Consider the following 60,948-nt stretch of genomic DNA (forward strand, 5'->3'; position numbering starts at 1 on the left):
ATGAGTCTTAGGCATGTCTAGACTGCAGGGTTATCTTGGAAAAAGATATGCAAATTGTGAACTGCAATTTGTGTTATCTTTTTCTGCTTTGGGGGGGAGAGAGGCTTTTCCGAAATTTGGCCCATCTACATGGGGCCAAATTTTGGAAAAACTGCCTCTTTTAGAACATCCCTTATTCCTCATACAATGAGGAATACAGGGATGTTGAAAGAATGTATCCGCTTTTTCAGAAACTGTTCCGAAAAAGTGGATGCGTTACCTCTGGTATACCGGAAAAGTTCTGCAGTGTAGACATAGCCCTAGAGATATGATCTTCCCCACCCATGCAAAAATTCATTAGGATGTTGATTCTAAAGCCTAAGGATAGCATTTTAAATGTCAGCATTAACTATCTCATTGGTGATCATTTTAGCAAATGGAACAGTGAAGAGATAGAATAAGGCACACAAGGAGTGCAAACTGGGAGTTGCTAAAAGTAGAAAAAAATGAAGAAAAGGCGAGAGCAAAAAGATAGGACAGAAATGGATTCATAGATTTTAAATCCAAAAGATGCCGCCATTATCATCTAGTCTTAACTTTCTGCATTATACCAGCCATAGAATATCACCAGTAATTCCCGCATCAAGATGATAACTTCTGATTGAATGAGATCGTATTCTTTTACAAAGACATTACACCTTGATTTAAAGACTTTCAGTGATGAATAATCCATCATGTACTTTGTCATTTATATGATTAATTATCCTCACTGTTAGAAATTGATAGCTTATTTTTGAAAATTGTCTAGCTTCAGCATTGTCACTGAGTCTTTCTGTCCTTTTCTCTGCTAGAGCAAAGAACTGTCTTCTTTTCAGACATCTTTCTCCCATGTAGATATTGAAGGATTGTGATCAAGTCATCTTTTAAGCATATCTTGACTAGACTAATATATTGAGCTTCTTAAATCCTTCACAGTAAGACAATTTAAATAAAGAAAGGAGAGGGAAAAAAGAACAACAAAGAGCAGCAATGGCAAGTATCCTGAAGATGAAACAGCTTTCAAGATCAATACTGAATGTGACAAAGTATGAACAAATAACAATGTGTTTAGTTAGTAGATGAAAGTCACATTTAACCCTTGATGTTTCTGCAAACGTGTAGCAGCAGTCAAAAAAGCAAATAGAATGTTAAGAATCATTACAAAAAGGGATAGAAAATAAGACAGAGAATATTTTATTGCCTCTATATAAACCATGGTACACCCTCATCTTGAATACTGCGTACAGATGTGGTCGCCTCATCTCAAAAAAAGATAGATTGGTATTGGAAAAAGTTGATAAAGGGTGTTAGAAAAAAACCCTGCCCCCCCCAGTAAAAAGTTTGGCCAGGCCGCTCTTGCTATAATGGCCTGCAGTACTCCTTGGGAGAAACCGGCCGCACCCTTCCTGCATACCATTGCCTTTAGAAAAAGGGAAGGTGTGAAAAGGGGAAAACAACCTCAGACTCTCCCACCAGTCACTTTGGCGTGAGAATTGCGGGGCTTACCTGGTCGCATGAAACCTGCACAGTTTTGGCCCAACCCCTGGGACACAGACCCCCCCACTTGGTGACCGTTGGGCCATATATGGTAATATGCAAGCGCAGGAAAGCGATGTGCAGATTTGGGAATAAATACCCATCGCACAGTTCGCTCAAGGAGGTCTTCACAACACACGTACCACCATGCTTGTGCCTTCCCGTATACTTCAAAGCACTGCTAGCCTGATCAACTGACCAGCCACCTCCCCCAACTCTCGGGCATAACCAAGGGCTTCACAACCGAACCAATATCTTTGAAATGTTCCGTGTGCTGTGTAAGTTGGTATGTATGATTTGATTTTCTTTGTTGTATAAGCTTAGTGTTGTAGTTATTTTGGGTAGTACATAGAGTTTGTAGTTATTATTGTTATTAATTAGTGTAGCTGGATATTTTTAGAATAGAGACTATTCCCCTTGCCATTCCCATCTTAATATTTCTGACACGTTTAACTAGAAATCGTGCAATAAATATAATAAATACTGTAAATTCATTATTAACACGGTCTATTAAAAATCTTAGCATAATTACTATAAATTCATCACTGTTATAAATAAATATCTTTTATTTGCTGAAACGGTCCACCTGGTTCTATCCTTCCCCCCTTGGGTACGCATCATCGGACCTGTGATTCTTGTGACAAAGGGCAACAAAAATTATTAGGGGTTTGGAGCCGGTCCCATGTGAAGAGAGATTAAAAAGACTGAGACTTAGAATAGAGGAGACTAAAGGGGAGATATGCTAGAAGTCTATAAAATCATGACTGCTATGGAAAAAGTGAATACGGAAAAGTTATTTACTTATTCTCACAACATAAGAACATAATACCAAATGATATTAATAGGCAACAGATTCAAAATAAACAAAAGGAAGTTCTTCCCTCAGCGCTCACTCAACCTGTGGAACTCCTTGCCAGAAAATGTGGTGAAGATTAGAACTTTAACACGGTTTAAAGAAAGAGTTAGGGTATGTCTACACTACAAAGTAGTGTAACTTTGCAAGAGCTCTCCCGCAGGGCTTTCTGAATGCGGACAGCCCTCCTAAGGGCCTCCCGGCTGGCAGCCATGCGGGGCTGTGCGTACTGGCTAGCCAGGCGGGCAGTCTCCGCCATCCAGCCTGGCAGGAAAGCCTCCCCCTTCCTCTCACATAAATTGTGGAGCACATAGCACCCTGCCACCATGTGCGGAATATTGTGCTGGGAGAGGTCGAGGCGGGTGAGGAGGCATCTAAATTGTGCTTTCAGTCGGCCAAAGGCCCCCTCAGTCACAATGCGGGCCCTGCTGAGCCTGGCATTGAAGGCCTGCTGGGAGGAGTTAAGGTGTCCCATGTAGGGCTTCATCAGCCAGGGCTGTAGGGGGTAGGCCCAGCGTGCAGGGAAGAAAGTCCCAGCGTGCAGCCTCTGGCACACGGAGGAGTTGCGGTGCACCCGCGTGTTGTGTGCCTTGCCAGACCAACCCAGATTGATGTCCGTGAACTGGCCCCGGTGGTCAGACACGGCCTGCAGAATCATGGAGAAGTACCCCTTTCTGTTGATGTAGAGGGAGGCCTGGTGGTCCAGGGCATGGATGGGGGATGTGCGTCCCATCGATTGCCTCCCTCCCCCCCGCCGCAGTTGGGGAAGCCCAGGGCACCGAACCCCTAGATGACCATGTGCAGGTCAGTGAGGCAGATGACTCTGCGGAGCAGCACACTGTTGATGGCCTTGACAACCTGCAGAGAGACACACAAAACCAAGGGTCACTGGGGCACCCGGGTGGCTGGGAGTGTTCATTCCCTGCCACTGCCCCGCGCCCCACTCCCAGGAGCAACCCCCACTGCAATCCTGGCCACCGTGGGCGGTCTGTAGCATGGTTGGGACAGACTGAACCCTCCCGGGGAGGGCACTTACACCACCTCCCCCCCCATTTTCCCTGGGGCAGCCCATGTCCTCCTTGCAGCCCCCCCTCCTAGTCCAGTGGTTGGTGAGTGCCATACCTGTACCACTCTGACGGTGGATCTCCCCACGCTGAACTGGTTGCCGACAGATCGGTAGCTATCTGGCGTGGAGAGCTTCCAGAGGTGATGGCCACCCGCTTGTGGAGGGGAATGGTGGGCTTCATGCGTGTGTCCTGTCACCGCAGAGCTTGAGGAAGGTGTCCGTCTTCATCCTGAAGTTCTGGGTCCTCTGTTGGTCTCCCCAGCACTCCAGGATGATGTGGTCCCACCAGTCGCTGCTGGTGTCCAGACGCCAGATGCAGCAGGGATCTGGCTTAATCCTACCGGGATATAAAATATATCAGAAGGATAGAGCAGGCCATGTGGGTGGCAGAGTGGGACTGTATGTGAAAGATAATGTAGAATCAAATGAAATAAAAATATTAAATGAATCAACATGTTCAATAGAATCATTATGGATACTAATTCCATGCTCCAATAATAAGAAATTAGCAGTAGGGATATATTATTGACCACCTGACCAGGACAGCGATACTGACATTGAAATGCTGAGGGAGATTAGAGAGGCTACCAAAATAAAGAACTCTATAATAATGGGGGATTTTAATTATCCTCATATTGACTGGGTACATGTCACCTCAGGAAGAGAAGCAGAGATACAATTTCTCAATGGCTTAAATGACTGCTTCTTGGAGCAGCTGATACAGGAACCCACAAGAGGAGAGGCAATTCTCGATTAGTCCTGAGTAGAGCACAGGATCAGGTGCAGGAGATAACCATTACGGGACCAGTTGGGAATAATGACCATAATATAACAACATTCAACATTCCTGTCGTGGGAAGAACACCTCAGCAGTCCAGCACCCTGGCATTTAATTTCAAAAAGAGGAATTACAAGAAAATGAGGAGGTTAGTTAAACAGAAATTAAAAGGCACAGTGACTAGAGCCAAATCCCTGCAAGCTGCATGGAAACTTTTTAAAGACACCATAATAGAGGCCCAACTTAAATGTATACCCCAAAATAAAAAACATAGCAAGAGACCTAAAAAGGAGTCCCCGTGGCTTAACCACCATGCAAAAGAAGCAGTGAGGGACAAAAAGGGATCTTTTAAGAAGTGGAAGTCCAATCCCAGTGTGATAAATAGAAAGGAAAATAAACACTGCCAAATCAAGTGTAAAAATGTAATAAGAAAAGCAAAAAAAGACTTTGAGGAACAGCTAGCCAAAAACTCAAAAAGAAATAACAAAATGTTTTTAAAGTACATTAGAAGCAGGAAGCCTGCTAAAAAACCTGTGGGTCCCCTAGACGATCGAGATATAAAAGTAGCAATCAAAGACGATAAAGCCATTGCAGAGAAACTAAATGATTTCTTTGCTTCAGTCTTCATGGCTGAGGACGTTAGGGAGATTCCCAAATCTGCACTGTCCTTTGTGGGTGATGAATCTGAGGAACTATCCGGGATTGAAGTGTCATTAGAGGAGGTTTCAGAACAAATAGAAAAACTTACTGTCAACAAATCTCCGGAACCGGATGGCATTCATCCAAGTGTTCTAAAAAAACTCAAATGAGAAATTGCCGAACTATTATCTGTGGTTTGTAACCTATCTTTTAAATCGGCTTCCGTACCTAATGACTGGAAGGTAGCTAACGTGACACTAATATTTAAAAAGGGCTCTAGAGGCGATCCTGACAATTACACACCGGTAAGTCTAACATCAGTACCGGGCAAATTAGTCGAAACAATAGTAAAGAATAAAATTGTGAGGCATGTAGAAGAACATAATTTGTTGGACAAAAGTCAACATGGTTTCTGTAAAGGGAAATCATGGCTTACTAGAGTTCTTTGAAGGGGTTAATAAACATGCGGACAAGGGGGATCCAGTAGATATAGTATACTTAGATTTTCAGAAAGCCTTTGACAAGGTCCTTCACCAACGGCTCTTGTGTAAATTACATGGCCATGGGATAAGAGGGAAGGTCCTTTCTTGGATTGAGAACTGGTTAAAAGACAGGAAACAAAGGGTAGGAATAAATGGTAAATTTTCAGAATAGAGAGGGGTTGTCCCCCAAGGGTCAGTCCTGGGACCAATCCTGTTCAATTTATTCATAAATGATCTGGAGAAAGGGATAAGCAGTGAGGTGGTAAAGTTTGCAGATGATACCAAACTGTTCAGGATAGTCAATACAGAAGCAGACTGTGAGGCACTCCAAAAAGATCTCACCAAAGTGAATGATTAGGCAACAAAATGGCAAATGAAATTTAATGTGGATAAGTGTAAAGTAATGCACATTGAGAAAAATAACCCCAACTATACGTACAGTATGATGGGGGCTAATTTGGCTATGACAAATCAGGAAAGAGATCTTGGAGTTATTGTGGACAGTTCCCTGAAAACTTCCACACAGTGTGCAACGGTGGTCAAAAAGGCAAATAGGATGCTAGGAATTATTAAGAAAGGGATACAAAATAAGATACAGAATATCTTACTGCCCGTGTATAAAACTATGGTACGCCCACATCTTGAATATTATGTACAAATGTGGTCTCCTCACCTCAAAAAAGATATTTTGGCCTTGGAAAGGGTTCAGAAAAGGGCAACTAAAATGATTAGGGGTTTAGAACGAGTCCCATATGAAGAGAGGTTAAAACGACTGGGACTTTTCAGTTGAGAAAAGAGGAGACTGAGGAGGGATATGATAGAAGTATATAAAATCATGAGTGGTGTGGAGAGGGTGAATAAAGAAAAGTTATTTATTAGTTCCCATAATAGAAGAACTAGAAGACACCAAATGAAGTTAATGGGTAGCAGGTTTAAAACTAATAAAAGTAAGGTCTTCTTCATGTAGTCAACCTGTGGAACTCCTTGCCAGAGGAGGCTGTGAAGGCTAGGACTATAACAGAGTTTAAAGAGAAGCTAGATAATTTCATGGAGGTTAGGTCCATAAAAGGCTATTAGCCAGGGGATAAAATGGTGTCCCTGGCCTCTGTTTGTCAGAGGCTGGAGAAGGATGGCAGGAGACAAATCGCTTGATCATTGTTTTCGGTCCACCCTCCCTGGGGCACCTGGTGTTGGCCACTTGGCAGACAGGCTACTGGGCTAGATGGACCTTTGGTCTGACCCAGTACAGCCGTTCTTATGTTCTCGGGCATATTGGCGTCCAGGCGCCGCTTCTCCAGGGCCTCCAGAGGGGGCAGGGGGAGGTCCAGGGGGCTGGCCTGCAGCAGAAGGTGCCAGGCAGCCTCCAGAAATTGCTGCCAGGCTTGCAGCAAGACGTTCAACATGCGTACCAGAGTGCCCAGGGGCGGCTCTGGCTCCATGGTGCCGAGTGCTGTGGTGTCCCAAATGAAAGCGACCAAATCAGAAGGAGAGGAAAACGCATGACGGATCATGTGAGGATTACCTGTTGTGTTCCCTCCCTATGGGGCATCTGGTATTGGCCACTGCCAGCAGACAGGATACTGGGCTAGATGGACTGTTGGTAGTCTGACCCAGTATGGCCGATCTTATGTTCTTAGTGATGCCCATGGGAGTTTCCCAGTAGACTGAGGGAGTATGTAAGAGCTGCCTCTAACTAGAAATGGAATACAGCCCTCTTCAAAGGAGGTTGACACTGACACCTTTGCTGTAATGTCTTCCTACAGCAATAATAAGGGGAGGTGATGGGGATATTTTTTTCTCCAACGGCCAAAGCCCATTCTGTGGGTCCTAGCATTCTCTACAGGGAAAACTGATCATTATTACTTTTTCTATTGCAATAGTGCCTACGAATGATGGGTACAGCCCCTAAAGTCTGGGAAAAGATTTCTTGTTTGGGTTTAAAAGTCACCGTCAAGATCAGCGCAAAGTTGGGGGATTGTATACACGAGCTTTATCAAGACAGGGCGGATCGCAAACCATTTGGCTTGGAAAAGCCCCGCTTTCCTTGCCGTTGTGGGCCTCGGCGGGGCAGGTGCCTGGGACGCGAGGAGCCCCGGGCGGGGTTGCTTTGCTGTACGTGTCCCCAGCGAGGGAGGAGGCGGGCAGCGCCGACGATGGAGGCGAACCGGAGCGTGACACCTAATCTCCGGGAGGCGTGAATAAAGGGCCCCAGCAGGCGGGGCTGCAGGTGCACCAGGACCAGGAAGCGGTAGCGCTCCGGAAAGCCCGCCCGCAGCGGGAGCAGGTGAGCGACGGACTGGAGCGCGGGGGCTCCGGGCCGCGGGGAGTCCGGGCCGGGCGGGGGGTGCCTGTGATAGGGACGTGGCTCCGGCAGGACGCGTCCCCTTTAAGCTGCTGCCAAGGCGCGGCGCGTGTGTGGGCGGGGCCGAGCGCTGGGGCGGGAGAGGAAGTGGGCTCGGCGGCTTCAGACTGGTCCCGGGCTGCGGCCCCTCGCGCTCCATGGGGTGTCCCGGCTGCGCTGTCCGAGCCGGGCCGGGATCCCACGCTGCGTGACTGACCCCAGCTCGGTGCTTCTCTGCTTCCGCCCTCTGACATGAACAGGACGCAGCTGAAGCGCTCTGGGATCCTCAGGATGGCTCTGAGCGGCTCCTCTGACCCGCTGCTGCAGCAGGAGGAAGGGGGCAGCGGCAGCAAGGAGACCCCCTTCATGTTGAAGGCTGTCCAGATCGCCTTGGTTGTCTCGCTCTACTGGTTCGTCTCCATCACCATGGTCTTCCTCAACAAGTACCTGCTGGATAGCCCCTCGCTACACCTCGACACCCCGCTCTTTGTCACCTTCTATCAGTGTGCTGTCACTGTTGTCTTCTGCAAGGGCCTCAGCCTGCTGGCCTCCTGCTGCCCACCAGGCCACCTGGACTTTCCTTCCATCCGCATGGACCTCAAGGTGTCCCGCAGCATCCTGCCCCTCTCTGTGATCTTCATCGGCATGATCACCTTCAACAACCTGTGCCTCAAATACGTTGGTGTGGCCTTCTACAACGTGGGGCGCTCCCTCACCACTGTCTTCAATGTCATTCTCTCCTACTTGCTCCTCAAACAAACCACCTCCCTCTATGCCCTGATAGCATGTGGGATCATTATAGGTGAGTAAACCTTGTGGAGTCTAGTTATACCCGTGTGACCAGTTTGATCATCTTCTCAGAACTGGATGAATTTCCAAGGTGACCTTCAAAGGAAAAATAGTTGAGTTTATACCTTTCCATCTGTCCTCCATCCCCTACTCCAATTCAGGGTGGAGAAAAAGAGCCTGGGAGGTTTTTGAGTGTTTGTATTGTGGTTTTTGTTTTTGTTTTGTGTTTTGTTTGTTTTTCCTGTAAATTGTGTCCTACCCCTTTTTTAACTTTAGAAATTTGATTCCTCTCTAGGCTGGAAGAGTCTTCAGTGACTGGAAAAGTAGAGAAATAATGATAACCCTAAAGCCAACAAAATGAAAACTGAGCAACTGATAATATTTTTAGTTTAGGGATGTAAAATTTTGATTAATTGGGTAATCAAATAGTCGATGCAATTTGCTTCAACTATTCGATTAGTTAATAAGGGCGCTTCCACCTTTGAAGTGTAGCAAAAGCCCCAGGGGCTGTCTCCTGCTGACCCCCGTGCTCCTCACGGCATTTCAAAGTGTCAGTGCTGCATGGAGCCTGGGGTCAGCTGGGGACTCTCCAACTGAAATCGGCTCCATGTGGCGCTGCTGCTTTGAAATGACCCCCGGCTGCCTCTAGGATGTTGACTATCCGATAAGCATTTGCTTATCAGATAGTCAGCTAATCATTCAGATCCCTATTTTTGTTCTTGGGGAGTTTTCAGTTCTTAGGAGGTTTTTAATGGTTATCTTATTCCAATGACTAATTAAACATTTTGTGAGACCTCATAAAATAACATATCCTAAAACAAAACCAGTGAAGACAAGATTTGACTTTTCTGAGATTGTTTTTGCTTTTTGTTTAGAATATTTGCAAAGAAGGGATGGAGGAGAACCTTAACTTTGATGCTGCATTCAGGTCATCTTCCTCCATATAAGGTGGAGCTGGGAGAGAGTAACAAACCCATTTAAAAAGCAACTGTCAATAGATTGTTTTTAATGGAGTGTGTGGGGTCTCTGGTGTCTGTAATTCCCTGATTTGTAACTAATTTTGTCTGGTCGCAGGTGGATTCTGGCTGGGCATAGACCAGGAGGGAGCAGAGGGCACTCTGTCATGGGCCGGCATATTCTTTGGGATCCTGGCAAGTCTCTGTGTCTCGCTTAATGCCATCTACACCAAGAAAGTGCTGCCTGCTGTGGATGGCAGCATCTGGCGCCTGACCTTCTACAACAATTTGAACGCCTGTGTCCTATTCTTGCCCTTCATGTTGCTGCTTGGCGAGTTTCGCACCCTCTACCACTTTGACAAGCTGGGAAACCCTGTTTTCTGGGGCATGATGACCCTGGGTGGCGTGTTTGGTTTTGCAATTGGTTACGTGACAGGACTCCAGATCAAGTTCACCAGCCCACTTACCCACAATGTGTCTGGGACAGCCAAGGCCTGTGCTCAGACAGTGCTGGCTGTCGGCTACTATGAGGAAACCAAAAGCTTCCTGTGGTGGACAAGCAACATGATGGTTCTAGGAGGCTCCTTTGCCTATACATGGGTGAAAGGGCTGGAGATGAAGAAGACACAGGTAGAATCCATTCCAAAAACAGATGAGAAAAATGAGACTGGCGTCTAGACCAGCTGTAATCTGCACATCTGCTACTGTGCCTATGAAATGGAGCTTCAGTGGGAAAAGAAGAACCTTCAGGCAGGAAAACACTCAACTACACACTGCATACGAAGGGGTGTTGGCAGTGATGCCAAGATGCCCTGTGTATACAGTTTGTTTACTAAAATTGTGAGGGAGGGGAGGAACATGCTATTTCCATTGAATTTCACAGTTTCTTGAATAAGGAGGGGCTTTTGTTGATGGGGACAAGGGTGTACTGGGAGACCTTTTGTCAGTACTGGGGCTTTTTTAAACTGCTGCTGCTATTTACATAACATATGTACACCAAGGTGCTGGTGATGAAGAGGGAAAAGGGCATAAGATGTACAAGTCTGGAGACTGATGGCTACTTCTAAAGTAGCCATTAATTTAGCCTTAAATGTAGGGAGGGGCAAGTAGCCAGACTTTCCAGGCTACCCCTGCCTCATATTATAAATAAAGTTAAGATTTTGTCACAGTTATTGTTAATAAAAGCCACAGGCGGGTCATGGGCAATAAACACAAAATTATGGTAACCCATGACCCATCTGTGACTTTTTTACTAAAAAAAAAGGGTGTGTGTGTGTGTGTGTGTGTGTGTGTGTGTGTGTGTGTGTGTGTGTGTGAAGGAAGCCTTGGGGTGGGGGGGATGAGAGCACAAGTGCTGTTGCAGGAAGGGAGGACAGGGTAGCTGATAGCTGTGGCTCTGCTACTCTGGGCTGAGGCAGAAAATGTCATGGAAGTCTTCAGAAGTCATGGAATCTGTGACTTTTATGCCCTCTGTGACAATCTTAGCCATAATTATAAATTAAAATGGATGTTGTTCCTGTTCCTCCCCCATTGCAATATACAATTGGAAATTCCCTCACCAACAGTTCTGGTACTTCTAAGTTCACTGTCTGAGAGGTCAGTATTTCTTGGTGGGGGCCCTTCAAAGTTCTATATTAACTTTGGGGGCTTTTTTTCACACCCCGGGGGTTTGCTTGTCCAATGAATGACTAAAAGGGTGAGACAGAACTACAACCCCCCCCTTCCAAAAGCTAGCAATATTCCTTTTATTAAGCAAGAGGATGGTGCTGGCCCTTTCACAAAATATTGATGGGACCTTCCTTTACTGGGTACGCTTAATTAAAGAGTAGCTGGTTCTTTTTTCCTATGGGTTTCTGAACCATTTGCTGTTCTGGGGTGAGTACTCCATAATAGTGAGTTGGGGAGTTTGAGACATTTCTCACATCTGCATTGGGGCAGAGCTGCCTTTCAATAATTAGGCCAGTTTCAGGGTGCATTGCTCTCTGCCTCTAGTGGTTGCCTTACTTAGTGATCCTCACAAGAAGAGGTGCCCACTGTGTGAAATTATGGAAAAATGCCATAATTCAGCTGCACTATGAATTTACTAGGAGGTTGTTACACTTTTACCAAGAAATCCCAGTTTGCAGAGGAGCAGTGAATGCAGTAGGGCTGAATTCATATCCAAGCTCCCGCTTAGGAGTCTGATTAGCACAGAAACCTCTGTGCCCTACTGTGTCTCATTCAAGTGCCATTGTGGCTATGAACTACTTTTTCCTCATTTTGATTCACAAACATCAATTCTTCCTGCCTAGCAAATACTGTTTATCTTTATCAAACCTCTGAGTTCCTTTCTCTCCCAGGGACCACTAGGCTTTGTCTACACTAGCGGCTTCTTGCGCAAAAACATCTTGCGGAAGGGTTCCTGTGCAAGAAGTCTTGTGCAAGAAAATGTCCACACGGCCATGTGCAAGCTGTGCTTTTGCGAGAGCGCCCATGGCAGTGTGGACACTCTCTCTTGCGCAAGAAAGCTCTGACGGCCATTTTAGCCATAGGGCTTTCTTGCGCAAGAAATCCCTGCCAAACATCCACACTGCCCTCTGGTGCAAGAGCTCCTGCGCATGAGGGCTTACACCTGTTAAAAAAGAGTGTAGCTCTTGCACAAGGAGCCCTCTCTTTCCACGCCGTACTGTAAATTTACTTGTGGAAGAGCAGGTGAACAGTGTGGATGCTCGGCAGATTCTTGCGCAAGAACGGCCGTACTTGCGCAAGAAGCCGCGAGTGTAGACATAGCCCTGAAGTGAGTAGGGGAGGATCTATCCCATTGATACTCAGTAGGACTTGTTAAGAGTACATGCCATTCTTATGAAAGCAGTAGGCCTATTTTTTTTTTTTAAACGCTCTCTCTTTCACTCTTTCCTCCACTCCTCTGCTTGCTGGGTGAATTGTTCCTGCTTTCAGGAGCCTAAACCTCATTGGAGTTTTGAATCACATTTGCCTCATTGAAGGTCACTTTTTGGTAGGGGGATGGATTTTTTTCCATGGTCTTTTAATTTTTTTTTTTACTCGGATAAATTTTAGGTTGCAAATACTGATTCGTGATTGTCAAACTTGTTTAATAAAAGTATGGATTGGAATCTTGGCTACTGTTTTGGTCTGCAAAGTTGACCAAGTGTGCAGGATGACTAGTGGTTTCTGCAGTGCTCCTTGCATACACAGAGTCCCTACATTCCTAATAGTTGCTTCAGAATGGTACCAGTCCCAACCTTTAATTATTGCATTATCACTGAACCTTCCCCAGGCCAGCCCTCACAGGCACAGGCAAGAGATGGGCCACAGGGCACATATTGGCCTGTAATCACTTTCTGAGAGCCATAGTTTCACCTGTTACACAATGTGGTCTCATATCACCGGAATCTGGAATTGCTGAGATTAGTGCTTAAAATCTCACATGTAGCTTCCCCCCCCCCCCCCCATGCATATCACTGCTGTGTAGAGGGATAGGACTCACTCCTGTGTTCTGCTGAACTGAAGAAATTGGCCTGGAAGTTTATGGTCTCAGGCAACCAGTATTTACTGGATCACCATATAGATTCTGGGTGCTCCCTGAATGCCTCAGATAATAGTGATTGTGTGGTCACTGAACAGATACCTCCTTAAGAGCTGTGTTAGGCATTCCCCATCATCAGTATCCCCCACTTGCCTGCTTATGCATCTGACATGTTTGATGTTATAGTTCAATGCCTGCTCCTTTCCACTAAGGGGTTTGGAACAGGTCCCATGTGAAGAGAGATTAAAAAGACTGGGCCTTTTCAACTTAGAAAAGAGAAGATGGGGGGGGGGGAGGGATATGATAGAGGTCTATAAAATCATGACCGGTGTGGAAAAAGTGACTTAGGAAAAGTTATTTACTTATTCCCACACTATAAGAACTAGGGGTCACCAAATGAAATTAATAGGCAGCAGGTTTAAAACAAACAAAAGGAAGTGTTTCTTCATTCAGCACACAGCCAACCTCTGGAACTCCTTGCCAGAGGATGTGGTGAAGGCTAGAACTTTAACAGGGTTCAAAAAAGAGCTAGATTGATTCATGGAGGTTAGGTCCATCCATGCTATTAGCCAGGAGGGGTAGGAATGGTGTCCCTAGTCTGGATATGGATGACAGGAGGGATCACATGAGGATTACCTGTTGTGTTCCCTCCCTCTGGGGCATCTGGTATTGGCCACTGTCTGCAGACAGGATACTGGGCTAGATGGACCATTGGTCTAACCCAGTATTGCTGTTCTTATGTTTTTAAAGAAGAGAACAGCCTGCATGCCAGTGGATGATGCATGCACAGAACTCTCACCAGACCAATGTCCCTGGGATTCAAAAATAACCTGGGACAGTGGATTTCAACCTGTGGTTTGCAGGCCCCAGAGAAGGTCTACAGACTATGCCTCATGTCTGCATCTGCCTTTGAAAATGTCTAGGGTCTGCAAATAAAAGAAGATTGAAAATCACTCAGCTAGGAGAAGAATTTCTCAGGCTGCTTAACTCTTGTTTCTAGTCAGGTGTGTGCCTTGCCTGGATTTCCCACAAGTTGTGGAGGCAACAACGCTTAGGCAGCAGTGCTTAGGGAACGAGGAGGAGGAGAGGCAAATTAGATAGAACACTTAGGCTGTGTCTACAGTGGCAAGAACTTGCTGCCTGTCACCACTGGCCGCGAGGTCTTGCGCAAGAACACTGACGTTCTAATGTAAGAAATCAGTGCTTCTTGCACAAGAACTATGACACTCCCGCTCAGGAATAAGCCCTCTTGCGCAAGTGTTCTTCAGGCAACATGAATTTCTTGCGCAAGAAAGCCCGATGGTTAAAATGGCCGTCGGAGCTTTCTTGCGCAAGAGAGCGTCTACACTGGCATGGATGCTTTTGCGCAAAAGCACATCTCTTGCACAAAAGCATATGCCAGTGTAGACACTCTCTTGCGCAAATACTCTAATGCAAAAACTCTTGCATTAAAGAGTATTTGCGCAAAATCTTGCCACTGTAGACGTAGCCTAAGTTTTAAGTTTAATGTGGTGTTGCCAATTCTTGTGATTTTAAGATCAGACTTGTGAAAGCGGCGAGGAGTCCTGTGGCACATTATAGACTAACAGAAGTGTTGGAGCATAAGCTTTTGTGGCCCATGAAAGCTTATGCTCCAACACTTCTGTTAGTCTGCAAGGTGCCACAGGACTCCTCGCTGCTTTTGCAGATTCAGACTAACACGGCTACTCCTCTGATACTTGACACCATCCAAGACTTGTGAAAGTTGGTCTTGTTAAAGCCTGTGACCCTGATGTCACATGAACAGGGTTGAAACTTTACCTAAAAAAATTCCGTCCCTGAACTTGGCCTGAAAAATTCAACCCTGAAGGCAGCTAAATAATCCCCAGCGTGTAGCTTTGTGTAAATCTGATGATTGAGGGAGAGGGGGCCAAGGCAGAATGGGGCCATGAAGAAGGGCTTTCTCAGGAGCGTGCAGTGTAAACTGAGGGGCGCAGATGGGGACTGGTGCAGCCGGGCTAGGGAATCACTGGGCGCTGTGCGGTATCACTGCTCCTAGTTAATGCCGGTGCAACGCGGCCGCATGGGGGCCCCATCGCCATAACGGACACCGGTCCCGTGCTAGGGCAGGTCGTGCTGCTGCTGCTGCTAGCAAAGCCCTTTTAAATCGTGGAGGCTTCACGATTCCCTTTCCTACGCCTCGCCTTCGGCCTGACCCCCCCCCCTCCCCGGCCTTCGGCCTGACCCAGCGGCGCAATCCTCGCCTCGCAGGCACGCGCACGCGGCGTGAACATGCGACAAAGGCGCTAGCCAATGGCGTCCCCAGCCAATGACGGGCGCGGAGGCCAATCGGACGCGGTGGGCGGGGCCACGGCGCGCGCAGGAGGCGGTTGGGGCTGGCGCGCGGGTGGGGCTGTTGTGGTGGCAGAAGTGGCGGCGGAGATGGCGGCTGCAGGCTCGACTCCGGCCGACCTAGGCCGCTCGGTCCACTGGTTCCGGCGGGGGCTCCGGCTCCACGACAACCCAGCGCTGCAGGCCGCGCTGCGGGACGCCAGCTCCGTCCGCTGCATCTACATCCTGGACCCCTGGTTCGCCGCCTCCTCCACCGTGGGCATCAACCGCTGGCGGTAAGCGGGGCGCTGCCGGCTCGCAGGCTGCCCCTCGCCCTGGGCTCGGCAGTGACGCGAGGCGGCGGAGGTTCCCGGGGCAGCGGCCTCTGGGGAGGGGAGTCCGGCGCATTAGCGATGCGACTCGTGTCCCAGGAGCCCTCCCCTTGCGGCCCGTCTCCTGCCCGTGCCTGTGCGGCTGAGCTGGGGAAGGGCCGGTGCCTCCTAGCCCGGCAGCAGGGAGCCCAGAGCTCTCTTCTGCCCTCCCTTCGCCCGGCTGTGTTGAGTCCCTGTGGCTGCCCTTGCTGGGCTGCAGGGCTCTCCCTTCGGCGTGCAGCATAAGGGCGTTAGGTAAGAGAGGCCTGGCTGCGTGTTCATTTGGTCGCTGCCTTATTCCAGTCTGGGATCGATGCATCTGGATTGCAGGCCACCAGTCTATCCAGGTGCCCGACACTAGTGACGAGACACATCTCAGCCTCCCATACACTGGTGTTTGGGTCAGTCTGAGATCAGAACCAGTGAAAACAGCACAAGCTTCCCCTTAACGTTACAGCATGTCAGCAAAACAAAAAAAGCAGTCATGTAGCACTTTAAAGACTAACAAGATAGTTTATTAAGTGGCTAGTCTTTAAAGTGCTACATGACATCCTGATCTTGGTAAAACAAAAAAGCAAACACGGCTACCTCTCTGTTACTATTCACCATGTCTGCTTCGGGGTGTATCAGTGTGCTGGGACTGGTTGTGCAATGTGTTATTTAACACATGGGCTTACTATATATATATTTTTTTTTTGGCTGACCTTCATTGCTGTAAAGACTAAGCTGTGCTTGCCTTTTTCATCGTTCTACTAACTGCTTTGGTACCGGCAGTTTCTTCCCAAACACTCACTGAACCAGTGAAGAAGTGAATTTTTGTGGTCTGCCAAAAGTGTTGGTAAAGAGGTGAGAGAAAGCAGCATATAAGTGCATCACCCCATGTCTTGCATCTCCATATGTTCTTCCTAGTGGTTGTAGAATAACCATGATTGTCCTTGCAATAGTAGAGGGACCTTTTGTCTGCTGTGACTCATGATATGTCTAAATAGAGATGGAAAAATACTTTTCTTTGCCTTGGGCAGGTGTGAGTTTGTGTGTGGAGTTTTGAAATGGAACACTTTAAAAGGAAACTTAAGTTATTGGCTACTAACTAAATTTTAGCCTCTCTAAAAATGAGGACAATTTAAACAGTATATAAAATGCCTTCTTTTTTACATCATTGAAGGGCATGTCCCGTGCTTCTTACTAAGCAAACTACAGACCAATATCTAAAGACTGTTTATAGCCTGAAAGAACTGGAAAAGACTGGGATATGCCAAGAAGCCCAGAGATGGGCGTAATCTTGATGACATCTGGTGTGTTGCTATGTAATGCCAGTAACTGCTTCTCTTTTAGTTAGTAGTCCATTCCTGTTCCACTGTCCTGGAAATGTTTCACATTTGTAGTTGGCCTTGACAGCATATAGAATCCTACATGGTAGAGATGAGGAAGCCCTATTATGTCCCAGCTAGTTAATCATCAGGGGCTAGTGCAGGATTGTTCTAATGCTTAATCCGTGAGAATCCTGATGCCCTCAAACATCACTTCACTATGTTAAAAAGCAACTGGAAAAGAACAGATCCTGGTCCTGAAAACAATGTGTGTTCCAGTATTCTATGATCTGGAGAAAAATGATGGTACAAGTACCAGCCCCAAATTAGTTCACTCTTCCATTGAGAATAACATTTTATCATATAATTCAAATGTACCGGTATGTTGTTTAAGGGGGGATGGAGGGTGGCGGAGAGAATTTCTTCCCAAGTACTAAAACATTTGTTAATTTTGTAGGTCTAGCTGATCTTGTTACTCTTAAATTTCTCTGCACAGTAAAAATTCTGTATACTACCCTGAGCCTGGACTTTCAGTTCTGTATTTGCTCAAAACCAATTTGATGCAGAACTTATCTTGTTCATATCACCATAACAGTTGCGGCTTTTGGAGTCTCATTTCTAACCATGTGAGGAGCTGTGGGCTTTAGAAAAATCTCATAACATACACAATGCCAGGTTATGTAAGGCAGTTCTGGTTGGTTCATGTTTTACTTTGGAAAACTTTTTTTTTTCCCCGTTTACTCTGTACTTATCCATCAAGTCTCAGAGTTGTATGGCAGCAATAAGCAACACCCTGTCTCTAGCTTTCAGCCCTTGTATGTGTGGGTGCACTCATACACAAACGCTTTTTTTTCTGGCCCTAATTCTTAGGGAAATGTACTTTGGTTGCTTATGGGAGTATAGTGATTAGGGGTGGACAAATCTGGGGGGTTTCTTCAGATATCTGAAGGAATATGCTGGGTGTATAACTCCTGTACAGGGAGCAGGATTTTTAACCTAATAGGCATCCAAGATGTATTCTCCTAACATTATATAATACTGATGTTAGAGTCTTGGCTGCCTGCATATTTGAACAGCCAAGTGAGGATTCACCTTAATGTTGCTGCTGTGCATGCAAGCAAGAGTTCTACACCAGGGCAAGCAAGAGCAGGCACAACCTGATCTCCTTATTTGCACCGCTTCAGCATTTGCATCTAGTTGCAGGATTTTAATGAGGGAATAGTAACTTGGTTAAAAATCATCTGCATGCTCTTTGCAATGTAAAAAATTTCTGAATGAGATTTGGGGAATTTTTTAGGGCTAACTCATCAGTTACTGCAACACCACTCAGTCTTTGTGTGGCAGGATTATTGATAAATAATGGCTTCTCATGGTTTTTAATAGTACTACATAGTATAACTCAGAAGTTCTAAAAGTATTCTAAACTACTAGAAATACAGAAATTCAGGTACAGGCAGTCCCCGGATTACATACAAGATAGGGACTGTAGGTTTGTTCTTAAGTTGAATCTGTATGTAAGTCGGAACTGGCGTCCAGAGTCAGCCGCTGCTGAAACTGACCGCCAGTTCTGACTTACATACAGAATCAACTTAAGAACCCCAAGCGTCCCCAAGTCAGCTGCTGCTGAAACTGATCAGCGGCTGATTCCAGGAAGCCCGGGGCAGAGCAACTCTGCCTCGGGCTTCCTGTAGTGAGCGCTGGTCAGTTTCAGCAGCGGCTGACTTGGGGACGCCTGGGGCAGAGCAGCTGGGGTGCTGGTGGGTTGCTCCAGTAGCGCTGCTCCTCGGCACTACTGGACCAACCCAGCAGCACCCCATCTGCTCTGCCCCAGGCGTCCTGATTCAGCCGCTGCTGAAACTGACCAGCAGCGACTGAATCAGGACCAGAGCAGCTGGGGTGCTGCTGGGTTGGACCAGTAGCGCCCAGAGCGGCGCTGCGGGACCAACCGGCAGCACCCCAGCTGCTCTGCCACAGGCGTCCGGAGAAAAGCCTAGTCTACTGGGGGGGGGGGGGGGCGGCGTACTAGCTGCGCCCCCCCCCACCCCAGCAGACCAGGAAGACACGGGCGGCGGACCGAGACGCACCGCGGTCCCGCCGCCTGGGTCCTCCACGGCTTTGCTCCCAGTCTCCCTGGTCCCGCAGTCCGTTTACTCTGTGGCAGCCCCGTTCGTATCTGCGGATCCGACATAAGTCGGATCCGCGTAAGTCGGGGACTGCCTGTATTCAAAATTTTTGTTAATTTTGTTCTGGCTTAAGTTTAATTTTCAGGAGTGCAATCCTTCCACAGAGAGGTGCAGCCTGGGTAACTGAAGTATAGATTACACTGTGACCAGTGATTCTCACTCCTGGTCTGGATGGGACCACAGCTCTGTGTGAGAGGGGTTAGTTAATCTCTGACCAGTTCAATTCTTTATTTTTCTGCTGGCATAATGAATCAGGAGCAACTATGTTGCTTCTTTTTCTATTGTGAAAATGCCTACCGGGCCAAATCAGGGCTCCAGTGAGCTAGGTACAGATTGAACCTCTCTGGTCTGGCACCCTTGGGACCTGACAGCAGACTCCTGCTGCCGCACATGGGGCTCCCGCAGCCCTGCCAGGTCATTTCTGGTACCCCTTCCCCCAGCTCTTTCCAGCCCTGGCCCGACCACTGACCTATCAGCCTCCCACAGCCCTACCTGGCATCCCTGCCACCTCTACACACCGGGCTCTTGCTGCCACAAAAGGGGCTTCCGCAGCCCTGCTGCTGCACTTGGGGCTCCCGCTGCCCTAGTGCTAGCCCTTCACTGGGATTCTCTGGTCCTGGCACATCCATGGCTCTGCTGGACCACCGATGTTACCGAAACAGAGAGTCTCTGCCTATGCTATTCTTTGTGATATGAGCAATTGTTCACTGCAAAATGAATAGGCTGCTTGTAGTCCTTTTATTATGGGTCATCAAACAACCATTTTTTCACTTCCAACTTAAATGGAGGCTGGAAGACTGCCTATCCCATTAATGTGTATCGTTCGAAGATATCTGGTCCACTGGACCGGGGTTCCCAAACTTATTTCCCTGAATCCCACTAGGACAGCTGCAGTAGGCCCTGTGACGTACTATTTTTTCTTGAGGAAACTTATTTGTTTTACTTATTGTGTATATGTAAACTATAACAAAATGTACATGTTTACTTTTTATTTTAGTGTAAATGATTGTAATGATATGCATTCAAAGAAATGCTTCAGGATCTTTGAAACCAAATTAGTTATCCAACTGTGAATACTATATTTTCAATTTAACTGTAAACTCTGATTTTTTTATTTAAACAAGGAACAATCCTATTCTCTGTTAAGTTAGAAAATAATCAAGTATTGTAAATAAAATACAAAACAAGTTAAAACACAAAGGTAACAGATATTCATCCCATCCTGTAAAGGAGAATGCAAGGATTTTGTGTGTCATAATTTTTTTTTTTTTTGACCAATTCATTTTGTGGAGTTGTAGATGGTTCAGAATTTTAATTTTCTTCTCCACTAGTGCACCCTTCTCATTTTTGAAAAATAGTCATTCATGTGAGATTACAATACTGCTTGCAATACTAATTTTAAGTTTAAATGACTGAGTGCTTGTATACTTCTGGGTTACCTTGCATTTAAATGCACTACTGAACTCATGAAAATTAAACTTGCTTTGTAGCAGCTTTTTAAAGTATTTTTTTCTATACTTGGTCCAACATATGCAGCTGAAAACATTACATTTGTGTAGGTTTTTACTTAGATTGCACAAGTCACATGGAGTTAAAGAATGCAGTTGTTCTGGCAGACCACTTAGGGTAAGTCTAGACTACATGCCTCTGGCAACAGAGGCATGTAGATTAGACTGCCCAACATAGGAAAATGAAGCGGCGATTTAAATAATCGCCTCTTCATTTACATTTACATGGCTGCCGCGCTGAGCCGATCAGCTGTTTGTCGGCTCAGCGCGGTAGTCTGGACGCGCGGGGGTCGACATCAAAGGCATTTGTCAACCTTCCAGGTATGCCTCATCCCAGGAGGCATACCTGGGAGGTCGACAAATGCCTTTGATGTCGACCCCTGCGCGTCCAGACTACCGCGCTGAGCCGACAAACAGCTGATCGGCTCAGAGCGGCAGTCATGTAAATTTAAATGAAGAGGCGATTACAGGCAGTCCCCGACTTACGCGGATCCGACTTACGGGGATCCGACTTATGTCGGATCCGCACTTACGAATGGGGCTTTCTCGCCCCGGAGGTCGAGGTGGCGGATTGCTGCCTGCGAGCTCCGGGGTGAGAGAGCCCCGTTCATAAGCTGCTCCCGGTGCCCCTGGTCTGCTGGAGACCGTCTCCAGCAGACCAGGGGCACCGGGACTGAAGCCGCAGCAGCGGCGGGTTCCCGCGCTTCTGAGGCTTTGCTCTGGCAAAGCCTCAGAGGCGCGGCACCCCGCTGCCGCTCTGCTTCCCGTGTCTCTGGTCTGCTGGGGGGGGAGGGGGCGCAGCTAGTGTGCCCCCCCCCCCCCCCCCCAGCAGACCAGGCTTTTGTTGTGGACCCTGGGGCAGAGCAGCTGGGGCGCTGCCGATTGGTCCTGCAGCGCCGCTCTGGGCACTACTGGACCAACCCGGCAGCACCCCAGCTGCTCTGCCCCAGGCGTCCGGATTCAGCCGCTGCTGGTCAGTTTCAGCAGTGGCTGAATCAGGACGCCTGGGGCAGAGCAGCTGGGGTGCTGCTGGGTTGGTCCAGTAGTGCCGAGGAGCGGTGCTACTGGAGCAACCCAGCAGCACCCCAGCTGCTCTGCCCCAGGCGTCCCCAAGTCAGCCGCTGCTGAAACTGACCAGCGCTCACTACAGGAAGCCTGAGGCAGAGTTGCTCTGCCCCAGGCTTCCTGAAATCAGCCGCTGATCAGTTTCAGCAGCAGCTGACTTGGGGACGCTTGGGGTTCTTAAGTTGAATCTGTATGTAAGTCAGAACTGGCGGTCAGTTTCAGCAGCGGCTGAATCTGGATGCCAGTTCCGACTTACATACAAATTCAACTTAAGAACAAACCTACAGTCCCTATCTTGTAGGTAACCCGGGGACTGCCTGTATTTAAATCGCCGCTTCATTTTCCTATGCTGGGTAGTCTAATCTACATGCCTCTGTTGCCAGAGGCGTGTAGTCTAGACGTACCCATAGTGCTGCATCATGGTCCACCTTTGGGCATCGCAGTCCTAGATAACCTATTATGAGAATACAGTTTGAATTACTTAGTAATTTATTAGGAATTCCATGTTCTCCCTACAGTTACATCATGATAGTCATAATTCTAAATGTATGAGATTATTACACCTTTTTGTTAAGAATGAAAGTTTCTCTGTGAGTATATTATGTTAATTGAGACTCAGATTGCCTCTGTGTATAAGGGGTTTGTATACAGGGCATCCCCGCTAGAAGTCACCCCGGTATACATCTATTCTGCACTGAAGTTGTTGACGCTTGTAGGAACTGATGTGTTATAAGTCCTCCCATTCCCCACTCTTAAGTTGCACAAAAAAACCTCCAATTTGCACAAATGGAAGTCAGCACGGGGGAAAAAATTCCTGCTTTAAGTTGTTGCGCTATAAATCCAAGGTTTTTTTGGAACGTATCTTAGACTTATAGCGAGGATGGCTTCTGTTGCTTTTCTGCCACTCGTCTTCACTGGTGACATATTGGGAGTTGGATCAGAGAGCTGCATCATAAGTCAGAAGTGTTAAAGTATGTTTTACTTAATTCTGTGAAACTGGTCGTGTTGAAAATTACATGTTGCGCCTGTACATCTGTTGTGAATTTAACTCCTGCATTTATTATTAATCCCCTCAATACCTTAGTGAGGTAGATTCAGTAAATACTATTTCCATTTTACAGATGGGAAGCCAAGAAAGAGAGGAACTGAGTTGTTCAAGGTATCACAATGAGTAAACAGCAGAGCTGGGTGTGGAACCCTGGAACTCCCATTCTTAAATCCAGTGCCCTTTCCTTTAAACGCTGTCTTCCTGCTTTGCAGGAAATACGTAAATAGTCCCTACCCCAAATAGCTTGTAGTTATGATGTACCTGATAGACAAGTGAGTATTTAACAGTCCCTAGTACGTCAGAGAAGGTGTAGGGAAGCTCCTAGTTTATATGAGATAATTGTTAGCCATGCAGCCACTGTCAGGCCTAGAGCAATGAAGCCGCCTTAAATGATCACATGCACTAGTGCTTTGTGTTCCTGATGCTGCAGAAGTGAGCTTTTAGTGATAATTTGAATGAGGTGAGGTAGATGTTTGGCAAATAAACTTTGGAATTCCTTCAAGTTTCACGGCATTGTGAAGCTGCCAGTGGAAAAAATGAAAAGAATATTAATGCTGGAAGCAACACAAAAATCCATTGAGTGTACAAAAGAAGATCATGTTAAAGATGTAGCTGAGGCAGAAGTGCAGGGTGTCAGGTAGGAATTGGTCCATGAGGGGAGCCCATTTAAAAACCAGCTCCCCTTGTGGACTGGCTGCCTGTTGCCCAATGCTGCTGCAAAGAGGCAGCAGTGTGGGGTGGCAGCAGCCCCTGTCTAAGGTGGGTCTGAGCTCTCAGACCCAACACGAGCTGGAACTGAGCTAGGCTGCCTGCCTGCCTCCTATTACACATTGAATGCAGAGCTGCAGCAGAATAGGTTCTGGACCTGGTGCGAGCTGGACCTGAGCTGGGCTGCTGGCCAGCCTGCTAAAAAAATTATTGGTAAGGGTTGGGGGAGGGAAATGCATGTAGCCTATAGCATTAACCCCGTGGTCCCCAACACGGTGCCCGCGGGTGCCATGGTGCCCGCAGGGGCATTTCAATACGCCCGCCAGGTGCTCGGGGCTGGCCTGGCCCCAGGCACATGGCGCACGGGCACTTGCGGGGGGGAGCGCGCTTGGCGGGGGGAGCGCGCTTGGCGGGGGGGGGGCCGGGCGCGCCGCGGGGGGGGGGGGAGGAGTGCCGGGCGCGCGGCCCTCGGCGGGGGGGGGGGGGAGTGCCGGCCCCGGGCGCGCGGCCCTCGGCGGGGAGCGCCGGCCCGCAAACGGCCACGCCCCCTGGAGCCCGACAACCTCAAAAGGTTGGGGACCACTGCATTAACCTATAAGCTTTTGCTAATCGGTTCATCGATTACACTATTACATCCCTAGTCTTTACTCAAACTTTTATATTAATGTTTGCTAACCCAGAGGTTACTAATGAAAATCATCTCATCTGAAGAAGTAGCTTTTGCCCATGAAAGCTCATGCTACTATATATATATATTTGTTAGTTACTAAAGTGCCACAGGACTACTCATTTCAGGAGGATACGGTCTTTTTATGCTTATTTAAATAGTCATATCGCTTACAAACATGTATTCAGATTTTAGGGTTTGGGACTTTTTTCAGAAAATTGTGAATGAGCATTTCTTAATTACTTAATTGATTTGTATTAAGCTGAAAATTTAGTAAAATGCACAACAGCAGCATTTAAAAATTGTTAGACTGGTTAAATAAAACTGCTTTTTAACTATGCACAAGAAAGAAGTATATCCACTCACATTTTATATTTAAAACCAGCCTGTTAAACAAAGTTTTAGTTATGTTTCATGCACACTTAACTATAAGGTGTAAACATGCTTTGAGAGAGACAGTTTTTGGCAGCAGCTTTTTGGGCTGAATCAAGGATGAAGTTAGTTAGTACAGGTTAGAGCTAACGAATAGCACAGGACACTTAGAGCCAGGACTGGTGACTTTATTTATTTATTGAAAATATTTTTACCCCTGCCTCTCTATTTAAAATATTTGAAGCAGCTTACAAAATTTTTAAAACGCTATAAAGTTTTATGGGGCCGCAGGAAACATGACCACACCCAAGACAAGTGGACATCCAGCTAATTAAAATAATGCTAGACCCAGATGTTGCCAGACTAGAGAGTGCTGGACTAAAGAGGTTTAGCCTGTATAACAGGTATGAAAGGAGATATAGTGTGGACAAATGACCTAATTGTCAAGGTCACAGTGGAATACAGATGTTTAGAACAGTTGCAGCTGGCCTGGGGACTGAACTGCGTCTCTGAAATTTGTTTGTACATTTGGCCTCTGTTACTGATGAGATGGAAATGTATGTGCCATTTTGTACTGTGGCATGGCCTGTAGCCAGAAATGTTATCCCTGAGGTAATCAGTACAATATATTCTGCCTGATGCTATATTGCCTGAAGTTCTCCACGTAAATATTACGAAGTCTGGGGTGTCTCAATTTTAAGGATGCTCTAATTGCCAGATGGACACTAAAAGCCCTGACAATAACATAAGTAGACAGGATTACAAGAGCAAGAAGGCCATGGAAAACTGTAGCACATCTCCATTTGTCTGGAGTATTAGATGTGGTTGGTAGGGAAATGGCTGGCACAGCAATCTCTCTGTTCTGTGTATGTCGGCTGTTAGGTTGAGTCATGTTTGCTGGTTTAACATTTAGCTCAGAGTTAGATTGAATCGTAGGTATGCCTACCTGTATGACCTTAACCCTAATCCTTGAGCTATACTCAGACTACTGCTGCTGACTGTTTGTTTCCCCACCACAGGTTCCTGCTCCAGTCCCTGGAAGACTTGGACAATAGTTTAAGAAAACTCGGCTCCTGCTTGTTTGTGGTCCGGGGGCAGCCAACAGATGTCTTCCCAAGACTTTTCAAAGTAAGAGGCTAACCCTGTATTTTAGCTTGATCAGGAAGACATTAGATCATATTTTGGGATCCCTGTTTTTATTCCTTATGTCATTGTTCCCTAGTCACCTATGGTCCTCAGGTTGCTCTCCAGCCATCTTTGATTTAAATCAGCATGCATGACGATTTAAATCAATTGATTCTAATCTTGTGCTACTTTTGTTAGCTCTTTTCTTCAAGAGGTTCATTCTTATTAGTTGATATAACTGTTAACGTATCTTGTAATCAAATGTAGCCTTTACATTAAATTTGTAATTTTTTGCTAACCAGAAAGATAACTATATATATTTAACCAAAACTATAGCTTAATATATGTTTGTTCAAATTGTTTTGCTTTTTTAATTGTGGGAGAAGTGGTAAATGGATTATTTATTTACTAGTTATTTTATTTGGGATTTGTGTCTACCTCTATTTGAATGGAAATTGAAAATGTACAAAAATGCTAATTTAAAACAGTTTTTATACAATATAATTTCATATGCTGGATTTTTTTTCTTTTCAATTTATCAAAACATGTTATTTAAAACTGATTTATTAAAGAAAGGAAATAGTGACCTACTCTCGCATCCATGAGTTAGCCTTTGTTTTTTAGGCATCTACAATTGCAGAAAGGTAGCTAGTGGAATTTATAACTGTGTTTAAGTGGGTTAGGTGCCTGCCTCCCATTGAAATGTGGAGTATTAGATCACCCTTCTCATATTTTATCTTCATTGACTGGAGAAGGTTGAGAGTAGAAATGCTTGTTTTCTCTGAATCCATATCCCAGCTTTGACTGAACTAGTATAAATGAGAAAATAGTTTCTCTGTACCTGATAGCTATATTGAGACCAAAGGGGGGCATTAAGGTAAAAGCATTTCTGCAAAACATAAACCAAATCTACTGATGTTTGGAAAAGTGTAAATAGTAACCCATTGTAAAGACCAAAAATAGTGTAGATTATGTAATAAATGATATTGTGACATATCTTTACAGTTTGTCAACCTAAAAAATTAGAGGTTCTTCATGATTTAATATACAATTCATTAACATTTGAGGACCTTTTGATGCAGCAATTTTAAACAGTTTCAATAGATTATAGTAAATTTAGGCCTTAACATAGGCTGTTGTAATCTCATAGTTTAAACAGGTTTAAGTTGACAGACAAGTGTATTTAATTTTCAGTAAGAATCTAATTTAAATAAAATTATTTTTATCTACCTGCTTCTCAAAGCCTGCCATAGAGGAAGCTTCTGATGAGGATGGGGGAAAATATGCAGTTCTTGTGAGTCTGAATGGTTTGTCAGTGCACAGTAAGCTGTCATAGTTCCCCACTTGACAAGAGGGGAGGGACTAGGGGGATCAGATTACCAGGGTCAGAAGGTATGTTGCTATTCTTTCTTGAACTGTGTTTTAGCACATGACAAAAATATCCTCTGCTTTGCTTTTAGTCTTTCCAGAATGCAGGTTATTTTTATCTAATAAGCTGCAAATAAATACTGTCTATTTGTGGTGCATGTCCTTAGCTAAAATAAGGCAAGGACTAAATATAATCCCAGGACTGTTAAAAAGAAAGGAAACATACTAACTTGTTTAATGGAATTTAGCGAGCTGTTTTATTTTCTAATCTTAAAGAACAGTAGTTGTAATTGACTTGCCCAAAGAGGAATCAGCCAGTGTTTCCTCTAATATTTTCTCTCTTTGGGCAGGTTGACTTTTTTTTTTCTTTTGGGCGGGTTGAAATTTCTAATGTGCAACATCCATACTGAGGTAGTGTATGGATGAGCAATACCAGTACAAACAAAACTTATACATACACACAAATATATATTTTAAGCAGTCCATATGTGTAGAAAAAAATCTTTTAAAACAAGGGATAGTTAACAAGGAGCACTGCTTATGATGATTTTATTTTTTTACTTGATTTCATATTAAATAACACTATCTTTGGAGTACATGTATTACTAACAATTCAAGCTAGTAAATCAAAATGCATATTATCCACACATAGACCAGCTTTAAAATACTAAACAAATCTGAGTCAACTAGAAATAGTATTTACAAGGAGAGCATGACTAATACAATATTTACTGACACTGGAAAGGAGAGTAAAAGACATTCACTCAGGCTTATAGTGTTTCTCTGGGGAATGTTTAGGATCCATGTTGTAAAAATAGATGAAAGTTTCAAACCAGGAGAGCTTTTACCTTCTCTGTTTCACCAATTTAAAGAGTAGAAGCCCCAGAACAAATGAACAGATGGCTTCAGGGTTTGTAGACAGATGCATGTTTCAAAGAACTTTCAAATAAGGTTTCATCCTATAAAACTAGCATCACGGCTGATACTTGCTACTTCTGATGCATAAGAGCCAGAAGTATGCCATATAGCAAAAATCTGGCCTTAATACATGGCATATTGTATTGCATTAATTAGTAACACAGGATTTTAAAAAAATCATTAAGATAAGAACGGCAGTACTGGGTCAGACCAAAGGTCCATCTAGCCCAGTATCCTGTCTACCGACAGTGGCCAGCACCAGGTGCCCCAGAGAGGGTGGACCGAAGACAATGATCAAGCGATTTGTCCCCTGCCATCCCTCTCCAGTCTCTGAAACAGAGGCCAAGGACACCATTTTATCCCCTGGCTAATAGCCTTTTATGGACCTAACCTCCATGAAATTATCTAGCTTCTCTTTAAACTCTGTTATAGTCCTAGCCTTCACAGCCTCCTCTGGCAAGGAGTTCCACAGGTTGACTACATGAAGAAGACCTTACTTTTATTAGTTTTAAACCTGCTACCCATTAACTTCATTTGGTGTCCTCTAGTTCTTCTATTATGGGAACTAATAAATAACTTTTCTTTATTCACCCTCTCCACACCACTCATGATTTTATATACTTCTATCATATCCCTCCTCAGTCTCCTCTTTTCTCAACTGAAAAGTCCCAGTCGTTTTTAGCCTCTCTTCATATGGGACTCGTTCTAAACCCCTAATCATTTTAGTTGCCCTTTTCTGAACCCTTTCCAAGGCCAAAATATCTTTTTTGAGGTGAGGAGACCACATTTGTACACAATATTCAAGATGTGGGCGTACCATAGCTTTATACATGGGCAGTAAGATATTCTGTATCTTATTTTCTATCCATTTCTTAATAATTCCTAGCATCCTATTTGCCTTTTTGACCACCGCTGCACTCTGTGTGGAAGTTTTCAGAGAACTGTCCACGATAACTCCAAGATCTCTTTCCTGATTTGTCATAGCCAAATTAGCCCCCATCATACTGTACATATAGTTGGGGTTATTTTTCCCGATGTGCATTACTTTACACTTATCCACATTAAATTTCATTTGCCATTTTGTTGCCCAATCATTCAGTTTGGTGAGATCTTCTTGGAGTCCCTCACAGACTGCTTCTTTCTTGACTATCCTAAACAGTTTGTTATCATCTGCAATCTTTACTACCTCACTGCTTATCCCTTTCTCCAGATCATTTATGAATAAGTTGAAAAGGATTGGTCCCAGGACTGACCCTTGGGGTACACCACTAGTTACCCCTCTCCAATCTGAAAATTTACCATTTATCCCTACTCTTTGTTTCCTGTCTTTTAACCAGTTCTCAACCCAAAAAAGGACCTTCCCTCTTATCCCATGGCCATGTAATTTACACAAGAGCCTTTGGTGAGGGACCTTGTCAAAGGCTTTCTGAAAATCAAAGTATACTATATCTACTGGATCCCCCTTGTTCCGCATGTTTAACCCCTTCAAAGAACTCTAATAGATTAGTAAGCCATGATTTCCCTTTACAGAAACCATGTTGACTTTTGTCCAACAAATTATGTTCTTCTACATACTTCACAATTTTATTCTTTACTATTTATTCGACTAATTTGCCCGGTACTGAAGTTAGACTTACCGGTCTGTAATTGCCAGGATCGCCTCTAGAGCCCTTTTTAAATATTGGTGTCACGTTGGCTACCTTCCAGTCATTAGGTACGGAAGCCGATTTAAAGGATAGGTTACAAACCACAGATAATAGCTCAGCAATTTCCCATTTAAGTTCTTTTAGAACCCTTGGATGAATGCCATCCGGTCCCGGAGATTTGTTAACATTAAGTTTTTCTATTTGTTCCAAAACCTCCTCTAATGACACTTCAGTACGGGACAGTTCCTCAGATTCATCACCCACAAAGGACAGTGCAGATTTGGGAATCTCCCAACGTCCTCAGCCGTGAAGACTGAAGCAAAGAAATCATTTAGTTTCTCCGCAGTGGCTTTATTGTCCTTGATTGCTCCTTTTATAGCTCGATCATCTAGGGGACCCACAGGCTTTTTAGCAGGCTTCCTGCTTCTAATGTACTTTAAAAACATTTTGTTATTTCTTTTTGAGTTTTTGGCTAGCTGTTCCTCAATCGTTTTTGCTTTTCTTATTACATGTTTACACTTGATTTGACAGTGTTTATGTTCCTTTATATTTATCTCACTAGGATTGGACTTCCACTTCTTAAAAGATCCCTTTTTGTCCCTCACTGCTTCTTTTACATGGTGGTTAAGCCACGGTGACTCTTTTTTAGGTCTCTTGCTATGTTTTTTAATTTGGGGTATACATTTAAGTTGGGCCTCTATTATGGTGTCTTTAAAAAGTTTCCATGCAGCTTTCAGGGATTTGGCTCTAGTCACTGTGCCTTTTAATTTCTGTTTGTTTAACCTCCTCATTTTTGCGTAATTCCCCTTTTTGAAATTAAATGCCAGGGTGCTGGACTGCTGAGGTGTTCTTCCCACCACAGGAATGTTGAATGTTATTATATTATGGTCACTAGTCCCAAGTGGTCCTGTAACGGTTATATCCTGGACCTGATCCTGCACTCCACTCAGGACTAAATCGAGAATTGCCTCTCCCCTTGTGGGTTCCTGCACTAGCTGCTCCAAGAAGCAGTCATTTAAGCCATTGAGAAATTTTTATCTCCGCTTCTCTTCCTGAGGTGACACGTACCCAGTCAATATGGGGGTAATTAAAATCCCCCATTATTATAGAGTTCTCTATTTTGGTAGCCTCTCTAATCTCCCTCAGCATTTCTGTGTCAGTATCGCTGTCCTGGTCAGGTGGTCGGTAATATATCCCTACTGCTGATTTCTTATTATTGGAGCATGGAATTTCTCTCCATAGCAATTCTATGGAACATGTTGATTCGCTTAATATTTTTATTTCATTTGATTCTACATTATCTTTCACATACAGTGCCACTCTGCCACCCGCCTGCTCTATCCTTTCTATATATTTTATATCCCGGTATGATTGTGTCCCACAGATTTTCCTCATTCCACCAGGTTTCAGTGATGCCTGTTATGTCTATCTCCTCATTTAATACGAGGTACTCTAGTTCACCCATCTTATTAGTCAGACTCCTAGCATTTGTGTACAAGCACTTTAAAAATTTGCCACTGGTTATTTGTCTGCCCTTCCCTGATGCATTGGATTCCTTTGTATGCGGTTGTTTGTCAGCTCTGGCCAATGGTTTGCCCTCTCCCCTCCTCTCTTTCCGACTACAGCTTAGAGAATCTCTATCAACGGATTCTCCTCTAAGAGAAGTCTCTCTCCGATTTACGTGCATCTTTGCACCAATCGGCTTTCCCCCATCTCTTAGTTTAAAAACTGCTCTATGGCCTTCTTAATGTTTAGTGCCAGCAGTCTGGTTCCACCCTGGTTTAGGTGGAGCCCATCCTTCCTGTATAGGCTCCCCCTCTCCCAAAAGTGTCCCCAGTTCCTAATAAATCTAAACCCCTCTTCCCTACACCATCGTCTCATCCACGCATTGAGTCTCTGAAGCTCTGCCTGCCTACCTGGCCCTGTGCGTGGAACTGGAAGCATTTCCGAGAATGCCACCATAGAGGTCCTGGATTTCAGTCTCTTTCCTAGCAGCCTAAATTTGGCCTCCAGGACATCTCTCCTACACTTCCCTACGTCATTGGTACCTACATGTACCACGACCACCGGCTCCTCCCCAGCACTACACATAAGTCTATCATAAGATCACCATTTGATATCTGTAACATTCCAAAAAATTCTGTTAATCTTTTTTCTTTCTTACCATAAATCATTAACAACTATGTAAACTTTATTTGAAATGTAATCATGCAGATGTCCTCTTGGCATACACACACCCCATGCATCCTACTTCCCCTCTACCCCCTGCAACCCAGACAGAGAGGACTGCAGGAAATGAGTCAGGACTAGAGATGTTAGCAACTAGTCAACTATCTGATAAGAAAATGCTTATCAGAGAGTCAAGTAGCGACTCTACTAGTCGCTTTCTTTCCCTCATCCTTGTTGCGTCTATCAGAGAGGGGCAGCAAGGGTGGGGGAAGCTGGTGCTCGGGGGAACTGGCTTTAAGCCAGTTCCCCCAAGCATCATCTCCGTGGGGGGCAGGAGAGGCAGAGGCAGAGCAGGGAAACAACGCAAGTGGCCACTGCGGTGCTGCTTCTTTTGAAATGTACAAGAGCCCTCTGGTACCTCAGCCCCTTGGGTGCAGAGGGTTTGGATGGTGACCTGGGGGAGGGAGTTGGGTGCAGGAGGGCCAGGGGTGCCAGAGGCAGGCTCTGGCTGGGAGGCGCTTACCTAAGTGTCTCCTGGCCTGCAGCACCTGCAAAGCAGGCTGCACTCGTTGCCTGCTGCAGCCCCAGACCACTTGAAACTGCAGACTGTTCCCTCCATGTGGATCTTAAGCCTCTTCCCACTCTCAGAGCTGAGCTGCCCCCATCTCTCAGGCAGTCTCTCAGTTCCTGTTGGCTCTTTGTTTCCAGCTAGTAGGATCTGAGGATTGAGCTGGGGGCAGGGAGATCACGCAAAGCCTCCCTCTGCTTGCAGAGCAGAGAGCCGCACGGACAGCCTTTAAACCGTGGTAGCTGCGTACCCGAGGGTCCCAGCAGGGTGGTCTGTGGGCTGGATCTGGTGGCTTGGATCTGGTCCCCGGGTCCTATTTTGCCCAGCCCTGGACTATACGATTAGCCAGAAAATCACATTTTAACATCTTTAGTCAGGACACCCCAAACATGCTGCCCCCTGCCTCTACCTTGCTGCACAGATGCCAGACCATCCGTCTCCTTTCCCCCACCTACTCCTGTGCAGTCTGCTCCCCCAAACCCAGCTTGAGGCTGGGATAAAATCCTGCTTCCCAAAGTAGCAGGCACAAGCAGTCTAGCTGGGAGTCAGGACACAACACACACTCTCCACCCCACACTCCCCTCCTAACATCACTGCAGGACACACAGCACAACATCCCTCCTTCCCCCCCCCCCGTCTCCACCTCACCCCACTGCCAGCACCCACCCACCCTCTCTTACCCTACCTACCCATGCAGTCAGCCCCTTATCTCCCCCTTCCCAGCCAAGGAGCCTTGAGGAGAGTGCTGGGTTTCAGTTTCTGCCTCTGCGTTTCTCCTCATGCAGATGGGACTCTCCAAACTCCCCTCCCCTCTGATTTACCCCTCAGCCAATTACTTCCTTCCCCTTCCCCCAGCCACTTATTCCCTCCTTATCTCCCTTCTTTGCCTGCTCTGGTAGCTCCTTAGTTCTAGCAGGTAGCTCCTCTCAGCTGCTGCTTAGGAGATGCCCCTCTCTCCACTGGTCAGCTGAGCTCCCTGCCTGCGCAGGAGCTTTGAACCTCGGAGCAGGGCTCAGAAAATAGCTATACAGTTAACAGAAGACTTAAGAGTCAGCCTAAATTTCACCATAGCCCATGGTTGCTAAGTAATTGGACTTGGTTGATAGACACAGTGCCAGATATTTTAGACATAAAATGTTGCATATGAATATAAATGTTTATGAAGTTTTTTTAAACTTGATTTTAAGGAGTTTTGGGACAGTAGCTCTGCAGAAAACATCTAAATCCCAAACACTGCATATAATAGAGCAGTGTTTCCCAATTGGTGAAGCTAAAGTAAGGGTTCCACGAGAACTCAGCACTCAGCCTCGCCCCCCCTCCCCCCTTAAAGAGACAGAGCTTTTTTCTACTCAACAAATTGCAGTGGGACTTGGCAGGTCCTCTCTCCCTCCCCCAATAATTTTTACCCTGGCAACCCTAGAGGTTCCTTGAAATTCTTTCAAGCTGAAATGGTTCTGTGGCCAAATAAAATTGGGATACACTGTAATAGAGGGATATACAATTACGTTTGGTTTCTTTAGGGGGTGGTTTTAGATCATCTGAGAATTAGATATTGTCTATTGTGTGTTTTGTAAGGGTAAGCAGAGCATGGAAATGAATGCCTGTCACTGTTTATAAAGAGTGCAAATGACAACCCCTGGAGTGGGAAGGAGGATATAATGGGTTTAGAAAGAGGGAAATTGAAGCTTGCAGCACATACTCTTGGGCCTTGCCTGCAGCTGCAGACTTAATCAATTATAACTATGATCTTAAGCATATAGTTCCAACAATGGTAGCAACCACAGAGGCAGTCTAAACAGGACTCAGGTGTTCATGCCATGTTGTCCGATGCTGCTTAGAATAAAGCTAGGTGGCACAATAGTAATACAACTGCAGTGTCTGCACTACAGCTTCAAATATCTCTACTGTTGGTAGAGAGGCCCTTGTGGAGATTTAGGCTAAAAAGAATGTTTGCTTCAGTAGAAGATGGTGCATGCAGTAGGGATGTCAACATGTAGATGAATACATGATTAACTGATAAGCTCAGGTTTATTGGTTAATCTAGTTGACTACACACACTTTCTTCCCCCTCCTCCCTCCCCGCTGTCTCTGTATCAGAGGCAGAAACAGGTATTGGGGTGATGCGGGAGCCAGTGCCCATGAGGAGCTGGCTTCCCACGAGCACCGGATCCACTCTCCCTCCCCACCGCGTTGCTGCCTCTATTAGAGGCAGTAAGCAGAGAGGTTGAGGGAGGCAGGCAGGAGACAAAACATGTGGAGAGCCGGCTTTCAAGCAGGTTCCCAGCACATGCTGGCTCCGTGGACCCACCTGTCCCTTCCCTCGCTGCCTCCTACAGAGGTGTGGGAGACAGAAGTCAGTACATAGGGAGCCAATTTGAAAGCCGGGGAGGCTGCCTTTGTCCCCAGCTTCTTGCCGCTTACAGAGGCTTCTCCAGCATCCCACAGAGAAGCCTCTGTCTGCAGGGAGCTCGGACTCATGGACAGGCCTGCCACTTCCATTTCAGAGTTAGCAGCATGGAGCGGGAGCCAGTCTGCGCAGGAAGCCAGTTTTTAAACTGGTTCCCCTCATGGATTGGCTCCTGCCTACCACCCCATGCTGCTGCCTTTGATAGCCCACTAAATTTTCATGCGGTTACATTACTATTTAGTTGCGTGCTATCTAACATTCCTAATATGCAGTTTGCTCTGCTGCTTTGTCACTACCACAAGGTATCTGGTTTTTAAAAACACCGTCTTTCTTCTAACTAGTCATCGGGAGTTTGACCTTCTGCACAAAACCAAACCCAGTGGTCACTGCTACCTTGTGGTAAGTCACAGTTCAATAAGAGTCCCCTAATATGCCTGATGTAGATTGTTAGGGTCTCTGGTTAATTTTTGTATTTGTGTGTATTTGGCTTCAGTACATGCCATATTCAGACACCAGATATACTGGTTGATTGCTTGTACTTAAATTGTCTTTTGGAATTCAATATTTTTGAGATTATATCTTTAGAAGGCATCAAGGCAGCAAAATGGCTTGGGGGGACTTTTTTATAGAAATATTGTGTAATATAAATCTGAAATGCTTCCTTACCACTTATAGGGAAGATGGAAACTGCATTTGAAATTTCTAACTACTTCTTTGTATTTTGAAAATTATCAGTTTTCTTGGTTTCTAGTCATCTATGTTCTGTTGCCTTTTTATTAGCGTAGTCACTAGCCATTGTTTTCAGCTTTCCTACACTAAAAACCTGCCAACATTCAGAATTTTTCAACTAGTCTGTCACAATAAAATGTTTTCCCTCTTTCCCTGTACATACATGTTCTTTTAAATCGAACCTGTATTTTGTGTGTGACCCAGTGACATTGTCCCTTGTTAAACAATTGTATAATTAAATCTGATTTGACAAATCAAGTTCCAATATGGGGGAGAGAACTGGCTTTGAAGGACTTTTAAAACCATTGGATAGTGTGTTTTGTCAATTGTATATTTCTTAGTTTGGGGAAAGGCAAATAATAGCCAGGAAGTTTGAAGCTGAAAGGGAGTGGATATTGACTTTGAAATGTGTTGCCCCATTGCATTTCTAAGAATGGTTTTTATGTTGTTCTTACAAACCAGTTTTTAAGCATACAGTTCCAACAATGGTAGCAGCCAAGGAGGCAGTCTAAACAGGACTTATTTTTGAGGAAGAAACACTTGTTTCCTGCTATGAGCTAGGGAAATAAAATCCCATTTAATTGGTTAATCGGTTAAACATACTGTCTGACCATTTAACCCATTGAAGAGGAGGCAGGCAGGGGCTGCTCTGACCAGCCAGAGCAGCCCCTGCCTGCGGCCCAGGCCTTAACAGTTAACCATTAACATTTCCCCCACCTCAGCATCATTGTATCTATGTAATTGTATGCAAGATTGCAAAACTCTTCTTGTTGCATTGTGCTTATGTTGCTGGCTGCACTCAACCCTCAGCTCTTGTTCAGGAAAAGGAAAAGCCTCCCAAACTTATTCAGAATTGACTGGATCTCTAGAGCATAAGGGGAAGGACATCCCATGCCATTTCAATGAGAAAATGTGACCCCATGTTAATTTGAAGCCGCCTATTTGGGACTTTTTTAAGCCCCCCCTTCCCTCCCCCCTTGGCACTTTGGTTTTGCTCAGAGTGTTTCCTGCAGCCCACACATTTGGTTAGTGTTTGACAGTGCCATCCGGAGTATTACAGTGGAAAACACTAACTCCCTTCTGATAGCCTAGATTTCTCAACAAATGAACGCTGTGGATTCAGAGAGCATATCATGTTCTGAAAAGGGTTGAAATTGGCAGTGCAGCTGCCCAATTCTTCTCAGGTCTGTGTATTTCAGAGCCAAGTTCATGCAGTCTGTAAAGTGTTATACAGGTGTGTGTTGTCTGATATATTGCCAGGTTCATATCTTGGATAAGGCAAAAACAGTACCACTATTTGGAGAATGAATGCTCCAAGTCTGGATTCCAGCATCTTCCTGTGCTATTCTGGGAAGAAACCCAGTCCCTCTTGTTCTGATTTCTCCTTCCTCCAGTGAAGAGTTGCTAATGTCCCTGTGTTATAAGGGACATCCCTTTACTAAATCAGTACAAAAACACTTTGCAAAGCACTGGTGGTTGGCAACTTGACCTACTACAAGGGGGTCGTGGCACCACTCACATTTGATCTGGTTCCACCTCTTGTCATGCTACAGAGTAGGGGCCAGGCCAAATTTAAGTGACATTGCTGCCTGAAAGGTAACTTGGGCAGATTTGAGTGGCATTCCAACCTGGCCCATGGCATCACAGTGCCACTCAGATTTGGGCTAGATGTCTTTTAATCCCTGGAACATCACTGAAAATTGCTTCTTCCATTGAAATCTGAAATAGCACCTCTGCAGATTTTGTAGCAAAGCCTGCTTTCCTCCAGTTCACATCTGTTCTTTCAGGCCACACCTCTGGTGGCACATAACATTGCTAGCAGAGACCCAGAACTCCCGTTCCAGCAATAAGTTGGAAGTGGAGTTTCTGCCTGGCCTAGCATCTGCGGCTCCCAAAGCTTGAAAAACTCTTGTGTGGTGGCCTCAAGGGGATTTTGGAAAAACTTTACTTCAGAACCTACATTTTTGTCTTAAACTCCTTGGCCGTTTTTCAGTATAAGTTTTAAGCTATTTTTGAGCATTTCCCTTGCAATTTGTAACCCTAATATTTCAGCATTGGAGTGGTATCAAACTGAGAGCAGTGCAGACAAAGAATATGTATTAGGGAGGAGAGAGGAAAGAGGTTCTTAAATGTCTATAATCCTGGAGTTTAGTAACATGAGTTAGTATAATGCTAAGATTCTTATCCAGACCTTTTTATAGAGGTGATAGCACATATCCCTGATTCTTTATTCCATGTGTATTGTTGCCACATCTGTCCACAGGGCGCCCTCCATGGTATCTTTCATCATGTCCTAGCATCCTGTAAAGTAAAATCTCAAGGCCTCATTGGCATGACCTTATGGCATCTTTGTCATTCTTTCAGTGACCATCCTAGCTTCTAAGGATCTGGTATCTATAATGACAACTTTTGTTTTGTGTTTTTCACAGGAATGGGGAGTGACCCGTCTTACCTTTGAATATGATTCTGAACCATTTGGAAAGGAGAGAGATGCAGCTATCATCAAACTGGCCAAGGAAGCTGGTGTAGAGGTGGTGATAGAGAATTCTCACACTCTCTATGACCTGGATAGGTAAGAGGTAGCTATACTGCACAAACAGGGCTCATATTGTGCTGTCTGAGAAGGATTGTAGGAAAGCTAGTGTCTGAAGAAGGGTTTGGTCCCCTGATCCATATAATTTGGCAACTATTTAAAGCACAATTTGCATGTGAGCACAGATGAGGATGGTAGGGATTACATTTCACTTAATCATGCCTTTTACAAGAGTATCTCAAAGTGCTGATGGTGATGAATGTTGGCATTGAAGAAACATCTCTCCCATTATACTCTGTTCTCTTCTATCATCATTGAGTATTTCTAGTGTGGACTGCTGTATGCAGTGATGCCCCCTTATTTTGCCCTTTCTAACTGAGAAGCCTGAAATAGGGTAGCCTTCAGACTTGATTAGTTCCAAAAATGAAGGCTCAAGTCAGAAAAATTCAACTTGGAATAAAACACAATTTTGACATTAAGGGTTATAATGTTGCCAATGTATGTGAAATTCTCCATGACTTGGTGTCCTCAAATCAAGATTAGATCTTTTTTTTTTTTTAAAGACATCGGATTTCAGCCACATACTGTTGGCTTGATGGAGGAGCTGCCAGGTTAAATTTTATGACCTATGCTATAATAGGGGCTTACTGTAAGACAATAACATGGGCCACATTAAGCCAACGCTGTTTGATGGCTGGTCATTTTCTTCCTCCAGGTGAGTCTCCCTGCTTTCTGTTCCCTGGGATCTAAATCTTTCATAATCCAGACTTACAGATGGTCACACTGGGAGTTTCTCCCTAACCCCAGGCCAGTTTCTCCCTAACCCCAATCAATGAAAATCTACAAAGTGATCTAACAGAGAGCATTATAATCTTGTGTGAGCCCCTATTATAGCATAGGCTATACAATTTAACCTGGCAGCTCCTGCATCAAGCCAACAGTAAGTGGCTGAATCAGATTTTTTTTTGTAATATATAATCTTGATTTGAGGACACCCAAGTCATGGAGAATTTCACATACCTTGGCAACATCAAAAGCCTTTGTTGACTGCCCCGTTATGCCTCGTGGGATGAGAGGTATCATGGTATCCTGAAATAGCTACCCCACATCTTTTGAACGCGTCAACTATTTTGCCATCCCTGTAAACCTCATTGTACGAAGAGTAAGGGATGGCCTGGGAACTAATTGTGTTGCAAGTTGGGGGCCGCCTGTATTTCAAAATTTGGCGCTGCTTAGGCCGCGCCAAATGACAAAATAAGCTATTTTGAAATACACCAATTTTATTTTGAGTATCTTATTTTGCGTTTCAGGTGCTATGTAGATGCACCCCAGGAGAGCTCTTTCTGGCAATAAAGTGTGACTACACTGTCCACATCACAGTGCTGCCACAGTTGTGCTGTAATGTGGGCAGTGTAGACATACCTTGTATCTTTACCTTATCTACATGAAGAAATAATTAGGAATAGTGGGAGTCTCTGTTACAAACCTCTCTTTAATGCTCTTCCTTTAAAAAGCTCTCTGTCCCTCTCCCCTATGCATGAGAGATTTATTTATGACCTAGATCCCAGCAGCAGCTAGACTAATTAGGAAGCAGCTTCCTGCCTTCTGGCTGCTGTAGAGCTTGGAAGATGGGTCACACAGTATCACATGTGACTAGCTCCTCTGTGAAGGCCCCAGGCTAGCATGGAGCTCCTCCCCAGTACACGTGCAGATGATGGGAGGGGAGAAGGAAGGGAGGCATGTGGCCTCTCCTGAAACAATATGCTCCAAGCTCAGCCCCTTGCATAAGTTGTTGACTGTCAGGGTGGGGAGGAATGCAGCTGCTGTAAATGCTCTTGCAGGATTGCTGACTTGGTTGTTGCTGCTTTATATAAACCTGGAAGTCTGAGTATTCCCTGCTTTCCTATTAATTCTTCTGCTCTTGGTACTGTGTTAGACAGTGCTGAAGAAAAATGCCCTTGCTTCTACTCTGAGACTCTGCCACATTATTTTCTTAAAATTCTTTTCAGCTCTTTCCCCAGGGGAGGGAGAGAGCTGTTCTGGGTGGCATCACATTTTATTCCCCAATAGTAACTTGGGCAGATTGTTGTTGCTTAGGAAGATAGAAGGGAGTTGTGGCTACCTTGCAACTTGTGCTCCAGGTTTGAGCTGAAATGGGTTAAAACACTAAAAAGTAAATGGCGTACTAAGTATGTTGCAGAATTGCTTGTGATCATATGATGGGGATCTTTCTATTCCCAGGAAAGGAGAGGAGTGACACATACTAGTATCCCTTCTGTGGGGCTGGAGGAAAGAGATGTGACAGACAGACTGGGATTTTTTTTTTTTTTTTTAGTTTGGAGGAAACAAAAACAAGCACAGTCTAGGATTTTTCAAAGATGAGTGGGGAGCACTGAAATTATAATAGCTTGGATTTTGCTATCTAGTGAAGAAAGAGATGGGGGCAAATATACTAGGATTTATCATCTGAGGGCTCAATAGAAAATAGTTTGACTTGTCTTTCTCAGTTTGGTTAGGGGCTTGGATTTTTCTGGTTTCAAGCCATGGCATGGGGGCTGATGCATGTCTTTCCTGGAAGTGGGGTTAGCATGGAGATTAATATTAATACCTTGCTTACGGGTAGGTCCAAATGGAGGAGGGCAAATCTGTCTGGAATTTCTCTATGCAGAGAAAATACCTGGAGTCCAAGGAGGCTGGTGTTTGAGTGTTCTTCCTCACCCCTCCTATAAGAATAAAGTTGTTTTCTAACTCTGTCTCCTGGGCCTGTGTGTCTAGAATAATCGAGCTGAATGGCCACAAACCACCTCTCACCTACAAGCGTTTCCAGACCATCATTAGCCGCATGGAGCTTCCCAAGAAGCCAGTGAGCAGCATAACAAGCCAGCAGATGGAGAAGTGCAAGTCTGAGATCCAGGATAATCATGACGACACATACGGAGTCCCATCTCTGGAGGAGCTGGGTATGTATCCAGGGCTGAGAGGGCTTGACCAGTCAGAGCTCTATTAAAATGTTTCTGCTAGCTGAAATGCTTCCAAAATGGTTTCATTGTTTGTCTGACCTGAGTAGGCTTGCAGATTTGGGAGCTACATTTATACTCAGTGAGTCATGCCGTTTGAGAAAATGAGCCACTGACTGACTGTCTGCCTGTGTTGTGCTTGTTTCTAGTGCAAATTTCTCTTTTCTTCCCTCAGCTTTGTTGATACCTCTCAATGTGACCTGCTATCCTTTGCCTGCTTTTTCAGCCCTGTGTCCCACCTAGTGCTGCTCAGTCCTGACCCACTGAATCCTCTGCTACTTCGTCCCTCTCAGTGTTGTGTGGTTTGGTTTATTTTAGATGCAAGGGAAAGCAGGACACTCAAGGGAAATTTAATCACTTTCTTACTTATTGCAAGCTTTAAGCAGTTAACATAGTTAAGTTTCACAAGCCTTAAAAACAATTACTATACATTCTAAAGCAATTAATGCAACGCAAAGCAATGCAAAAGCAATTAATAGGAGATCTATTATAATACAATAATAAAGACTAGTTCACTTATACTGCACCCCTATGCTACCTACAGTAACAGGCAAGAGGTCGTGGTTCCTTTGATTCCCACGCGTTGGAATGATTGATAGCAGGGACAAAGAGATGAAAGGGCAGGGATAGTCAGCAGCAACAGGTAGGATGAAAATTAAGAGCTCCAAGAGAAGGGGAGAGGTGAGGAATAGCAAAAACAGAGGAGCCAATAGCATGGGAAAGGGGCAGCAGTATCCCAATGGTAATGAGGCAGGAGAAAGCAGCACTTTAAGCAAATGCCAAAGTTGTCTAAGGTTAGCATATCTTCTAGTGCCAAAGGAGCTCAGCTGAGACCTGACTGTCCAGCCCCTTAATTACTTTGCATCCTTATTGCAATAGCCCTTCTCCCTGGTGGAGAAGTGTGAATACCTGTGACTGATCACTACAGTCCCAGTGCTGTTCTCCCCAGGGGCTCCATGAAAGGAGAAGGGAGGGGTTCCTGGTTAGTCATGCTGGGGGAGATTCAGAGTATAATGTGCCTGCCTGCCTGCCTATCCACCTCATTGCAGGAAAACCCTGCACACAAACTGCATTTTAAAGCCCAAGTCCAGTTCCACAGGAAAACTGGTTCTGCTGAAGCTTTCAACTAGAAGGAATTTGGGCACAGGAGGGGGTTCCAGGCTGGTGTTGAGGTGCAGGGTGCTAGCTTTGGGAGGGTGGGGAGGCTAGAGAGGAAAGTAGGGTCAGTAAAAGGAAGGTGGATTCTGGATAGTGAGAGATGGGGAGCCTGGCTCTCTGAGAAGAGGAAGGAGATGATGAAGAGCCAAGTGAGTGCTGGAAGTGGAAGAAAAGCAGGGATTATGTGGAATGGAAAAATAAGAGTGGGGCTGGAAGCAGAAGCCAGGCAAATGTGGGGTTTGCCAATATAACTTATTTTGCTGAGATGCTGATTAAAAACACTGATTGTGAGGGTCCTACAGACAGCTCATCACAGTACAAACACCTGCATGGAGCTGTCCATATAGTAACCATCTCAGTCCCATGCTCTTCTTTCTGGAGAAGTAACTGGATTTTTTTCAGGAAGGCAGAAGCACTTTTCCTCCCCCATCTCCTTTTCAGCATTCATGTTACCCAGAAAGGCTCACTCATCCCAGATTAGCCAAATGAATTGTGTTATTCCACTTATAACAATGACCCGACATCAAATACCACTTCGAATTTGCAGGGGGCAGACAGTCATTTTGTCTGTCTGCCTGGACGGGAGTACCAAGCTCTGTGTTTGGAAACAGTGTATGCTCCATTAAGAGTATTACAAACCCCAGTCAGGAGACAGGAGTATTTCATTTCATGCTGTGGCAGTTACCAAGGTGGCTAACCTTCTACAGCCTCAGTTATGTTCAGGTTGCTCTCTGTTTGGGATTGTATGCATCTTGCATGTATGTGGATTAACCTGACTGGGACTGTTCTCAAGCTGGGGCTTCCTGTAGCTGGCAATATTGAGTAGGAATGTTAAATAGCGGTTAATTGAATAGTCGAGTAACCTCATGAATTCTTTTCGGTTACTTGACTATTCTGTAGAACCTGCAGGTGAGGCCAGCAGCCAGTGCGCTCCCCCAGAGGTCAGCTCCCAGTCTCCTAGCCACACCTTCCTCTGAAGCTGGGGACAATGCTGGGTCAGGTTTGCCCATTCCCCTGGCCAGGCCATGAGGGACAAGAGAGTAGTCCAGTCCCCTCCCTCCTAGGCTTATCCCACTCGGACAGAGCTCTGCCTGCAGAGCAGGGACCCCAGCTCCAGTGTCTGTAGCTGAGTTTGTTTAGTATAACAGTCATTCCCATGTGACAGTCAGATGCTGCTCCAAACAGGGAATAAGTTAGCGGCCCATGAGCGAGTGTGGAATGGCGGCCGCAGCTCACCAGAAGTACAGGAAGTCCGGCCAGCAGGTCTGGGCAGGCTGGCCAGGATCCAGCTTGCCGGCCCCTGGATGATGGTCTCCAGTGGCTCCACGCTGCTCTCCAGCAGGTGTGAGTGCATGGTGTGCATAGATGGCACAAGGTGGGAGCGGAGCAGTGAGGATACAACTGTTGCAGCAGCAGGTCTTTCATGGGCAAGATGGCAGCCAGGTCTGCTTTTGCTTCCCTCACCAAGCCAACTGAGTATATATCAACTATCACAACAGGCTGGGTAATTCTAGTCTTTAATGAAAAGAGGGATTTCTAATAGTGTGTTTACCATAGTGCTAAGCAGAGTGAGATTTCTATACAACAAATCCCAAAACTTCTTTAAAACTCTAATGTTGGAGAGTGACTGGATTATAAAATCATAGAAATGTAGGGCTGGAAGGGACCTTAAAGTTATAAAGTTAGCACCCTGTGATATTGCAGTCTAGACTGGGGGTTCTCAAATTTCATTGTGCTACAACCTCCTTCTGACAACAAAAATTACTACATCACTCCCGAAGCCTGAGTCTGTACAAGCCCCACCACCCTGCCTTAGGAGGGGAAAGGGTTACAGCCCAAGAGTTTCAGGCCCTGTAACCTGAGACCTGGTGCCCAGGGCCAAGTGCCAGCAAATCTAAGCCAGCACTGGTGATCCCATTAAAATGGGGTTGTGACCCACTTTGGGGTTCCAACCCACAGTTAGAAAGCCTAGTCCAGAGCTTAATTATCCTTATGGTTACCAGATGGTTTTAAAAAATACCGGACACACTTGATCTTCGATCGGGGGGGGACACCAGATGCTGGGAAGCAGGGCTGGCCAGGAGGAGGTTGGGGGGAACAGGGCTGGCTGGGGCGAGGGGGGAGCCAGCTGCCCGGAAGCGGGGTCTGGGGGGGGAGTGGGGCCAGCCGGGGAGGAACCGGGCGCTGGGGAGTGGGGCTGGCCTGGGGGGGCGGGGAGAAGCAGGAGAAGTGGGAACTGGCTGGCGGAGAGTGGGGCTGGCCCGGGTGCATGCAGATCCCGGGGTCCCACACATGGTCACAGCAGGACGCACAGGCGAGTCTGGCCCCAGGATTCCATCCAGCCCCACCCCCCTCCTCTCTACTGTGTAGTTGCATACTGCCTGGCTGGTAAACACGCTCATGCAATATGAGCGTCTGCCAGCCAGGCAGTATGCAACTACGTACTGATACTCATGATAATAATAAAAACTTAATTAGAAAATACTGGACATTTATACGTCCAGTATTTTTCTCAATTTGTTTCCCGGACAGAAAGCTCAAATACTGGGACTGTCAGGTTCAAAACCGGACACCTGACAACCCTAATTATCCCTGCTGTTAATGTTTTTCCTAATATGTAACCTGTAATATCCCTTGCTGCAGATTACCCCCATTAGTACTTGTTCTACCTTCAGTGGACATGGAGAATGATGACCCTCTTTATTACAGCACTTAACATGTATGCCAACTGTTTTCTGGTCCCTATTCAGTGTCCTTTTCTCAAGGCTAAAAGTGCTCAGATTCTTACCTCTCCTCATAAATCAGGCTTTCTAAATCTTATTTTTGTTGCTCTTCTCTGGACTTTTTCCAGTTTGACCATATTTTTCCTAAAGTATGGTGCCCACAATTGGACACAGTACTTCAGCTGAGGCCTCACCAATGCTCAATAGAACAGCACAGTTACTTTCCATGGCTTACATAGAGCACTCCTGTTAATACACCCCCATCAGCCTTTTTCACAATGGTATCACATTTACTCATATTCAGCTTGTGATCCACTATAATCTTAGGGCTCTTTAAGCAGTACCACCAACCTAGCCAATTATTTTCCATTTTATAGTTGTACATTTGACTGTTTTTTTTCTTTGCACTTGACTTGCACAAGGAGCTTGGTCCTGCCTTGAGGGCGGGGGGCTGGACTCGATGACCTCTCGAGGTCCCTTCCAGTCCTATGATTCTATGACTTTATTGAATGGCACTTTGTTGATTTCAGGCCACTTCTTAAATTTGTCAGGATCCTTGTGAATTCTCATCCAGTCATCCTGTCCTCCAGAGTGCTTGCTTCCCAGGCATCATATTGTCTGTAAACTTTACAAGCATATTTTCTGTTCTGTTGTCCAAATCATTAATGAAAATATATGAATAGCATCCAACTGCTACAGGATCTCACTAGATATGCTCTCTCAGTTTGACAGTGAGCCATTGATTACTATAAGACCTCAATCAAAGAGTAGTTACTTCATATAAACCTTATTTCCTTACTTTGCTTATGAAATTTCATGTAGTACTGTCAAAAATCTTACATAATTCAAAATCTATCACAGCTTTCCTGCTGTCCACTAAGCAAGTAAGCCTGTCTTAAGGAAATTAGGTTAGTTTGGCATGGTTTTGTTCTTGACAGCTTCGTGCTACCTGTTTCTTATAATGGTGATATCCTCCAAGTGCTTACAAATTGATTGTTTAATAATTTGTTTCGGTATCTTTCCACATAAAGTTAGACTGACTGACTAGTCTGTAATTCCCCATCTCCTCTTTGTTCATCTTTTTAAAGACAGGTAGCTATGTTTGCCATTATGCAATCTTCTGGGACCTCATCCATCCTGCAGGAGTTCTCAACTATAATTGCTAAAGGTTCTGAGATTGCTTCAGCTAGTTCTTTATGTACCTAGGATACATTTCATTAGGTCCCGCCATTTGAATACATGCAATTTTTCTGTGCTCTTTAGCCTGTTCTTCCCTAATCTGGTTTGTTTCTTTCCCCTTGTTGTTAATTGTGTTATTGTGTCACTGTTAATCTTTTTAGTGAAGACTGAAATAAAATAGACACACTCTTCAGCTTTCTTGATGTCATCAGGTGTTTGCTGTCCTTCCCCGTTAAGAGAACCTACGCTTTCCTTATTGCCTCACATTCTTACAGTATGGAACTTCTTGTTGCATTTTATGCCCCTAGCTAAATTTAACCCATTGTACCCCTTAACTTTTTTAATTATAATTGTCAGCATCTTCAACTGTTTGGTACATATAATCCATCTGAATTAATATAGCATGCCCCCTGCTGGCTGTTCTGTTTCTTTGGTATTGATCCTGAAGATGATGGCTTTGCATTGATAGGGTTTGCGTATGAATGATGGTGGAGTGCCCCAAGAATGCTGACTAAAGAACTTAATTTGGCGACAGGCTTCTCTACTGGGGTTTGAGAGAAGTTATGCTTGCTTTGCTCTATAAGGATCAGGCCAGCAACAATAAACCAGATGTTCAGAGAATTCAGGAGCCATCTTTCTCTAGCCTGGTATTGTTGCTGCTTGAACTCTATTGGGCCCTTTGCGTAGTGTTGGCTTCCAATCTTACCACCCTGTTTGTTGTTCTCAGGTTTCCCCACAGATGGCCTTGCCCCAGCAGTTTGGAAAGGAGGTGAGACAGAGGCCTTAGCCCGGCTGGATAAGCATTTGGAAAGAAAGGTAACTAACCTCCTTTCAGAAAATGATACCTTCTGCATGCTGAGGCCTCTGGTTGAAAAATACCAACCCTAGTTGTCACCCTCATTTCTGCTGTTTGTAGCAGTAGATACAGTTCTGTGTTGATGGAAATGTCTCTATAGGACCCAGCTTGGTGGGGGGGCATAGAGAGTGTGCCCTCCCCGCTTCTAGGCTTAAAAGGACTCTAGCTGTGGTAGAAGTGTACTGATGTACATGTACTTAGGAGTGGAATTCACTCACTGAGCAATTCTGGTGTTTCAGCTCCCTTGGAGCAAGAAGGTCTCTGCTTGACAAAGCCCTGGCCGGGTTGATTTAATTGGGATTGGTCCTGCCTAGAGCAGGGGGCTGGACTTGATGACCTTCTGAGGTCTCTTCCAGCTCTATGGTTCTGTGATTGTAAGGTTATTGAGCCTGTTCTGTCTAGGATAGCATAGGTGAAGACCACCTTCGACCAAGGTACAATACTAGCTACAAACTGCCTGCTAGGCATGTAAAATCCCATTTAATTATTTAACTGGTTAAATGTTATGTTTAACCAATTACCAGTTAAATGAGACTGTTGGGGGACAGGGGCGCACTGGAACACCCTTGTCCATTGTACACCCTGCAGGGTCACCAGTTAACTGTAAGGGTGAGGCTTACTGGGTTAATTGGTTAAAGGTTCACATCCCTATTGTTTACCATCTCCTTTTTAGTTTTTCATTTGGAGACATTTGTGCAGATGCACCAACAGGGCAAACAAACGGGCTTTTTCTAGGTAGAATATGTGAGGATTGTTAGTACAACACATGCTACATTATACTTTGAACCACTCATCATAATACCTAGACACTTTCTGCTGACTCTGTCGGGGGTTTTTTTGCTTCACACAAACAAATTAGAACAGTAAAAATATTAGGTGATACTGGTGACAATACAAGATAAAATTACTCAGTCAGACATGGCTAAGTTGTGTGTCTAATGTCCATCTTTCTTGATGGTAGTTGTGCAGTTCTCATCTTGCATCCTGCCATGCTGCATAGAGGAGGGAATAAAACTTCAGTATAATACTCTGCAGTCAGTGTTTAGTTTCAGCTTTGTTATGCCATTTTCACTGTTCATAGTCTTTCCTTCTGGAGTCACCTACTGCATTAATAAGGGAGACAGTTAAAATCTCTCTTCCTGTAGCTCAGAATTGGCTGTACTTTTGTGAGGTCCTAGGCCCAGACCTACTCAGCAGACAAGAGCTAATAACCCCTCCAAGATAAACATGACTAGATCAAATTCCCTTTGAATAGAAAGTGATTTGTGTGCCTCTCACTGCTGTGGGAGTGCTGAAATGGCCAGCCTGAGACCTCTCCAACAAATGTTTGAAGCAAGTTCAGTACAGTACTGTTGGAGTTGATGCACTTTAGTGAACCTATTGGAGATAGTTGGAACCTACTCCTTGGAATGCTGCATTTCTGAAACCCATTCTCTTTTCCAAATGCTTTTAGGCTTGGGTTGCAAATTATGAAAGGCCAAGGATGAATGCCAACTCCCTGTTGGCAAGCCCCACAGGGCTCAGTCCATACCTGCGTTTCGGCTGTTTGTCCTGCCGCTTGTTCTACTACCGCCTCTGGGAGCTGTACAAAAAGGTGAGAAGGTGGGGGATTCTTCCAGAGCAGGCAGACCAAGAAACAGGCTGGTTCTGAGCACATGGGTTGTGTTAATTCCCTTGCAGCTCTGTCATATTATGTTTCTGACACTAGAAGCTGCAAATTGACATTTCCTCCTTCCCCTGCCTTTAATTCTCCTGGCTATGAAGCAGCACTCAGCTCTTTAAATAGAGTTGCCTATATTGGAGAGGGGGCAACATTCACAAATGGTGACTCTTGTAGACCTAATTAGGTTTTAAATGTAGCTATTTGGATTCTAAAGCCTGAGTTCTCACAATCATTAGCTCTAGATTGACTTAATGCTTGTTCTTTCGTTCTGGACAGACCAATTCTTTCAACATATCACACTAGCTTAAAAACAAGGATGTTCTGCCCCAATGAGTTGAGTTTCTGGGAAAGGGCGGTTCAGAGGATAGCTTTATGACTCCAAATGTTGCAGATAGTTTTGGTCCCTGAGTGGAAATTGCCTGTAGTGCTGGGGCGGAAGATGGGCTGAGCTAAGTTACGCAGGTGCAGGAGCTGGGAAAATCTAATCTCTCTTTGCCCCTGCATCTCTTCTTCTACAGGTAAAGCGAAACAACACACCACCACTCTCCCTATATGGGCAGCTCCTCTGGCGGGAATTTTTCTATACGGCAGCCACCAACAATCCCAAATTTGACCGTATGGAAGGGAACCCAATCTGCATTCAGATTCCATGGGACAGGAATCCTGAAGCCTTGGCAAAATGGGCAGAGGGCAAAACAGGCTTCCCTTGGATTGATGCTATCATGACCCAACTAAAACAGGAAGGCTGGATTCACCACCTAGCCAGGCATGCTGTGGCCTGCTTCCTGACCAGGGGTGATCTCTGGATCAGCTGGGAGTCTGGAGTCAGGGTAAGTCTGACATTTCCAGAATTAAGCAACAGAGCACATAATAGGCAAATTCCTGTTGGCACATTCTGCAGGGATTGCAGTATAGGTTAAATCTCTCTAATCCAGCATCTTTGGGACCTGACCAGGGTTCCCTCTAAGGTATACACCTGCGCAGGTGCACACCAGAATTTGAGACCTGCCCACCTCTGCTGCAAAAATGGGGAAGACTGTTTAAAAATGTAAGAAGTTTTTTTTATAAGTGTAACAAAATTAGCTGCTCTGTAATAATGTAAGTAGACCTATTATTGGTATGTTTGTTCTATGAATATACTGAGTTCAATTGGAAATTATAAAGTGCTGGAGGTGGAAGAAGCAGGAAGCTGTCCCTCAGCAAATGAGGATTAAGGGACAGTTTCACAACTACTTGCTCTGAATATTTTACTATCTTCCAGCCAACCTACAAAACTAGAATGAATCAAGTCAGGGGGTTCTTGTGGCTGAAGGGCAGATATTCTTTGTGTTTACTTAAAGGTACCCCCCCCCCCCAATAGCTAATTATCAGGAACTATCCTTATAGACATTTTCTGTCACTGACTTGGTTACATACTAAGTTCCCTCTAGGCCAAAGAAGCAGCTGGAGCTGGAGCCAGCAGTGTGGCTGCTTCTGGGACTGGGGCCCACTGCATCCCTGTCTCTCTCTTCTCCACCCCCACCCCCCTGCACCCCTACTCCACCCTCTCACTGCCCTCTGGCTTCCCACATTGCTGCCCAAGCCTCCCACTCCTTGCAAACCCTGGACACTGGAGGAGAGACTCTCGGGGAGCAGCGCCAATGGTGGCACACATCCAAACAAGCACCCATGACCTCAATATCACTGCACAAGACAACTCACTCCACTCATGGATGGAAAATCTTAGAGGGAACACTATCAGCTTTACCACTGTTTACGCTTCCACTGTTTACTGGGCCCTTGAAGACATTGAGGGGTAAGTTAGAGAAAAAATAATAGCACAAAATGTGGAGAGCCAGGACTGGTGGCTGTAAACAAACTTTATGGGACCACGGGAAACTTGGCTGGATGTTGCTGGATCAGGGAATGCTGGATTTGAGAGGTTCAACCTGTACTGTCCTGGCAATCATTTGGCACGTAAAGTAGTGTGGAAGATAGGATGATCTCGCTAGCTTTGCTTGCCTTAGAAGTTGTCATCTTTCTGCCTGGACTGCTGTTACCCTAAATACATTTAAATGGGATCTGTTGGTTGATATGGGCTATTATAAAGCATTCCCAGCCCAATTGTGGTCTGTCAGTTCCATTGTGTTTGGATATTACTGGGCATTTTTCCTTGTTGCTGGTCAAGGTAAGCTCCCTGAATGTGAAATCTGAGTCTAGAGGTCTTCCAAGGAAAGAGCTAAAAAACTCACCTATTGGACGTATTAAAAAAAAAAAAAAGGTCAGAGAGCCTTGAATCCACCCAATATGTTCATTGCTGAAAGTGGAAGTAGTGAGATACTTGCCCCAAGGTGCTGAAAACTCCAATGGATCACTGACATTGGAATACAGAACTTCAAGAAAACAAAATAGACAGGAATTCAGTGGGTTATTACTAAAACCCTGCTTTGGCTCAGAGTGGGGGATGGATAATGTTATACCTAGAAGGAAAAGCACTTGTTGACTTTTGATCTGCACAGACTTGCTCTGTTCCTTCAAGATCTATTTTGCATACTTTCATTACACTTCCAAGTACAGGGGTGATGTCCAAATCTTGCAGTAAAACTGTACAACAGAGTCTACAGCAGCAGGAGCTAACTGTAATGTTTGCAAAATAACATGATCAGGCAGGGCTTTGCATTGGGAATGGTTCGATGTAAAGATTATCTGGTCAGGTGTCTGCATTTCTGCTCCTGTTCCATTTACTAAGATCTGTGTCGTGACAAGCTGATATTTAGCATCTGAGGCAATCTTCTAGTGTTCTCTGCTGCTGAGTCTTTCCTTAAGCGATTGGTTCCCTGACCAGCTTTCTCTCTGATTGCTGCAGGTGTTTGATGAATTGCTGCTGGATGCAGATTTCAGTGTGAATTCTGGCAGCTGGATGTGGCTTTCGTGCAGTGCTTTTTTCCAACAGTTCTTCCACTGCTACTGCCCTGTGGGTTTTGGGCGTCGCACAGACCCCAGTGGTGACTATGTTAGGTGAGTAATATGGGTGGGTGCTTCTCATTTACATCCTAGTCATGCCAGTGAGACATAGCTGCACAATCTGTCTGCCTGGTGGCTGACTTTTGACTTATACCATACATATGAACTCTTTGTGACTATTACACTGACTCCTTATTCAGAGTATCTTTTTATTTGTGCTTCAGGCGATACTTGCCCAAGTTAAAGGGCTTCCCCTCACGGTACATCTACGAGCCCTGGAATGCCCCTGAGTCAGTGCAGAAGGCAGCCAAGTGCATCATTGGGGTGGACTACCCCAAACCCATGGTGAATCATGCAGAGACCAGCCGGCTAAACATTGAACGCATGAAACAGATCTACCAGCAGCTGTCACGCTACAGGGGCCTCTGTAAGTATCAGGTGCTATGAGGCACTTACTGTATTGTGCATTTTAACTCTGTATCAATTGAAGGAGATAAAATGACTGGGATGGGAGGGGGATTCACAATACAGCAAATAGCAGTTGCGCTCCGATCAGATTTTTGCAAGAGGAAGTGACTTCTGCTGAAAGTTTCTCAAAGGGCACATGGTTTTCCCTGGAAATGCGACAAGACCATGAGCACGTCAGTATGTCAAGTTTTGAAGGTTGGGAACAGCTCTCAGGAGATCGAAAATGGGTGGGAACCTGTTAGGGACCAGAGAACCTGAGCTTCACTCCTAAAGCCCATGCATAAGATCCAAGTAAAAATGATCATCATGGGGGCCAGGACTTGGCTCCCCAGCAAGCATTGTGCCAACTGAGCTTTAAATCAAGCCTTGTCTTTTGTCAACACTGGGGCACCACTAACTGTTTGCACATAGGTTGTTCTGAGCTCCCCATGAAAAACAAGAGCCTGTTCCTCAGCGGCTGTCTCAGTGATCATTCTCTTCCCCAGGTTTATTGGCATCAGTCCCTTCCTGTGTGGAAGATCTCAGCAACCCAGTCACAGACTCAACTGCAGGCCAGGGCAGCAGCACCACTACAGGTGAGCAGGAGCTGTTAATAAATTACCTAGATAAGTTAATGGATACTTGGTGCCCATTGCTGGTTAGAAAGGACAGCTAGGAACAAGTGTGTGGCTAGACTGGAATAGATCTTACTTTCATTTGGACTTGCTGGGAGTTCCCAAAAGTTCTTCCTAAAAAGCCAACAGAACTCTAGTTGGTGGTGGTTTCTGTCGTCATGTGCCACAATTGGATGGAACCTGTCTAGACACATAGGACATGAAGAGGGGAGACGGAAACTTTTTTTTATAAAACTAGCCCGTTAGTGTAGTGCAGTTAGACTCTGGTGTTTGAGCTGAGCTGGAATTTGAGACTCCGTATCCTGTTGGCATTAATATTTGTGTCAGAGAAAAGTGAAGTGAGGTTGTGGCTGCACTTCCTTTTGCTTTGGCATTGCAGGCTCTCCTTTTCCCCTGCTGTCTCAGCACAAAGGTGCCTAAAGCAGTAAATGTGAGAAACTCCAGGGCCAGAGGAAATATTGCAGTGACTCTCCTCTCCCTCTTGCAGCACAGAGGCTGTTGCATTGTGGTCAGACCTCTCCAAAACGTAAACATGAGGGAATAGAGGAGCTATGTGCTGAAGAGCTGTACAAACGGGCCAAAGTGACGGGTCTGCACATTTCAGAGATCCCCAGCAAGAACTTGTGAATGTGAGTAGCCCCATGGTTTTACTATGGGATGACTGCAGGGCTGTAATCCTCCTCAGTCTATTTCTTTTGGTACCCAACTTGAAACGGTGTCAGTAGTTTAAAAATTTAAAACTTGTGTTGCTGTAGTTTGATGGGCCCTATTATACTGCCAGTTAGCCTCAGTGGCTCTCTTCTGTCTGTCACCACGTTGTTTGGCAAGGTTTTAGCACAGCTGACCAGCAGAGGGCAGCAGCATTATTAATTTAGGAAACAGACTGCCCTTATTCTATGGACCTGTTCTACAGGGTGTTGCTCCCTTCTGACAGGACCTAGCTGTCCTACAGAATCAGACTTCACTGCCTGGTCCCAATCTGCTCCAAATGTTGCAGGCTGAGAGGGAGAGAAGCACATCTTTTGTTGGGGCAATGGGCTGTTCCTTGTTGTCCTCTTAAAATGTTGGAGAGAAGTGCTGCTGTTCTAGCTCTAGTTCTGGAAAGAGTACTGATACCTAAATCCTCCTTTCTCTCTTTTTCCTGCAGCCAGAGATGGGCGAATCGCAAGGGAAGAGTTGGGGTTCTGGAGTGTTCGCTACAACAGTGGATGGGTGCTGCTCCCAAAGGGATCAGAGCTTTTGAGCAACAGCTGAAAATGGGAGGGGAAAGGGGAATGAATGTGTAAGTCTGATGGCTGCCCCACAGGGATATTGCGTCACTTGTGTTTGGGTACATATTGGCTCAGTGGCAATACAGAAGCCCTGGGACCTAAGCCTGTTTCTTAGCCAAGCCTGGAATCTGCCCAGATTGGAGGTGGCAAGAGTTTTTCATTCACTCCCAGGTGTATCTTCTTCCTTTCCATTTGTCTCATACATGGGTCCATTTGCTGCCTAATTACAGGAAGCAGTATCTGCATGTCTCAGAAGAACTATACACCCACCTTAACTATTAAATAGCAGGCAGCGAGATGTCTTTCACCCCAAAATAAGTCCTTTCTCCTGCCTGTATGGCATTAGGGTGCTCCCAAGGCATCTGTTCAAACAACTCCAGCCCCAGAGCATGATGAAATGTCCTTCTATATGACTGTCAGCAAAGTAGGGGGATTTGGAAAAGGATGAAGCTGCAGGAATGAGACCTCAGTACTGCCATAGCCATGACCACCCTCCATGGACCAGGAAGTACTTATCTGCTCAGTGAGTCTTAAACATTCAAACCAGTGCCTGATTGTGACCCTGCCATTGTCCAAATGGGGCAGATGTCTAGAATAGGCAGCTGAAAACTGGCTTTTTCCTCTCTGGGGCCCTCTTGAGGGGAAATTTCAAGAGAAGGGTGACTCTTCTGAGAATAAGCCTTTGCGTTGATCGTAGATGAAGCTTTCTCTCAAATATTTGCCCCTCTGAGTAGCAGAGAAGGCTGTACCTGGTGAGGAACCCCATTCTGGATCTACTAAGCTGTGGTATCTACCCTTTCTGCACGTTTTCCTTCCCTAAGAAGAGGCCCTTTCAAACAGAGTGAGCAATGTCTGGTGTGGAGCCCATGCAGTGTCTGATATGGAGTGAATGTGCCACTAGAATGAGGCTGGGCTGTTGGGCAGCTCCTATACGTGAGTCTTCCTTGGGCTCCATAGCCCATTCTTTGTGGACGTCCGCTCCCCTTCCTGTAGGTTGCAGTGCATTTGTATCTGGTTTTTTTGTTTGTTTCTGCATTGTGTAACCCTATGACCTTATACCCTGCACCGCATCCTCTCCCTCTGTCCTCACAGCATTCAGTGCTTGTATTCTAACCTGACAGCTTTGTAGCACATACAGGCTGTTAATTATACATCCCCTGGTCTTGTTCGTCTTTCATGAAGGCGCTGACAGGCCCTCAGGCTGCCCCCCAGATTATGGGTGGAATAGAGTAGAGGAGCCTCTGTTTCTGCAGCCATCACAAGGAATTGTCTCCAGTGTCTGTGCTTGGCACAACATTTGTTCGCCATCTAAATTAACAGTCTATATCTGTGTGGCATAGACATAGGCCCTAGCAGAAACAGCTGCCTAGGTTCACTCACAATCTCACCTACTGATAACCTGTTCCCTTACCATAACAGAAGACAATTTCTCATCTTCAATGGATTTGGATTCAGTTTTGGGACCCAGACTTTGAAGTTTAAATGATGCTGGGGTTATAAATAGCAACTGATTCAGGGGCATTTGAAAGGTTTACAGTTACTGGGAGATGGGGCAGTATGTCAGAGCCAAGAGTTAGTTTATAAACACCAGCTAAATAACCTTTCCCTCCTACTAACAACACTAGGGCATTGACCCCAGATTTCCCTTTCCAGTGGAATCTATTGACCAGACTTTCCAAGCAGTGAGTCTCCCCTCCTAACCTTGTTTTGGTGTGTATTTTTCCATACTAATATCCTCTAGAGAGGATTTAAGAATAACCCAATTATCCAGCGTAACTGGGGGATGTCTCCAAATCCTTACCATGGCAGGGCGGCTCTATAGTCTGGTAGCATAGGGGCTAGGGGCAGGATAGGACCCCATCTTCTGGTGCAGAGAAGGGGAAAGAAATGCACTTTGTACACTTAGCATTCAGAAAATGTGACTTCTGTCATATGGACAGTTTCATGCGTATACAATCGTCTGTCTGTAAATATTGTTTTATAAATGTCTTTAACCCTCTACTTGCTGTGTTTTCACTTATTTCAAGTGAGTCAGGTGTGTTGGAGGGTCTTTCTATGCTGGGTCAGAAAATCTTCAAGTGGTCTATTGCAAAGCTTTGTGAATGTGTGCAGAGGGGAATGTGTATGGTTCTCTGTTATCCCCAGTATTTGTATTCTGGCACATGGAGCACCCACAGTTTGCTAGGTGCAGTCTATACAAGGCAGACACTCTGCTTTGAAGAACTCTCAATCTGAGAAGATATAAATATGAAGGAAGGAGAGAGGCAAAGTACACTGTTTATTTTAGGTCGTGACAGAGTAATGATTTTTCAGTCTTAGGAGGTGTTTCCACATGGGAAGAATGGCATGGGAAGAACGGAGACTACCCATTTCATCAGATAATGGGGGTTGAGAGCAAAGAACATTAGTGTCACTCATCCTAACAGCTCTGACCATGTACCATCTCTGCTAGGATGGACATTGTGTGTCAGTTCCAGACTCTCATATCCCAAAACAAGCTCTTTAACTACCACAGGATCTCTCATCATGTGAGAGAAGAGGAAGCACTACAAAGATGTACTGAAAAGCATATCTCAAGAAAACTGATGTGGCTATCACAAGTTTGGAGGAGCAAGCTATCAATCGGCCTCAATGGCGCCCCATCATCCATCATGCAGTGACCTGCTTTGAGGGGAAACACTTTGCCCTGAAGCTGAAGAGAGAAGTAAATTTCCCTGGGGGGGAGGGGAGCTGGCCTGCCAGGAAATGTCTGTATCTACTGCACGGGGATCTATAGTTCCAATCACAGATTCCTGATTCATTTCAGGACCCATATGTGAATCTGTGGTAGAGTTCATCCTTGAATCGAGAGTATGCCAGTATAACACCATATTTTTATTTTTAATTAAGGTGGGAGATGAGGGTCTGTTAAATCCTATGTTTTTCGGAACATGTCCCTCTGGGTGTTTCACTTTCAGTGGTTTGGTGCTATGTGCTTCTAGCTGGAGATTTTTGTGGTAGCAGTACCCCGGTTGGCCATGCACACATGGCAGCCATCTCTTACTACTCCAAGAAGTTACCCTGTGCACACAGCCAACCATTACCCAGTTCCTTCTCTACCGCCTTTAGCTTGTTGGAACAACAGCAGTGCCCATATCAGCTGTCACATGCCTCTAATCCAGGGGTTGCAAACTCAGTTCACCCTAGGACGAGTGTCACTCCAAATCCTAGTGGGCCAGAGGGCATCCCTGTCTGGTAAGGCTCTGGAGGAGGGGTCTCCATGCATTTCCCAACCCTTCCTGCCAGCCCATGAGCCTCCCCACCCCAATTCTGCCTGCTACCTCCGGGTAATTTAACTCCTTCCCCTCCTCCAGATCACATAGCACCACCACTGGTAATGTAGCAGAGCGGCTTCCAACTGCTGCTGCTGTCACGACCCTGTAGCCCACAGGAGGTGTTTGCAGAGTCATCCCAACCATAGGCAGTTTGGTGCACCTGCCAAGCTCTGTGCTTTGTGAGGGGCTCCACAGCAGCTACTCCAAATGTCCTATGGATGGGACAATCCCCCAAACTCAGATGAGCCTGCGGGGCCTTAGATGAGCTGGACCTATGCAGCAGCCTGCTCTGATCCACCACCATCTTCCAAGCCAGCCCAAGCTGGAGTGCTCTACTTCCTGCCACTGTGGTGAAAAGCAGTGACTGCATCAGCTTGAGCAATGATGGCAGAGCAGAGTCTTCTGCAGTGCTCTGCTTCACCACCGCTCCTGCTGCTCCAGTAAAGGGGGAGGGGGCTGACCCCTGTTGCCACCATGTGCTAGTCCACCCTGTACTCCCCAAAACCACTTCTTTACAGGGAGGAGGTTTGAGGGAAGAGGTGTGATTGGGGGGGCGGGAGGGAAGGGTGGAACAGAGGCTGGACTTGGGGGAAGATACCGCCTCCCCTTCCCCCCTCCCCCCCCCCCCCCCCGTGGGGATGCAGGGACTGTCATACCAGCATTTGTGCATAAACCAGATTATGGAACTGCTCGGGCTGCCGATGGCCTTCAGACCATGAATTTGAGACCCCTGCTCTAATCTACTGCCAGTTGCTCAGTTACTTGATTAATGTATTTCACTTAAATTCTGTTCTCATTTTTTTAAAAGTATCCTTTTTCCCCCTACCTCAAAGGCGCAGAGTTGCTGTGGAGGCATTACACAGGGACCATTCTCATTCTTTATTCAGATTAGTCTCTCAGATGTGCCTAGCTATCCAGGTTTCGAGCACTCTGTCCTGTAATCTTTCAGTACAGGTGACAGTTAGCCATGTACACTGTGGCCACTGCCTAGTGGGGAAGAAGAAGATGCATTGCAGAAAAGAAATGAAAGAGACTCAGTGAGGATGAGAAAAATCTAAGAATCTTCCAACCCCAAGTCGAGGATCTCTTGGCCAGCCCTCATATATGGGGTCCTCTTATGCTGAGGACCCAGGTCCTACAAAAGCTACAAAAAAAGCAATCTCATTCTTTGCCACAGCATGATTCACTGAAAAAAACTGCCCTGGTGTACTGATGGCACCCAGAGCACCAGACCAGAAGGCACCCAAGGCCATCTGGTACCAACATGACCCAAGAGGCAAAACTAAGCTTCTTGGGGAACAGAGGAAACCTCAAGCACAGCGCTATGGTGCCACCTGCTGCACCAATACAACATGGCAAGTCTGCAGATCTTTGCTTCCTCTGGTTCCCAGCCTAAGCTTGCCACCACCACTGGCCCTGAATCTCCCTATACCGCAGCAATTTGTCAGCCAGGTGGACGTCTTCATTACACTTGCTTCCAGGCTGCCCTTCCCATCCAATGCAAGCTATAGCCAGGACCATGCCTTTAAAGCCTGCATTTGGGATTGCAGTGATCAGTCTGTGAAATTAACAAAATAAAAGTGTACAACCATTAAAAAAGCGTGCCTTTATTTGTAAGAAAACAGTGCACTGAAACACAATACGGGAGGTGCTGGCAAAGAGTTACAATTCACAAATATGTGTAAGTCCAGGTATAAACAAAGTTGGGATGGAGTGTACAGGGAAAATGAGGACTCCCAGAGAGTGAAAAGTAATGAGGGGGATTGCTGGACACAGGATTTTGAAACCGGGAATGGGTGATGGGATGGATCATAATGATTGCCTCTTCTATTTATTCTTTCTGAAACACCTGGCATTGGTCATGGGCTAGGAGGACCTTTGGTCTGACGCAGTATGCCATTCTGATGTTCTTATTTAGAGCTGAAATGTATCTGCCCCCCTGCTGTAACCCACTAGACCCTAGTCCCCTTCTAGAGCTGAGATAAAGTCCAGGAGTCCTGATGAGGTCTGTCTCTCTCCACAGAGTTAGTAACAAAGTAAGAATATACATTAAAAATATAAGGCTAACCAATGTCCCTTAAGTGACTTGCCACAAGATGTCAGAATATCTCAGTGTTAGAGCTGAGTGGGTCTAATATTCATTTAATTTTCCTTTTTTATATAGGAATTAAATACAGTGAACCTGTCAGCTGACTAAGCTATCTGCCGAAAACGAGTTTTCCGGGACACTAGTAGCCCCTGGATAAAGATGATGCTTGGGGGTCGGGGGGAGGGCAGATGGGGTTCCCACCCACCCCCATTTGGTTGTTGGCTTGTATTGAGCATAGTCAATAACACTGCTGAAGGCTCTGTCCTCAGTCTCTTCCCCTTCTCTCCCCCCCCCCCCCCCCCGGCCCATCATGGCATGCACAGTCAGCCTCCCCCTAACAAAATCTGAATTGGTATCCCTACTTACCCAGTGTCTCATCCCCTTCTTCCTGATCCCTGGAAAGTGGTTTCTCAGACTGGCTATGTCTGTCAGCTGTGGAGACCAGTTCCTGGCTGCCAGACACACTTGGCTACCCCAGAGGGAGCTCCAAGGTCCTAATCTATCTCAACCTCATCAGGTCCTCAGGCTGTGTAGGACACCATGATTTGTAAGGTCAGTCCTGTGTTTCGTGCATTACATTAAATACTTCAACAATCGTGGTGAAATCAGTTGCTATACTCTCCAATGAACTCACACTGAAAAGCCAGCCAGCAGGAAATGGGATTTAAATTGGGGTGGGTAGCTGGTCACCTGGCTGAGGGCAGCAGACTTCAAACTGCTGACCAGAGCAGCTGATTGGGAATTATGGGCCACTTTTTGGAGGCCAGAATCAGCAACAAAACACAAAGGCTATGTCTACACTGGTAGACTTTTAGATACCTTTATCAGGTATCTAAAAGTGTGTCATGAAAGAAAAAATTTGTTCATCTTGGCCTCTGAGGGTAGAACAAGAAGCAATGGGCTTAAACTGCAGCAAGGGAGGTTTAGGTTGGACATTAGGAAAAAGTTCCTAACTGTCAGCGTAGTCAAAACACTGGAATAAATTGCCCAGGGAGGTTGTGGAATCTCCTTCTCTGGCGATATTTAAGAATAGGTTAGATAAATATCTATCAGGGATGGTCTAGACAGTATTTGGTCCTGCCATGAGGGGAGGGGACTAGACTCGATGACCTCTCAAGGTCCCTTCCAGTCCTAGTATTCTATGATTCTATCACAGTATTCTATGATATACTGCTGGTTTCTTGCTCAAGAACAGCCTTTCTTGCGTGAAAACTTGCAGAGTGTCCACATTACAAGCCCGTTCTTGCACAAGAAAGCTTACAGTAGATCCTCAGAAGAAAGGGCTTTTAGCACAAGAGTTATTCCTCTCCCCATCAGGAATAAGCCTTTTTGCACAAGAGCTCTTGTGCAAAAAAGCTAGTGTGGATGGGAACAGGGGTTTCTTGAGCAAAAACCCCTACAGCTAAAATGGCCATCAGAGCTTTCTTGCGCAAGAGAGCGTCCACACTGCCATGGACGCTCTTGCGCAAAAGCACATGGCATTGTGGACGCGCTATTGCGCAAGAACTCTTGCACAAAAAGTTCTTGTGCAAGAAGCCGGCAGTGTCGACATATCCCAAGAGTCTACATTGCATGTTTGCTGACAACAGGGAGAAGAAAAGAAAAAAATCCCTCAGGGAGCTGGAAGATTTTTGTCAACAAAAATGGCCATTTTTCCCAACAAG

The 60,948-nt window shown here is 45.5% G+C and overlaps 2 protein-coding genes across 4 annotated transcripts; both read left to right on the forward strand.

The window, feature by feature from the left end:
• Positions 1-7,508: 7,508 nt before the first annotated feature.
• On the forward strand, positions 7,509-10,410 carry SLC35C1 (solute carrier family 35 member C1). 2 transcript variants are annotated; one of them, XM_075927557.2, is made up of 3 exons: positions 7,509-7,656; positions 7,974-8,515; positions 9,577-10,410. In XM_075927557.2, exons 2-3 carry the CDS (start codon positions 8,005-8,007, stop codon positions 10,134-10,136), a joined length of 1,071 nt encoding a protein of 356 aa, XP_075783672.1. In that variant the 5' UTR covers positions 7,509-7,656; positions 7,974-8,004; the 3' UTR covers positions 10,137-10,410. The 2 variants fall into 2 exon arrangements, with proteins under 2 accessions (XP_075783672.1, XP_006124561.2); XM_006124499.5 differs by lacking the exon at positions 7,509-7,656 and having other exon boundaries at positions 7,706-8,515.
• A 4,925-nt stretch (positions 10,411-15,335) lies between these two features.
• On the forward strand, positions 15,336-55,882 carry CRY2 (cryptochrome circadian regulator 2). Of its 2 annotated transcripts, XM_075927583.2 has the most exons (12): positions 15,338-15,590; positions 25,546-25,654; positions 37,886-38,028; positions 40,765-40,949; positions 46,794-46,882; positions 48,376-48,516; positions 49,104-49,415; positions 51,431-51,582; positions 51,753-51,955; positions 52,482-52,571; positions 53,098-53,239; positions 53,758-55,882. In XM_075927583.2, the coding sequence occupies exons 1-11, from the start codon at positions 15,406-15,408 to the stop codon at positions 53,235-53,237; spliced, it is 1,749 nt and encodes a 582-aa protein (XP_075783698.2). In that variant the 5' UTR covers positions 15,338-15,405; the 3' UTR covers positions 53,238-53,239; positions 53,758-55,882. The 2 variants fall into 2 exon arrangements, with proteins under 2 accessions (XP_075783699.2, XP_075783698.2); XM_075927584.2 differs by lacking the exon at positions 53,098-53,239 and having other exon boundaries at positions 15,336-15,590.
• The last annotated feature ends 5,066 nt before the right edge of the window (positions 55,883-60,948 follow it).

This window comes from Pelodiscus sinensis, chromosome 5 (assembly GCF_052426305.1).
Source record: "Pelodiscus sinensis isolate ZL-2025 chromosome 5, ASM5242630v1, whole genome shotgun sequence".
NCBI lineage: Eukaryota > Metazoa > Chordata > Testudines > Trionychidae > Pelodiscus > Pelodiscus sinensis.

Bases quoted from the DNA above. Each gene is read 5' to 3' on its own strand.
- SLC35C1 (XM_006124499.5), top strand. From the start codon at position 7,966: ATGAACAGGACGCAGCTGAAGCGCTCTGGGATCCTCAGGATGGCTCTG. The intron at 8,516-9,576 runs GTGAGTAAACCT...GTCTGGTCGCAG, and splicing joins AGCATGTGGGATCATTATAG to GTGGATTCTGGCTGGGCATA.
- CRY2 (XM_075927583.2), top strand. From the start codon at position 15,406: ATGGCGGCTGCAGGCTCGACTCCGGCCGACCTAGGCCGCTCGGTCCAC. The intron at 15,591-25,545 runs GTAAGCGGGGCG...TCCCCACCACAG, and splicing joins GTGGGCATCAACCGCTGGCG to GTTCCTGCTCCAGTCCCTGG. The intron at 51,956-52,481 runs GTAAGTATCAGG...TCTCTTCCCCAG, and splicing joins GTCACGCTACAGGGGCCTCT to GTTTATTGGCATCAGTCCCT.